This window comes from Corvus brachyrhynchos, unplaced genomic scaffold (genome assembly GCF_000691975.1).
Source record: "Corvus brachyrhynchos isolate BGI_N302 unplaced genomic scaffold, ASM69197v1 scaffold319, whole genome shotgun sequence".
NCBI classification, from domain to species: Eukaryota; Metazoa; Chordata; class Aves; order Passeriformes; family Corvidae; genus Corvus; species Corvus brachyrhynchos.
In genome coordinates, this window is record NW_008246065.1 from 1647979 (window position 1) to 1720067 (window position 72089).

General features: G+C 42.4%; 1 protein-coding gene across 2 annotated transcripts; it reads left to right on the forward strand.

The window, feature by feature from the left end:
* The first annotated feature begins 18241 nt into the window (after positions 1-18241).
* PRLHR (prolactin releasing hormone receptor) lies at positions 18242-29909 on the forward strand. 2 transcript variants are annotated; one of them, XR_001866066.1, is made up of 4 exons: positions 18242-18411; positions 18524-19782; positions 23646-23697; positions 24632-29909. XR_001866066.1 is itself a non-coding variant. In XM_008643185.2 (3 exons), exon 2 carries the CDS (start codon positions 18709-18711, stop codon positions 19738-19740), a length of 1032 nt encoding a protein of 343 aa, XP_008641407.1. In that variant the 5' UTR covers positions 18242-18411; positions 18524-18708; the 3' UTR covers positions 19741-19782; positions 24632-29909. The 2 variants fall into 2 exon arrangements, 1 of the variants encoding a protein (XP_008641407.1); XM_008643185.2 differs by lacking the exon at positions 23646-23697.
* Positions 29910-72089: the final 42180 nt, after the last annotated feature.

The window sequence follows — 72089 nt, forward strand, 5'->3', positions numbered from 1 at the left end:
TTTTAACACAGACCTCATTTTCTCCTCCATTCCCATGTGTGGAGAGGGAAACAAGCAGAGTGTCAATAAGCTCAGCCAAGAGCCAGAATCACTCTGCTCACAGCTGGGAATTGTGCATAAAAGGCTCTTTCTCCATCACCACTAATTGCCACATGTATGACTGAAGCAGCCACTTACCAGAGGGACTCAGCAGCAGAGCCAGTTGTCAGGAGATGGCTGGAATTTTGTACCCGTTGGAGCTTTGTAGAATAGGATAATTTCTGAGGATGAGTCATGTGGATCTGGCTGCCACTTACTGAAAAATATGTGTGCATGTGGGATGTTGCAAAAATTAGCTGGGCCCATTGGGTAGCAGTAGAGTATGTAAAAGGAAAAGATAAAAAAATATGTGAATGCTCTGAAATGTGGGCAATAGGGGCAAATAATCTGCTAAATAAGCTCTTCCTGGGATCCAGTGAGCTGTTAGTAAGATCTTCTGAATTTCAGTCTGGAGACCTTTACCAGAACAGTGGGCACCCTGGGTTTTTTTTGGCTTTGCAAACACCCACATATTTTCTGCCACTATCAGAAAGGCACAAGGGATGGTGTCAGAGTCATGGCCTGTCCACCTTCAGCCCCTGGGACTCTGTAGTGAGTCAGAGGTGCAGTGGTTTGAGAACAACCAACCCTACTTATTAATAATTTTTATTTTTCACAGTGTTATTTTTAAATCACACCAGTTCCCCAGCCCAGCTCACTGACCAGCTGCCCAAACAGTTCCAGCAGCTGACCTGAAGGGCAGGAATATTGCTGTAATTGGGAGGTACATCAGCTGGATCTGCTATTTGAAAGAAAACTGCATTTCCAAAGAAATGCAAAACTGGTTGGATGGTTAGCTCAGCACAGGCTTTTGGAAATTTGGACCTGGGCATGATCATAACATGAGAAGAAGAAAAGTCTCTCCTGCTTCTAACAGAGTTGAGTGCAGGACCAGAGCTGGGAGGCTTTGAAGGATGGGAGTGTTTGACACCAAGTTGGATGGGGCCCTGACCAACCTGGTCTAGTGGAAGGTGTTCCTTGTTCCTGCCCATGGCAGAGGGTTGGAATGAGGTGATCTTTAGATCCTTTTGAACACAAACCATTATTCCACTCTTCTGTCAAGCTGTACACTTGTCATGCAGTCACCATGAGCTGGCAAGGGGAGTGAAACTAAAAAAGGAAAGTGATTTTCAAAGATGCAGAACTCAAGTGCTGGATCAGTCAAATTCCTCTCCACTGACAGGTCTGGGAAGGTCAGAATATGTAACCTTTAGCAAAGCACACATTTTTGGAAGGTCACATGCTGTTTTGGTGGGTTCATGAGAGGATCTGGAGTGCTGGCTTCCCAGCAAAAGTGACTCCTGTACATCCTCAGAATATAGTACTAATAAATCCCTGTTCTTTTAGTACTTCAGAACAGAATATTCTGTGATTAATGGTTGCAGGGGTAAGTGCCTGAAGCACTCTGTATGTTTAAAAGACCTAAAAAGACCACTTTCTCTCTTGAGGTTCAAGCAAAGGTATAATAAGGACAATACAGGAATTTCTGTCTCCTAATGCTGCTCTCCTCAATTGGCCTCAATCGATGTTTTAATAGACTGATGTCACAAATAAATCCTCCCTAACATAGAATGTACCTCTGTCTGGGGTTGTGAATTTTACTAACACATATTATAAGACAGTTATATTCAGGCTTTTGCAGTGTGATTATTATTCTGGAAACAGTCTAAGTTGAGAAACTCATCGTTGCAATATTAACTTTCCAGTCATCCAGTAAATAAAATAATCCTAATGCTGTTACGAACAGTTTTAAATTACAAATTAGTTTAAATTCCAATAAATTGCCTAATTTGAAAGCAGTGGCTCTGCTGGGAAATGTGTGAATCTCATGTAGACAGCACTTGAACAAAAAGGTCAATGATGCAGTTTATTACTTGGAGAAGGAAGAGATTCTTTTAAACTTATTTTGTGTTTCCCCGAGTAGCATTTATAGCTATTAGCACTAACCAGGCAAACTAAATCAATATTGTTTCCAGATCATATGCCTGGAGTTTTCAAAAATATTAAGTTTCTTTTCATCTGAGATTGAGCAGCTGATCTTTTTAAGATGAATAATAGATGCAAGATGCTCTTAATTATTAAATGATGACTTAATAAAGTTACTGGAGGACAAATTATAAGTGATCATTTTATGAAGAAATGAACACTGTCATTGATTTTGGATGAGGCTCATGGTGATTTATTGCAGTGTTAACATTGGTGAATAACTGTCCAGCTCACCATGGTGTCAGGGCTGCCTTCTACTGGTTTTTGCTGAGGGAGGGAAATTACAAGTCAAAAATGCTGAGGTTACTCACATCTTTGATATCCCAACGATTTGGAGAAGCTCTGACTCTCTGGTTAATGTGTTTATTCCGTGGCATTCAGCTGCTTTGGAGAACTCTCTACAGCAACATGGGATTGAAGGTGTTTATGAGAAATTCACCTGAAAGGACCCCAGCAGCAGAGTCTGAGACTCTCCTATGGGATTTTATAGCAAGAATTTTCAAAGCAAAAAAGGGCAAGATTTGTAGGTTAGAAAGAGTGAACAAATGATCAAAGCTTCTGAGGGTCTCTTGAGTTACTGGTTTTCTAGTTTTTTCTTAAGCATCACAAGCTTATTGCTTCAGGCAGAAAGAATTAACTAATGAAGACAGGACAAAATTGCTGAGGAAGGGATGGAGAACAAAAACTTGTTAAAATTTAACTACTAGATATCTGTATTTCATGTAATATCTGTTATGCTGATCAATTTTCAACATCCAAACCTTATTTTATTCTAATTCTGCAGAAATGCCTGGTATGTAGGTCTGTACCCTCCTGTTTCGAAGTTCAAGCTGCATCTTTAGCAGTACTCAAGAATAATTTTTTTTTTTTTTTTCTTTTTCTGTAGATTAAAGAATGCAGGAATTCATCAGACAGGATGTCTGCCAAAAAAGTGCCACGTTTTAATCGCATGACTTTGGTTTTTAAGCCTATTGCCTGGTGGATACCTTTATGGATTAAGTGTACCAAGCAAACTATGTGGTAGAACTTGAGGAAGCAGAAACTAGGAAGAAATCCATAAAGTTATCAATCAGGTGGTCAGCTTAAAGCCCAAAGTTGCAGAGTTAAAATGTGGCATGTTTTTGGCAGTTTGTTTTGGATATGGATGAATAAAACCCAGAGAAATCAGTGGAAGAAAAAGCCATGGAACAGATCTCTCTGGGTTAAACCATTGCCTTAGAGGAACCTGGAATGTTGATTGCTGCAAGGACTTCACAGGGAAGTCATCAACACATCCTGTTTCTCTTCCCCTTTTCCTTCTCCCAAAAGTCACTGCCAGAGATAGGCTGCTGGAGAAGATACATTAACCTAGGGCTGCAATTCTTCTATGACACATTTTAAATTAATTTAATCACAAATTTAGCTTGTGACTCCAATAATCACAGCTACTATTAAAGGGGAAAGAACAGGAATATTTGGTCAGTGTTGGCTTGTCATTACCTTGCCACACCTCATTTGATAGTCACAATTTGCCTCTTCAACCTGCTGTTATGGGGCTATTTCTCTCCTCCCATATTAAAATGTTTGAAGTATCATTTATATACCTGAATCATATTCTTAATGAGGCATGAGCTCAAGTTATGGAAGTATTGAAAGCATGTGTGATTCATGCTTTATATATGGCATAGGAATAATAATTTATATATTCCATTAACTGCATTATTCTTCATGTTTCTTCTCATACGCTTTTTTTGACTCATGTGCCTCTTTGCCCCCCAAAATTATCTATATCACTTCTTTTTTAGCTACTTGTATTTTTTCCTGTTTCAAAGTGTGTGGATATTATAACTCTGTATGTGTAGTAACTGTGTATACACAGATAACATCTGTACAAAATAATTAGGCATCATAATTTTAGGCAGAAATATCAAGCTTTCAACACCAAACTTTTATTGACTTGTAAAATTTAGCAGCTGTTTGTGTGTTGGAGTCCGAGGGCGTTCCTGTGACAGATTATGTTACTTTGGGGTTAGAAAACCTGGCAAACATCTGGTAAACAAATGAGTTCCACAGCAGAGTTCATTATTCAGCGTCTTTTCATCTCTATCATTAATATTAACTTTACTATGAGACATTCCCAGTGCCAGTGAGTCCTCACCAGTTGGTGGTTTTAATGGGGAGCCAAGAACAATGTGGTGAGAAAGTCATAAAGGACATGAGTTTTGAGACAGCTGCTGTGGTGTGGGAAATCTGAGATATCTATCTATGTGACCAGGATTTGGTAATTCTGTTTTTTATGGAACAACTTACTGGATGTCTGGGACAATGAGGACCCCAAGTTGTTTAAGTGACAGAAGATCACTGAAGAGGAAGACTCCAAACATCTCATCGTATGTAGGGCCAGTGCAGACCACATTGTGCCTGCCTGGTGTCAATGACACCTTACAAGCAGCTTGAGCCTCCCCTCACAAGTCTTGCAGCAGGATAACTCCTTCTCTGGCTGGAGTTAATGTCTTGTGTTTCCAGCTGAATAATTTTAGACTCCCCAGCTGGATAATTACCACACATTCAGACTCTGGGAGCCACTGAGCTGCAGCCCTTTGAGGCAGCTGGTTTAGGCTCTTTCCAGCTGTGCTCTCAGGGGTGAGGGTGGCTATAAACAGCAAGGCTGGGGTCCTGTTACATGACCTGGAAGACTCTATCAGTTTGGTGTAGTGAAAACTAAGGGAGTCTACACGGCTTCTTCTGCCCCCTCCTTTGCACCAAACACACTCCTCTGCTGAGCCTTCTAGACCTCTCTCCTCTCTTTATGGACAAGGTGTTTGAAACTTGATAACCTGGTGCATACAAACTGCTCCAACAGCTTTGTTGTGCCTCTTCCCATGGCAAGGATGTGTAGCTATCCCAGCCTTTGCCTTTCAGGCTCTCAGAGCTTTGTTCCCCTTTCACCTTTAACAAATGAGCAAATGTTTGTGAATGTCTCCTCCAAGCCCATTGACATGAAGCAGGTTTTTCAGCTGGTCACAGCTCCTGTGATCTCTTTGCTAATCGTGATTCTTCCTCACTGCTTTTGCAGCATTTTGGTAGCCTTTGAGCTCTTTGTCATTTCAGTGACATAAAATAAGTCTGTGTACAGCAGCTAAACTGCCAGAGCGGATAGAGGCAACTCATGCTGAACGTGGCAGGGAAAGAAAAGAATAACTAAGCCCAAAAAGCATTTCAAGTGGGTTAAAAAGTGCTTTATTATGAATTATAGACTACTTTTGCTGTTCTGATAATGGGGCACTGTCTACTGTGATTCATGGTAGTCAAGCAGCGTTAACTTCAGAGAGAAATGGGACTGAGGGGAAACTGCTCCCTTGGTAAGGGGGTGTTTTGTGTGGGCAAGTATCGTGGCTATACTAAATTATTGTACTCTGCTCATTCAGATCTGACCTCCTCGGCCCTTTTGAGGTTGAAGTTATATGCTGTACAGAAAAAAGTGAGTTAAAGAGTGTCTGAGTAATTGAATCAAGGGTGTTAATCAGAGAATATAATCCTGAGACATGTTAACAGGTTTCAAAGAAATTAGGTTTAACAGAATAACAAAAACCCCAGAACTAACAAAACCCCATTTGATAAGGGACTGATACATTTGGGTTCCAAACCATTCAATAGATGAATTTAGCTGCTTTTTAGCTACCTTTTCTCAGTGTCACATTCAACAGACCCCAGGGAGATATATCTCACTGGAATAAATTCAGTCCTTGTGAACCTCTGCCACAGAATATCATACTGTATTTGAGATCTGGTTTTGCGGAAAACTCTCTCATTATGAATCATGAACACTGAGAGGCATTACAGATTATAATTTCTTTTTGGGTATGTGTGTGTGTTCAAATTCAATCAGGTTGGTATGCCACAATATACCATTTAATTTAAAGTTAATTAATCAATAGCCCTCTCATTTTAATATTGTCTTGGTAAAATCCTTGGCCTGTAGAAGTCAAGAACAAGACTCCTGGACATGATGGTAAGGGGACACCATGAGATCAGCTCTTTTACAAAATTAATGCAGCAAAATAAATCACTTCTTTCCTCACTTATCATCCTTCCTGTTTTGAACTGCTGCCATTTGGACTAACATCCTCTGTGTTCTGTTTCCATTTGTGGAGCAAAGTTATTGCAGAGATTTGTAATAGGGGGTTGACACCTCTCTCTGATTATTTCTGTACAAAATGGTAAGAGCTGACAGTGTTTTGCAATGCCCAGATCTGGAGTATTGTGGTTTTACTTGGAAATTTTATTTTGTGTCAAGAGAAAAGTTGCTATTTTCTTGATGTAGCTGGGAAATTCAAAGCTGTGGCCAACTCTCAAAGCTCTTTTTCCTCAGATGTGCATTTTTACTTTAAGTTAACTGGTCAGTTCTAGTGATGGATGATGAGGACAGACTTGGCCTCACAGAGGGCAATTCTAACCTTGCTGGAGCTGGAGTTTACTGTTTATTGGTAAATAAACGGACAGAACCTTGTATAATGACCTGAACAAGTATATTAAGAGAACTGGATGGTGACAAAAGATCTTGGGAAAACTGAATTCAGCTTCACTTATCCATAGGACTTAATCTCAATCATGGAGAGGTTGGTATTGAATGATTTAGACATCCCATGGTCTTTTATCCATGAGGTCTCTAGGGTCTATTATATTATCTTATAATTTCCATTCTGCCTCAGGTCAAGTGCAGATTTCTATAGCACTTGGAGAACTAATAGTGGGGAAGATTTGTCTCCTGATTAACCAGAGCTGGTCCCACACTAGAGATTGTTGTTTTATATATGTGAAACTAGGCCTGTAGGACTTTTTCATTTTCACTTTTCAGTGTGCTTTAGTTATTTATGACTTTGTGCCTGAAATTTTGCTATACCGTTGTAAATCATCAAAGAAATATTTGAACGGTTACTTTTCCCATTGAGTAAAAGCAGCCATAACTAAAAGGCTTATTTAGTTTATTTACATCTGGATATTTTTATCAGCCTTTTGTACAGTTTTCATTTAATTCTGGCAGTGTGTGCTGCATAGTCTACAGATTCACAGGGTTATAGCTGGGCATTCTGTAAACAATATATTTCTTTTAATGGGAACATATTATTTTTTAAATATGCTTTTGTAGATAAAAGGAAAATTCTCTGAATGTAAACTTGGCTCTGCTGAATAGTCATTTAAAAAGAGTGACTGGAAAGTGACATGTGTACCCTTTTTAACTTGTATAACATTGAAAGCCTTAGCAATTTTACCATCATTCACGTTAACACATGAAAGTATTGCTGGTTGAACTCAAATCTCTCTGAAATGCTAATCCACAGACTTAACTGTAGTGAAATGAACATACAGATGGTTCTTCTAATTACTTGGAGAAAGAAAAGGGGATGATTTCCTTTAATGATTTCCCCTTCTTTCCTGACTGAAAGCAGTTTCAGCTCTTCCCTCCAGCTAATTTGACGATTAAAAGATGCCTTTGTCTTGCTTTCAGCTATTGAGGTTTCATCACAATTTGTTAAAACTTTCTGTCATGAAGCGAGGTGTGAACCCAGGGCTATGTAGGTTTGTTTCAGAGGTCATGTGAAGGGGAATGACAGCCTTGAGTATTTAAAGCCAGAATGCAGGGGGTTATTATTGCACTGATGGCAAAGATGAAGTTTTCAGATTAAAATAGGATCTTGAGTCTGAGACGCAGAAAGTTATTGATTGAGGAATACACCCCAGGTATTCATACTCCAGACTCATGGCAGCTCCATTTTCCCAAAGATACAAATGATGAGATTTGAAACACATTCCTAGAGCTGTTGACTTCACTGCAGCTTTGTGGTGTTATGTACTTCAGGGGAACTGGAGAAAAAACAGTCTAAAAATAATTTCAAAGCTCCTAATTTTCACTATAAATTAGAATAAAGGTTGAGATTTTATAAACTCTACCCTGGAAAATGAGATCTGCACACTAGGAACAGCTTCTGTGAGCACTGATCTGTTGGTTCACTACCTCTCTTTATTTCTTTTGCCCTGAGATCTGGCTGCAAGGAGTAGCCCTTTCACTCTCTTTTGAAGATTCTGACCCACAGCCTTGCAGAAGATCTCCATGTCAACGGCAGTGTCGTCCTGCAACTCCTCTGAGTGCTTCACTTCACTCAACATGGAATCAAACTGCTGCTGTTTCTTCAGGAATCAACAGAGTGAAAAAAGTTACCATTTGATGGCATGTTTTCCTAAATATTCTAGAAGCTCTCATGTATTTTTTCAATTAAAATACTCAATGGGAACAACAAAGAAAGAAAAGCTTAAATAAATACGGGTACTCCAGTCCTTCTGAGCTTTTTAATATATGTCTTACATAGTCACCCCTCCATCAACAATGTTTTCTTTACTCTTTTTGAGGTACACCACTTCTCTCCAAGCTTTCAAAAGAATGGGAATAATATTTCAGTGCTCAGAAAGAGCAGTTGAGAAGCAAGAATTCAGTGGGGCTTTTTTCCTACTTCATTTTCTATTAGACAGAATATTGTATAATGTTTTTGCTGAGTAAAACTCTAACCAGGCTTAAAAGCTCTTTTTCCTACTAGATCAAAAATAGGAACCATTACTGATATAGAAAAGAGTTTTGGCCTTTTTGAAAGTACAATATTGTGGGCATCTTCAGAAGAGGCTTTGGAGTAGTTTGTTGCCTAGAGCTGTGTATTTTGACTTTGTCTGCTTAAATCGAGGCTTTAGAATGTTGGAAAAGAAACAGGAGAAAGGGAGAATGGTAAATAAGAAATTCTTGCCTTCTTGTTCCTCTTGAGTGATGACACCTCACACAGCAGTAGGGAAAGGTGGTTTGTCTACATAGGATATCAGCAGATCTGGATTCCCTTGTCAGTTCTACCAGGAATATCTGTCCTGCTCCAGGGTAAAACTTATCCAGTCTCAGTTTCAGCCTCCCTGGTGTGGAGATGACAGTGATCTTTGCTTGGTGTCAGAAAGACCTGTTCATTCTTGTGTTTAAAATGCTCTGGGCTTCTGGGCTTGTTGCAGTGATTAAATCGTCTTCTGTTTGGGCAGGTCTTGCCTTGTTCAACTGCAAGTCCCTCTGAACACCTGGAGAACTGCTAGAGCAATAGGGTTAAAATAATAAATGAGTCCTATGTAGCATACAGCATATACTTCTGTGGGGCTTTTTTAGATTACTCTAATTAGGATATGCTGGGAATGAAATACCTGGAACAACTCTTAAGTTTCTTAATAGGAAATATTTATTTTGCTGCAGTGAGGAAACAAAACATATGTAAAGTAAAGAATTGTAAATATCTGGGGCATGCTGGACCTCACAAATTTCAGCCAAGCTCTGCTCCATTAGTTATTTTGACATCACAGTGCTTAATTGCAATTTTTTAGAAAAACAATTTCCGGGTTAAGACTCCCATATGCTTTGTTTGATGAGTATGATTTCACTATAATTCACCACCATCAGAGGGTGGTCACATCCAGCCCCAAAGTGAGTGACCACTGATAACAGACACCTAGAAATCTTGCAAAGTAAAACAAATTTTCTCTGTGGAATAAAAATGTCTGTGGAAAAATGGCTAAATTATGGGATAGATATTTATAGGAGAAACTGCAGTTGAATATTTCTAATTGATGGGAGTTCAATCAGTGCATTCAGTTGAAAACAAGAGTATTCATAAAATTAGAGCTAATCTGTAACTCTTAGTGCTGCTCGTGTACTTGACAGAGCCCATGGATAAGAACAATTCTCCCATCACAAATGCAGTCACAAAATAAACAAAACAATTTTTAAAGAGGAATGTTAGGGGAAAGCTACTATGAGATTGAACTCTTAGAGCAATCAGGTAATGGGAGAGTATCCATGGGGAATAACAGGACTTATAAACATGAGCTGAGGAATTCTGCAGATGGGGCTGTATTCCTTCTTGGTAAGACTCATTAAAGAGTGGAAGAGTATCCAAAGGAAGGGCTGAAAGAGGTGAGACAGAAGGACTCAAAACAAAGGAAATCTGATGGTCTTTGTGGTTTCAAACTCCTTGTATTAGATAAAAAGATAGGGGAAGCTGACAGAGCTGGAGAGAAACATTCTAAAGCAAATATGTTAAAGCAAAGGGCAGGGGAGAAACTGAACAACGTTGAAATCTGCAGCAAAATTCACATTGATTTTCATAGGAAGAGATTCTTTAGTCAGTACTATTGCCATTTATAACCAGTGCTACACATATTAGAACAACATGAAAGAATAAACAACAGAAGTGCTGTGTGGGGGCAAGTCATGGAAGTAGGAGTCACCATGAAATGATCATTCACCTTCTAGGTTCCTCTAATTTCTTCCACATGTATCCTTTTTGACTTATTTTACTTATCTGACAGCAGATGCCTTTAATGGCTACTGTGAACAGAGAAACATAAACAACCAAATTCTACTGTGGAAGAGAAATGGAGACAAAGAAAGAGAATAAATGCACGTGCTGAAGCATGGTTAAAAGGGATCAGTGCACATACACACACACACATGCACAGTGAGAGAATAGTCCTGAGAGCAGATATAGATCTATACATTTTTAGAGGAGGTGATCATAAACCAGCCTGGCTGTGAACATGAAATGAAAAGTTTCATTTTTTATTTTTTAAAGCGACACTTCCTGATTATTAATGTAACTGTGCTGAAAACATGCATAAGGCTTCATCAGAAGGTCTGTTAAGTTTGGTTTTATTCTGATGATGTAGGTTATAGAAGTCCAGTCTCTCTTATCCTCTTTCTTTTTTTTTCTTCAAACATAAATTTCCATGAGAGAGCAGAACAACTCAGTTCTAAATAGTGTTCTTATCCCTACATAATGTTATTATGCAAACTATAATCAAACTAGATGACAGTCCTCCAGACAAACCTTTAGTATTAAGAGCTTTCAAAGCTCCTGGGCAGATTGTTGTTAGTGGGACAGTTAATTAAATGGAAGTTGGATTTTATTACTTTATATAGACAGCTAAGGGCATGATGGAAGGATGGAATGATGTTGGTCCTCTGGGTTTTTTTCCTTTCTGTTTGACAAATACTAATTGAACTCATTGTTCCATGAAAACAGAAGGTTTACTTATGGCAACACAGTTGCTACAGAACGTCAGGTAGCTGTTGATCTCGTCTGTTCTTTACCCATCACCAGGGTAGATGGGAACTTTGGGATAATGCAGTGTACTGGGTTTGGCTGGGGTAGAGTTGATTTTCTTCACAGTGCTGATACAGGGCTGTGTGCTGGATTTGAGCTGAAAACAGTGTTGATAACTTGGGATGTTTTTGTTACTGCTGAGCAGTGCACAGAGTCAAGGCCTTTTCTGCTCCTCGCCCCACCCCACCAGTCAGGGGGCTGGGGCCTCACAAGGAGTTGAGGGGGCACATCTGGAATATCTGACCCCAGTTGTTCACAGGGGTATTCCCTATTATATGGTGTCATGCTCAGCATATAAAGCTGGGGAAAAAAGGAAGGGGGGGATGTTTGAAGCAATGGCATTGGTCTTCCCAGGTGGCCACTGAACATGATGGACCCCAGCTTTCCTGGGGTCACCTGGACACCTGCCTGCCCATGGGAAGCAGTGAGTGAACTCCTTGTTCTGCTTTGCTTGTGCATGCAGTTTTGCTTCAGTTATTAAACTGTCTTTATCTCAACCTACGAGTTTTCTCACTTTTACTCTTCTGGTTCTCCCCTATCCCATCTGGTGGAAGTGAGCCAGTGGCTGAGTGTGGCTTGGTTGCTGTGATAAACCACGACATTCAGGAAGCAGGAAATGCTTTTTCCCTTCTTTAGTTCTTCGGGAGAGATCCCCACTGGGTTCAGGGTTCAGTATCACTTCTGCCCTGACATTTTTTCATGGACTGCACATAGAGGATTTCGGTGGGAAATGTACACTTTGTAGTTGGTGGGAGAACCCCCAGGTACAGGGGTGGCTCTGAGAGCCCTGCCCTTGCCTTTCAGGGGCACTCTGGGCTATCCTGCCTTGTCACACGGAGGGGGACCCAAGCCCACCCTGGGTGAAGCTGTGACTGCGGCTGCCTGGCGGGTGCTGTCCGTGGTGCTCAGGGCATCTCTGGCCGTGGTTTTGGGGGTGCCTCTGGCCGTGGTGCTGCAGATCCTCGCTGTCCCTGGTGCTGCAGGCGCCGGGAAACCTCTGGGAAGGTGCTCACACACCCCCTCCACTCACACCCGCTGCCAGCAAGGTGCTGCAGAAGGGCACTGCTTCTCTGCGGTGCTACAGAGAAGTGTAGCAACATTTTGTCCCATCAAGCCTCAGCTGCTGGGTTTTCTTGGCAGCCCTCTGGTGCCGCAGGCTAAACTGCCCGCAGGACCCTGAGGTGTGCAGTGACCCTGACTCCCGGCTGCTGAGGGCTGCAGGGAACAGTTGGAACACTGAGTTTCTTCAGGGCTCAGCACCCAATCTGCAGATGTTGGTGGCAGCCAATTCCCACAGTCTACTCTGGCTTGGGGCACGTATTTGTATTGCACTCTGCATCCCTTCAGGGCCTGGGAGCAGAGGAGAAAAGCCAGTTTTTCTGGAGTGGTAGGAACTGTTGGATGGGTATGCAAATCTGCCTGCATACTTTTTCATTTTTATCCTTCCTTGTAACAACCTTTAGATCAGAAACATTCAGATACCTTTTCCCAGGTGAGTTCTGACTGAGCTATAAAAACAAACAAGCACATTTTACCATGACATGTCAGCAGTATTGCCTAAAACTGCAGTAACAAATGAAGAAGAAAACTTCTAGCTCTGATATTCCTAAAGATTTTGCCCCAGAGGTTTGTCTGTCTGTTCGTTTGTTTCCCTAGTCCTGTTGATGGGAATGCTGAAGACAGAAGCTGTCTCTTACTTTAACTTGATAAGGGTTCATTTCAGTGGTGGATTTACAGAAAAATCTGTATTAAAAATTTGAAATTCTATTGCTGTCTGTCCAATCAACTCAGAGATGGTCAGGCTTGTTACCCAGACCCTATTTTTTTTGCCAAATTCTGCTTTAGCATGCTCAAGAAACATATTCAACACAAACACCTCTTCAATCATCCTAATGTCCAACCTGTTTATCCTGTGCTTACTTAGAAATTAAAGAAATCCCACCACCCCTCCCCACAAAAAAAAACCCAAAAAAACAACCCAGCATGCACACAGAGAAACAAAAAAGTCCCTCAACATATTCAACGCAAACACCTCTTCAATCATCCTAATGTCCAACCTGTTTATCCTGTGCTTACTTAGAAATTAAAGAAATCCCACCACCCCTCCCCACAAAAAAAAAACAAAGAAAACAACACAGCATGCACACAGAGAAACAAAAAAGTCCCTCATAACTGCACACCAAAACCCAACATTAAAAAAAAAACAAACCAACTTTTTCTTGGTCATTAATTCCTGCGTGGGTTTGTCTGTGAAAGAAAATATTAAGGGGGAGGGCATGTGGGGGAATCAAGTCTGCTTGTATCAACTCTCTCAGCAGCAATTTTGCAGGAAAGCAGATCAGAGAGAAAAAAATCTGTGACTGTATTGACTGAAGTTCCTTGTGGCTGAAATGATTGTACAGAGTGACTGTGGTGACCCTGCCTTTCTCTGTACTTTGCAAACCAGCTGCTCTGAGCAGGTGCTGGGACCAGCAACAGGAAAAGTTCATCTGGCAAATATTCAAGTGCTGTTCCAGTAGATCTTCGCAGGCACTACTGCAACAATCTCCCCATTGAAAAATGACAAAGAATACTTGAAACATCCTAAGATTTAGTCTGAGCTGTGCCCATGGGTGTGGGTGTGCATGTATATAAATTTTAAACGTATCTTTCGAATTCTATCTTCCTATTATCAATGGGAATACTGTTGAAAAAGGTGATAGTGGAGTGGTTTTCAAGTTGGAGTGAGTATAGTCTGAAGTCTGTGTTGATGAAGGATGGAAAGGGACATCTTGAAACCCAAGCCCCATGCAAGAAGTCAGTCCTCAGGCATGTTTTTTATCCCCCATAATACACTTATTCAAAAGGCAAGCAATTCCACAGGGCAATTTGTTGCCCTCCAACCTAGAAGTGTTCTACTTTCCATCTTAAATTTGACCACAGTGAATTTGTTCTTTCATTAGTACTGTTTCTTTCTCTAAATATGTGTTTTCCTGCCCTGGAATTCACCATCCTCCCCAGTGCTTTTAAAGAATACTGTGCAATTCTGTTCTGGTGAATAGACACTTATAGCAAGAGAATTGTCCAGAGGTTATAAGAAAGTAGAGGCAAATTCAGCCTGAAAACTCTCCCAGAGTAGTAGATTTTCTTTTGTTTGCAATTTCAAATACACTGCCTGCTCCTTTCTTTAGACCTGCAACACAATTTATGTCATCCTAAGCCACAGTGGAAATTCTTATTATGGTGACCTTGATTCTATCTTTTATGACAAGTTTTCCTTCTATTCTGCCTCAGGGTTTCAAAGTTTCACTGCTTAATTGTGCAGTCATCCTCCATGTCATCTCTGATTCCAAGCTTGGTGTTTCTATCAAATTTATTTGGTGCAGTCCTGCTTTTTGTGCTAACATGGTAAAATGAAAAGAGCCACCAAGGCTGGTCAGTCCCAAGCAAGGTTCTTGAGGACCATGAATAGTTGCTGTCTTCTGGTCCAAGTTCTTCACAGATGCTGTTATTCTTTGCCTGCCTCTCAGTTCTCAGGATATTTCCTCTGGTAGAGATGATGGTTTCTCATACGTTAGGCAAACCCAAACTGAGAACTGCTACATATTCTATGTTGAGAAAATAATTTTAACAACATAGATGGAAAGTTAATTTCACAAAATCTTCCTTTGGTATCCTATTCCATCTACTCTCTCTCTTGTATGCTTCTGTCCTTAAATCTGGTCTAAAACCTACTATAAAACTGCTATCAGACTAAAGGGCCTCCACTTTACATGCTCTTTTTCAGTTATAGTGAATTATTTTAATCTGAATCCTGTGTTTATCAAAGTTCAATGCCTTGAATCAGAGAAAAGCAGCAGCAACAACCAAAAAACTCCTAGCCAACAAAAAACCCCCCAAAACAACAAATGAAAACGCCCTAGTTGTAAACATGGTTCTTAGAGTTAAGGGACTGTGATGTCTCAGTCCACAACAGGGACAGACAGGATGCATTTATATGATTAAATGGGGGAGGGACAGGCTGCCCTGACTTGAAATTGTTGTGTGAAATACAATCCTGTTCCTCAGCTGGCCAAAAGGAGAATTTGGTAAAGGAACCCCCAGCTCGACATTATTCAAAATATGCAGAGCATCTGTTTTTATTATAGTCTCTGCAAGAACTACCTGACCTGTTCTACACAGAGCATTCCTGGAAGAATGTGAAAGAATTTTTAAAGTAGCTCTGTGATGCAAAGAAAAGTTGTGTTTTATGGAAAAAAAAAAAAAAAGACAAATAAACAGGAACATGGAAAACTAACACCTGAAACTGTGAGACTTTAAAGAGATGAGAAAATGTTTCGGTCTGTAAAGCCTAAAAGCAGCTTACAATGTCTGCACTCAGAGTTTCTGTGTGGAGCTGGACAGGTTGGCATAAGAGATTATGAAAGCTCAGCTGTGAAACATTTCTGTGAAGTGTTGGTCTGGAGATGTTCTCCATTGGCTCAAGGAAGACCAGGGTTTCAGCCAGACACTCATTGTCCTTATACACCTGGAATGTCAAAACAGTTCTAATATGATACTAATGCAGTTTCTGTGACCTTTTCTCTTCTAATGAGAAAATTCTGCATGTGGAAAGGACTTACAGTCAGTTCAGGAAGGACTCTCTTGGACAGGCTCAGAAATTATAAACAAAATTAATATTTGCAGTTTTAGAAGGGGAAAAGATGATTTCCTTGGGGTAAACTGCTGGAATACTTTTTCTATTCAAGCCCCTATTAAATATTATCTTTCCAAATCTTGGCTGTGGCATACAGCTGAACTGAAGACATTTTCTGCCTGAAGCCAAAACAAACAGAAAATCACTAAGAGAAATAGGTGGCAGCCTTCAAACAAAAGGTGTACTGGTTACTGGTTTCAGAGGCAAAGAAAAAAAATTGAAATGCGGGGGAAAATGCAGGAAGATTGCCTGGTACAACTTGAAATAAAAGAACATATAAGGTTAGTTCTGTGACCTGAGCATTTAGGTGACCTTGAAGGCTTTTTGAGATGATAAATTGTGTTTGATTTTTCTCACGTAGTGAAGAATAAACCTTTTTCTCATAGCAATATAATGAGGATATTTATGGGATCTCTTCCGCAGGTCTTGGGAACGAAACAAAAAAATTACTTAGTTAAAAATGAAATTTTCAATTATTATGTTTGCAATGCTATTATTGTGAGGCTTCTTTCCTAGCAGGAGCCTTGCCATTCCAGTAGGATGCAGGCAGTATGAAGGCCTTTTACATATGCCCCCTTCATTTTCTGTGTGTTTTGGCTTCTAAGAGAGGCCATGTACAAAGCCAACTGCAATCCTACTTTAAACCAGGCCATACTTTTCTCCCACATTAAATGGAGTAGTTGAATTTATGGGTGTTAGGAATTCTGCAGCATGCTGCTTATCACCAAGCAGTGTGGCTGCACTGGGGGGTGACAGTGGAATCCCCTATTTCCTGGCCTCTTTGCAACCTCTACCCTCAGGTCCCTCTCCTATTCTGGATTTGGGTGAGATAAATAGGTACCGTGTTCCCCCGGGTCCCATCCAGCTCAGACAGGCAAAATTGGACTCTGAAGTGGGTTATAACATCCCATCTTTAGTCTGGGTCATGGGGAGGTTACTATGGCCATAAAGTGAAGGGTGACACCCCTGCGCAATGGGGCTACATGCCCGTGCTCCCCTCAGGCTGGGATTACAGCCATGTTCCAGTCCATGGCATAATCTAACCCTGGAGGCAGCAGCACAGAGTCAGCACTTGCCATGTTTGAATTTCCCACCCTTCACAAGCAGAATGTCTCTGGTCAGAACAAGGGCAACACAAGATTAGCTTCTCTTTTAGGATTAGGGAAAGGAGTAGGACAAAAATGAAATCTATTTAAACTTCTAATTTATGCCAAATGGCATCAAATCAAAAGAAGGATACGGTTCTGCCCATAGCCTCATAGAGAATAATGGGTTTGTATTTCCTTAGTCTGATGGACTAGGACACAAACTGTAATTTAAAATTGTGTCTAAATCCCCTGAGTGCCTTGCAGAACCGAAAAATAGTCTCTGCTCTGAAGCATTCAGAAGTTAGGCTGCTCCGTGGATTTTTTTTTAATTTCCCTAACTGGTACAGATGGATGCAGTGGATTTTCACTCTTTTTCACCATCTGAGGTCCTGGCCCCGGGTTAAAATGCAGAAGAGTTAAGGGAGAATTAGAACAATAGACAAGAGCTGCATGGGGATGTCTGATTAAATGTTCTGTAAGCACTTATCCTGATTTTTTTGCTTTCTAATGTCTGAACCAAGCAAAACAACTATAGGTTGTTTTACAGACTGGTTAACATTTGTTGTCTGGTATAGAAAAGGTTAACAAATCTAATACAGGAATGAAGAAACACCCCAAATATTTTTGGGTAGCTGCAATATTAGTAGCAGTTTGCTGTAGTTCTCTGCAGGTAAACCCTTACAGCTATCCTACTTGATGCTAATATTTCCTTTGAGATGCTCACACGTGTATGTTTACTTTTAAAGATGCATAAATCCTACTGAAAACAGATACAGTGGATGAGCAAACATTATAGCACCAGTGGAAAATAGAATTTAAATAAAATAAGATCCTTTGTGCTACAAGATAAATGCACATTTCTAATCCTGGCTTCATTCACAGGTATATAGCTGAGACCCTCTAGTGGCATAAACATTTATTTGCCTTCAGCATGTGATTAAAATTCTGTTTCACAGTCACATTATAGCAACTAAATTACAGGTAGTATTTTTGGGGCTCTGGCAAAGTGAATCTGGGATTAGATACAGTGCAGGCTCACGTTAATGAATGTAAATTGATTTTTAGCTGTGAGGGGCAATTATAGATGCACTGGAAGGAGAGGGGAGTTTTTGAAAGGATATTCTAGAACTAATTACTATCAGTAAAAAACACGCAAAGAGCAACGTAATACCCAGGACAGCCAATGGGGATAAAAGCTTAAACACAAATCTGTCATGACCTAGTAGTGAAGACTGTTTAAAAACAGTGATCTCCACTTAGCTTGTAAATGCGCATTGCCCTCTTTCTCATCTATTCTCTCTCTCTCTCTCTCTCTCTCTCTGACACGCACACACACACAAACTCCTGGATTTGCAGAAGACAGACATCTAGGGCATTTCTTGGCATCCACAGGAAAATCATATGGGATTAAAAACTCACAGCAGTAAGTACTCACTGCATTAAATGTTTATTAAGTGGCATGCTGTCAAAAGCTAGATTTAACAGTAAATACAGGAGGACTTTAATGGAAATTGGTTGTATTTGATTTTTCTTAGGAATTGCTGAAAGCTGCTTCTCGAGGATTACAAGTTCACCTTTTGCATTTACGGCTGCCTGTTTACCATCCATGTGGTAACCTCTGGACAGTAATCCATTCATTATCCCCACTGATTGAGTGCGGCAGCAGCGCAGTGGTAACTACTTCACTCAGCTGACGGCAGACAACAAAAGGAGGAAAATTATGAATTCGGACAATTTAACCTCCCAAAGCTTCCTCTCTGCGATTCACAGCAACACCAGCAATTTGTTCTCAGGGCTCCAGTTTGTTCAGTCCTTCAAGCCACTCATCATCCCCTGCTACTCGCTGGTGGTTTTTATTGGTGTCATTGGGAATTACCTTCTCATTTATGTCATCTGCAAGACAAAAAAAATGCACAATGTCACTAACTTTCTGGTAGGCAACCTGGCTTTCTCAGACATGCTCATGTGTGCCACCTGTGTGCCCCTGACCCTGGCCTATGCCTTTGAGCCCCGGGGATGGGTGTACGGGCGCTTCATGTGCTACTTTGTTTTCCTGATGCAACCTGTCACTGTGTTTGTGTCTGTCTTCACCCTGACTGTCATAGCTGTGGACAGGTACTGTGCCATGGTGTACCCATTCCGCAGGAGGCTCACCATCCCTATCTGTGCTTACATCCTGGCTGCTATTTGGCTGCTGAGCTGCACTTTGGCTGCCCCAGCCTTGGTCCACACGTACCATGCAGAGTTCCCAGAGCTGGACTTCTCCATCTGTGAGGAGTTTTGGTTCCACATGAAAAGAGATCGCTTGGCTTATGCCTACAGCACCCTCATCATCACCTACGTTCTGCCTTTGGCTGTCATCTCCCTGTCCTACCTGAGGATCTCAGTCAAGCTGAAGAACCGTGTAGTGCCAGGCAATGTCACCCAGGGCCAAGCTGAGTGGGACCGTGCCAGGAGGAGGAAGACTTTTCGCTTGCTGGTCTTAGTGGTGGCAGCCTTTGGAGTCTGTTGGCTGCCCCTGCACATCTTCAACATGATAAAGGACATAGACATCAGCCTGATTGACAAGCAGTACTTCAACTTCATCCAGCTGCTGTGCCACTGGTTTGCAATGATGTCTGCTTGTACCAATGCCTTCCTCTATGCCTGGCTCCATGACAGCTTCAGGGGAGAGCTGAAAAAAATGTTTGCCTGGAGGAAGAAGAAAATTGGACCCGCTACAAACTGCATTATGGCCAGTGTGGTGCTGTAAATGAGAGCTGGTGGGAGTGCAACTCCTTTGTACATTTACATTGTAAGTCTTTTCCACTTTTAATTAGTCGTCATTCCTGACATTTGCCCTTAGGGCTCAATTATAACAACACAATTCCCATGTGCTTCTTTCCCAGCACCTCCACTTCTAATGACAGGCAGATGTCACGCCTCAAAAATATCTTTATTTCTTTGATTGGAGTTAGAAGGCAAGGAGATGTCAGCACAATAAGATACAGGGATCCTTCCTATCTGTTCTGGATATTACAGAGATAGGTTTTGCGGACAAAAAGAGGCAAGGATGAATATGAAACCTAAATATCTCAAAGAGGGAGTGTTCTGGATTGTGCAAAAAATTAAATTTGTGTATCTACCCAGAGTCCATTCCTTAGCACAGGCTCTAGGGTAGAGGACTCACAATATCCCTGTAGTCCTTCTTGGGTTAGGGCTGCTGTCTCATGGAGCCCCAATTCACTGACCCTACTGCAAGTCAGCTGCATTGTCCTCACAGCATTGCCAGTGCTGAGATGAATTCCACGAGAGAGCCAGAGGGTTTGGCACTGCCCTTCTGGAGGTGTCTGTTAAGAGACAAAGGGCTGGAGGGGCTGTGGATGTTAAGCCAAGCATGAGCATTGCACGGGCAGCCGAAGAAAGAGCTGCCAAACAGAGCAGAGGGGCAGGCACTCTCCTTTGGAGGAGTCTTTTGGGAAGAAACAATTTCCTTTGACATTCACCTTTCAAAGTGAGGTAGAAGCTATAATCAACCTAACAGTTTCTAGTTTCTTCCTCCCTGAAAATATCTGAGTTAACAGTTAAGTGTGCAGGATGGAGTTCTGACAGCACACATTGATTCTGAGAGGTTTCTTCCAACCTGCTCAGCTGGAATCTGGGTTAGCATGAGAAACTTCCTGGTACTGAACTGAGATCAGCCAGGGAAGCAGCACAGTCCAGGGGCAGTTTTGACCATGGTCAGCAAGGGCATTTCTCTGACCACACCTGCACATGGCCAGAGAGGTCTGTGCTGGGGGCAATGAAAATGGACACGAGGAGAGAGGGAAGAAAGAGAGGATGGTTGCTTTAGTTTGTAAATGTACTCCCACAGTGAAACTGTGAATATCATTTTGCTCATTGTGTTCCAGTAAGATCAATCTGATTAAAAATCCCCCAGATCCACATGCACACACTGGGAAAAGTGTTGGGAAAACTTTTGAAATCCCATTTCACGAGCTTCCTAGAATTTCAAGTTGTTCTACTGCTGGTAATGAGGACACTAAAAGCTGACTACAGAGGCACGCAATGAAGAAGGTCCATTTAAAGTGGGCATTACTTGCATTCACTCTGTGAATATGTGTGTCTGCCTTGCTTACCTCAATTTAAAGATCTGAGTGACCTTCTAAAGAGTGTTTTGCTTTTGCTGAATTTCAGGAAATGTTTTGTCCTTGGAGGTCAATATAGCAAGTTACAGGAATAACTGGTCACTTTGAAAAGGCAAAAAGCCCACTTTCAAACTAACCAATCTAATTTTAAATGCTTTTCACCCTTATTTTCAGGACTCTTTTAAAGAGCACAGAGAGCAGGACACCAAGACAGCACTGAAACAGCAATGCAAAAAGCAGCTTCAAGTAACAAAAAATCCTGATTTTTAGAGATTGTTCTTCTGTGGAATTAAGTAAATTCAAACTGTCAATTTTTCAGTTTGCAAAGGTTAATTAACACTGAGGTGGCTTATAATCTCTACAACCTCCTGCACTAAATACAGGCAGTGCTGTCATCTAGTGATCCAAAGCCCAGTGGAGTTTTCCCAGACTTCCTGAACCACAGCAGTCCTGGGATCATTTCCTCCTTACCCATCATATTTTTTCCTATATTTGCGATCACTGCAGTTTGACTTATTCATGTTCTCTTGAATGATAATGACTGGAGATGGTAACTGCAGAGACCTGCATGAAGCAAACAAGGATTTCTCTCTCTATTTGATTTTCCTTGAGACAGAAATGAAGGGCTTTTCAGTGCACAGATTGTTCCCACAGTGATGGATACACTGGGAATATCTCGCTTCCAGCTGCCTCTGGAGCTGCTGTTAGAGCAGTGCCAAGGTCTGGCAGCTCCTGGAGATGCCCAGCACAGCTGGCACCCTCATCTAAGTGCTGGCTTAACCTGTACGTGCCTTGATTCTGTCAGGATGCAGATTTGCAGCAGAAATCTCAGAGCCTGCCCTTGCTTCAGGCCCTCCTCATAAGGTTTTCAGATGGTCCCTGAAATGGTCTGCATTGCCCAGCTGTGGGCTCCTGAAGCTCCTTCTCTCTCCTCCACACCCCCCTTGGCCCACCTCAGTGGTCTGTAATGCCATTTCCCCAGGCTTTCCCTGCACAAAGGAGGTCCAGCCCTGAGCTTGAGGACTGGGGGTTCCATAGGGCAGGGAACAAAGCACAGCCACGTTCAGTGAGCCTCAGTTCTCCTAATTGAGACCCAAGAATCTCTGCCCAATTTAATTACTGGTTTTTCTGATATCCAGAGTAATAAACAATAATAAGATTTAGAGGCACATTGATGCACTTCTGTAATCCAGTTATGCAAATAAATATATTGAAAGCTGTCATGTGAAACGTGTTTGCTAATCTCCACCCGTCCCCAGGGAACTGCTGTGGTTCTTGGAAGGACCAGGGCTCATCACTGAGGTAATTTTGGTGGTATATTTTTAAATTGCAGTTTAAGAAATCAGGGCATGCTTTTATTTTGTAGACTGGCTTGGTTCAAAACTTGATAAAACTGTTAATTACTCTAGTGCTTGATCAAACATAAGCTACTCCCTGTGGTCAAAAGTGGGGCTGGCATTAAAAGGCAATGTACCCATGAAACACATAGGAAAGTGAATCAGTGTTTGATCAGAAAATAAACTAGAAAGTGACCAAAGGTCACTAGAGTTGAAATCAGGCAGCCAAAGGAAAACAATCAAACCTTAGTCAGGGTCAGGTAGAGTTGGTCTTTCCCCCACCTTAAGAATATCTTCTCAGAACAGTCACCAAAGACTAACTTCTCTGTGCAATGCATTGCTTTAAATAAGTTTTCCTTGTTCTTGGCTGAAGAAAACTCAGGGTTATATTTGTACTGTGTTTGGGGAATGACAGTTTGTCTGCATGGGCAAAAGCAGCTCCTGCCATGAGATCATTACTCACAGGAGTGGGGTGAGTGTTTCACAGCTGATAGATGGGCTGGGAAAAATTCGCCTTATATATTGATGCCGACTTCCATGGTGACTAATCTAAAGCCCAATATTAGAGGTCTATGTTCTCTTTTCTAAGTGGTGAGTTATAATTAGTTGTCTAAGGTGATAAAAGCTGAAAATGGTGCACCTGCAGCTGGGGGAAAAAAGTGCAAAACCAGAGAGAGCTGTACAATTCATCAATCAATCTGCCCACCAGATGAGAAAAGGGTAGGGACAAAAACAACCTGCTGGTGGTAAAACCACTGCCATCTTGGCCATTTCTGCATGAAGAAATGTAGTACAAACTTTTACCTTCAGCCCTCCCCTCTCACTGCCCACTATCTTTTCCTTTTCTCAGAAAAAAAATAGTCACATTCTTCCTCCTTACCCTGGAGAAAAGGTTGCTCAAGGGTCAAAGCAAACATTTCTGCCTCATGGAAAGCATACAGAAAGGGAAGGCTTCCTAAAGGGGAAAGGGCTTTCTAAAATGAAGAACATCCTTTTCTCTCTTCTTTCTGCAAGACACACAGGCTCTGAACTGAACCATTTGCTGTGTGGGTCTGCAGCTGGCCTGGTCTGACACTTGGAGCTCTGGCTTTTGTGTTTACATCAAGTAAATACCTCTCCCCTTGCTCAGTCGCCTCATTTTGCGTCACAACCATCACTAGCTCTGATCCTTTGTACCTGATTTCCCTCCACAGCAACAAGATGCTTTACTGAAAGTCCCAGAGAGGAGCTGCAGATGCACCTGAGGTATCCATCCTGTATTAATGGCACTTTTCCTTTGGAAATCATTATCACAATTCCTGTCTCAAGAGCAGGTTTGAAGTCTATTCTTACTATGCACTGAAATAACCAGATGACATAGGCTTTCCCAGGCTGATTTCAACCAAATTTTGTGTTATGTGTTTCTCTGCTCCCTGCTCTCCTAACTCTCCCCCAGAATTTTGAAACTATTGATCAAACTACTCAGCAGAAGCAGGAGCCTCAAGGTTGTTGCCACCTGAAATTAGGAATATTGGCACTTTCTCAGTGCTCCCTGGGGAAGAAAAAGACATCTAAGTACTCTCTCTTTTAGGAACTCACACAGGATTACACAGGGATATCAGGAAAAATTTCTTCATCAAATGGCTGGTCAGGCATTGGCACAGGCTGCTCAGGGCAGTGGTGGAGTCACTGTTCTTGGAGGGACTTAAAAGATGTGTAAATGTGGCACTTGGGGACATGCTTTAGTGGTGGGTTTGGAAGTGCTGGGTTAACTGTTGGACTTGATGATCTTAGAGGTGTTTTCCAACCTAAATGATTCAGGACTAATTACTAGATGGTCAGGCTGCCTCCCTACAGGGCAAAAAGTGAGAGGTTAAGGGCATGAAGCTCAAATATATCTCAATGGGAGTTATGTCCCTTTGGGATCTATAAATTTACTCTCTTCACCAGATAGGATTGGCTTTCCCTTTCTATAGCTTGCTTTGTCAAATTAGGTTAATGAAACCAGTACTTTATATAAATAATAAAGCACACACTCAAGAACTCCCTGATTCATGTCTCCAGCCCACTGGAAATCAATTTGGGATCACTGCTATCTCTTTGCAGCTGGCTGGGCTCTCCATCCTTTGCATCTTGTTTATGTTAATTATCACATTGTAATTTCCCTGTGTTTTTTGGTTTTATTTTTTAATTTCTGCAGGGAACATCCAAAAGGAGATGATGGCTTAAATCCCTACATCTACATTTCCTACAATTCCTACATTTCCATGAGGTGCTGGAGACAAGCAGCAGCAAGAGGACGGCAAAGAGAAGCTTGCTGCTTTCCAGCGTGGAGATGGGATCTGCCTCTCCTGCTGAGCACAGTTCTGGGTTTCCAGATAACATGCTGGGAAGGCAGCTTGTGGCTCACAGCAGCAGGAGTGGCTTCAGTGCTGTGGTTTGTGAGAAGCTGGTGCTGGCTGTGGGGCTGAGGACCACTCAGTGCAGCTCAGGTTCTCCCAGAAGCATCAGCCAGAAGGCAGCTGTGCTCTGGGGAAGTTGATCAGCTCGAGGTGTTGTCTCTCTTTCTACGGCTTCTCAGCCACAGTGAGATGTGTTTGTTTACTCCGTCACACCCACAAGACAGGTGAAAATGTGAGAGCAAATGACATGGGAGCTGTGGTGCACTGTCCCAGGCTGCCACCACCCACAGTTGAGTTTGTGACCTGCTGCGTTCAGGAGGGGGAAGGAGAAGCAACAGACTGTGCTGTAAACCAACCCCATCTTGGGCTCATGGTGGCACGGCAAGAAAGAAAGAAATAAATAATATTTTTAGACTTCAAGCTAACAATAACCAGCCAAAGAGTAAATCTGAAATCACCCAGAGGCTGTTCCTGTATGAGTGTAGGAGCCACTCAGGCCTTCTTGTGAGTGTGGCCCCTCACCTGTGGCCTGTCAGCTCAGTGTGTTTGCTTTATGGTATCTTTCTTCCCTGCCCTCAGCCCCTCAGCGCAACAGGGGCAAGCCAGGCAAAAGCAGGAACATTAGTGTGAGGTCCATGCACACAGAGGAGTTGAAGGCAGATGCACTTGTGAAAGGGTGTTTTTTAATAAAAATAATTGAAAGGTTGGGGATGGAGTTCCAAGGCAAGTGTTCAACACAACCACTCCTCAGCCACTGGAGGAAATAAAATGGAAATAGTTCAGATGTCATGTGCAAGAGTTAGCTATGAACTAAATAGCCAGTATACACTACATACAAAGTATTTCAAATCATTAACAAGACAAAATTTTCACCAGTCAGCTTTGGAATGATTTCCTCTTGATTATTGGATCATTTTAAAATTCAACATCTGTTGTTAATATGCATAGATTAAAACAAGTAAAAATAAATTTGAAACCATCTGAAGCACTAGACAGCATATGGCAGACCTGTTAAATCTTAACAAGTCAATAATATTATCATTGTGAATCACTCCTTCATTAAAACATGTATTAATGTCTGCTGTATAAAATAATGTTTATTTGTAAAAGCCTTTTGTGCCACCCATGCAATTGTCACTTGTCACAGCTAATTCTAGATTGCTTTGATAATATCTCCTCTTGGAAAATTGTCACAGACTGAGGACAGAGGAAATACAAATCATCACCTGTCAAAGTTCTGACAACATCACAGACAAAGTGCAGGGAAGGTTTTGAAGACCTGTGTTTTGCTGTAGTGACAAAAATATAGGTTTCTTTGCTTTTAAAGCATTGTGGAAAGCACTGTTCCAAACAGTTCTGACCCCCCCAAAAACCTCGTATACAATGTCTGACAAGATTTGCAATGTTTCATGGTTCTTAACATTCTTTGTTTATTGCTGAATGAAGAAACTATTCCCACGAATTAGTTTGGAATGGCACTGTTCACCTGTAAATGCTGCCTAAATGTCTGTAACGCCTGAAAATATTTAGGGATGGGGGGGAGGATATAAAACAAGTGGGAATTTAAACCCAGACTGCCTAGACCTTGAAATCATTAAATGGTTGGATAAAGGTACCAGAACATTGAAAAGTGGTCTTTCAATTGTTGACTGGGAAGACTTACCTCCTCCCCACACATATTTTAAGGAAAGGCTCTTGAAATTCAGGCTGCTATTTTTCATGCAGAGACATCTCCCTTCATCTCAGTATGAGGCACACAAATTCAGAGATGCAGCATTTGAAGTGACATTTTCCCTTTGCACCCTCAGCAGTGGCTGTGAGGTAGTTCAGCCCAGACAGGAGCATATTCTGCACTTCAGCATTACACATTTTGAGTGAAACCTCTCCTGGAGCATTGTACAAACAATTGCCTTGGGATGCTGTCTGTGCTGTCTGCATTCACTCACTCTTACACAGTTTAAGTCTGATTTGTGGGTTTAGTTCAGATCTGCTTTCCAGAAGTGGTACAGTAACCTGGAACCCCAGGCTAAAAATATTCTCTAGATGTGTGAAATTTATTGTCTAGCAAAAAACTAAGCAACCAACCCCAGACTCTCAAGATGTTAAAGGAATGGATCCACATAAAAAAATAAATAGTTCTTAAAATGCCTTGATTCCTGGGGTTTAGATCACTTTTGAGGGGGGTAGAAGGTGTTCTAATGTTTGTTCAACATTGAAGAAGGTATGGCCAAGTGGAATATTTGGTACTTTTCTAAACAATTGTGGGTTTGCTGAATAAACAGAAAAGCACAAAAGGTTTGATGGCAAGAAGAAAATGCACAGGATTTTTAGTGCTAAAATGATTTAGCTGGACGAGCTGAATCTGCAACGTGATGTTCAAAAAACCGCTTAATTTACACTGCTGAAAATAGGGATAATTAGGCAAGTGCTTTCTCATCCAGTTCTAACATGAGGTGTTTAAAAGCAGGGGTGGAAGGTGGCTTTGGAGAAGGCTGGGTTGACACAAGAATAATTTTAAAATTTTTAACAGCTGTGAATGAAAATTAAACGAAGAGTGTCAGTACAGCTTTCTAAATCTGAAGCTATTTATGTTCAAATATTGAGACTCAATGAGGTGGATAAAAGGTAATGTGGAGCTACACTGAGTTTCAAAACTCACCTATTTTAAAATAGTTGCAGAAATGGCAAGCCCTACAGATTAATCTGCATTAGTAGAAGAAAAACAGAACACAAGGGAAGTTCCAACTTGTTTCCTGTTATATAATGTTCCCAAGTTCCCTTTTGGGTAGTTTTTTTCCCCCCTATAAATCAGAAGCCCTCAGGATGCAGCAGCTCCTCCCTCCATACACTCTGTACAGTTTCCAGTAGGAGGAAGAATCCAAGATCTGATATCTCCTCCTAACAGCTCTGGAAGATTGGAGTCCATGTGGCACAAACCATGAGGCAGAGCACAAGTACATGCAATTATCATCCTAATGCAGAGCTAAAACTAAACCCTGAATTGGAGCTAGTAGGTTTATCAAGTACCATCTCTTCACAAGAAGTTAACATGAGTTTCCCTTCAACATTCAGCATTAATAGATTTGATAAAATTGCTGGGTCTTTATTCACCAAAGTATTCTTCTAAATTATCTCGTTTCCCTGGAACCTGCTAGTCAGCTCTTTTCTCACTAATTCTTTCTTCATTAGAGAAACAAGACCTGTTTTCCCTAGCCCCAGCAACCCTTACATCTCATTTCCCATCAGAAGTCACCCTCTGATGATGATGCTGATGAACATGGTGTCCTCCCACCACCATCAGTTGCCCCCCAGCCCAGCAGGCAGAGCCTTTAAGCACACACAGAGCCCCCCTGTCAAATACTGGCCGTGTTGCTGCAGGCAGGGAGTGTTTTCGAGAGGGTTCAGCTTATTAAACAAGTTTGCCAAGGTTGTGTCATCAGGAGAAGCAATTACATGAAGCCAGGTAGAGCCCACATATGCAAGACAGTGATTAGAGTAACTATCTGATACTGATAAAGTAGTCTATTAAAACAGAGTAAAAAAGCCTTTCCTCATCTCTTGGGAAAATAAATACAGAAAAGAATAATGAAAATTGACACAAACTGTTTGTGGGTGCATGAAGAATTTGACATTCCATTTAATCGTAGACCTCCCTTTTCTCCCAGAGTCCTGAAATGCTGTCCACAGTTTGTTATAATTTTTTAAGAAAGTTTCAGATTTCATCCCCATGGATTTATTATTCCCTTTCTTGTTCCAAGTGGGTCTCTTGCTCCTGTTGATATTATCTAATCTATTTCCTCTTGCACTGGCCACATAAAACAGGCATGTGAAGACCACCTCAGCTTCAGACCATGTCATGTGTCCTCTGCAAACCTGAGATCTGCCTGAGCAAGGAGACAAATCTATACTAATTACTTTCCTCCCTTTTGAATGAGAAGGTATCAAAACTCATTCTGTGACTTTAGATGGTGTTTATTGTTTCCTCTCTATCCAGGCCTAGAGCCCGTTCATAAGGAGAACTGAGTTTGCTCTGAGAGGATTTGCAGTTGAAAAATCCATTTTGACTTTCCTCATTGCCTCGTTTTCTTTCATTGCTCACAAAGATTTTGTGTTTTCCAAGACTTTCTGGCATTTGAAGGTAAGCTGACTGATAGACAAATCTCTGATTAATCTTTTCCTTCCATTCTTAGAAACTGAATATATTTGCTCCTGTCCAGTTTTCTGATGCTTATTTACATCCCATGCCTTCCCTAAGATAACCCCAAGTGGTTCTGACATTAATTCTGTCATATTCTTCTGCAGCATCTTGGAATAAAATGCACCAGGCTCAGGTAGTGTGAAACTTTCCAGTTCTCTAATGCCTCCTTGTGCATTTCCATGGAGGCAGTTATCCCAACATGAAGGCTGTTAAAAAGGGGGCCACAGGCTCATTAACAAATATGAACTTACAACATGATGTTGGCACAATTCTGTTTAGTTTGCTTCACTGTGAGAATCCTGTATGTCTTTTAGTAGGTTGCAGTGGATTTGATATGCAGATGTTTTACTCATTTGCATAATTAAAATGATTAAAACTGCCTTAAGACCCAGTGCTTTGCAATTACGCTTTCAGAAGAGCTTTTCTCCTCCTGACTTTCAAGTGAACAAGTTTCCTTACACATTTCCAAGTTATTAACTATGGAGCCACAGATTCTGGCACTTGGGGCATCACAGATAGAAGACACCTCTTAAAATACCCTAAAGTGCAGCTGTTTGCTGTGCTCTGATGTACAGCAGTCCTTGATTCTGTCCTCGGTGAACCGTGAGCTCTCAGAGCTCCGTGTTTGTGGAGTGATGGATGCTCTTCCACTGCCACCTCCTGGGCATGACATGGGGGACTTGAGAGACATGGTAATAAAAGCATTAAATGAACTTGAAAAGATCCTAAATCAAAGACAGGAATCTAACTTTGGCCATGAACTCTGACATTTTAAGTCTTTCCCTTGACCCTTTGAATCTGACCCCAAAGCACAGCAGTGGGGGCTGCTGCAGACAGAGACACCCTCAGCACCACAAGATGATGGAACTCTTCTGAAGATTTGCCTATAAATCACAGATTTTAAACAGTGTTTAAAATATTCAGCTTGACACTTTTTGCAGTTGAAAAATCCATTTTGACTTTCCTCATTGCCTCGTTTTCTTTCATTGCTCACAAAGATTTTGTGTTTTCCAAGACTTTCTGGCATTTGAAGGTAAGCTGACTGATAGACAAATCTCTGATTAATCTTTTCCTTCCATTCTTAGAAACTGAATATATTTGCTCCTGTCCAGTTTTCTGATGCTTATTTACATCCCATGCCTTCCCTAAGATAACCCCAAGTGGTTCTGACATTAATTCTGTCATATTCTTCTGCAGCATCTTGGAATAAAATGCACCAGGCTCAGGTAGTGTGAAACTTTCCAGTTCTCTAATGCCTCCTTGTGCATTTCCATGGAGGCAGTTATCCCAACATGAAGGCTGTTAAAAAGGGGGCCACAGGCTCATTAACAAATATGAACTTACAACATGATGTTGGCACAATTCTGTTTAGTTTGCTTCACTGTGAGAATCCTGTATGTCTTTTAGTAGGTTGCAGTGGATTTGATATGCAGATGTTTTACTCATTTGCATAATTAAAATGATTAAAACTGCCTTAAGACCCAGTGCTTTGCAATTACGCTTTCAGAAGAGCTTTTCTCCTCCTGACTTTCAAGTGAACAAGTTTCCTTACACATTTCCAAGTTATTAACTATGGAGCCACAGATTCTGGCACTTGGGGCATCACAGATAGAAGACACCTCTTAAAATACCCTAAAGTGCAGCTGTTTGCTGTGCTCTGATGTACAGCAGTCCTTGATTCTGTCCTCGGTGAACCGTGAGCTCTCAGAGCTCCGTGTTTGTGGAGTGATGGATGCTCTTCCACTGCCACCTCCTGGGCATGACATGGGGGACTTGAGAGACATGGTAATAAAAGCATTAAATGAACTTGAAAAGATCCTAAATCAAAGACAGGAATCTAACTTTGGCCATGAACTCTGACATTTTAAGTCTTTCCCTTGACCCTTTGAATCTGACCCCAAAGCACAGCAGTGGGGGCTGCTGCAGACAGAGACACCCTCAGCACCACAAGATGATGGAACTCTTCTGAAGATTTGCCTATAAATCACAGATTTTAAACAGTGTTTAAAATATTCAGCTTGACACTTGAAAAAGGTTACTCATAACCTACCAGAGTGGGGGGAAGGCTGGGGGTGGGGACTGCATAAACATGAACCACTCCATCCACCACAGCAGAGCCCAGTTAGGTCTCTGAAGACATGCACCTCTGACTTGGCCACCCTGGCTCTAATGACAACTCACTTTTAATTAAAACTGCTTTCGAAAGAAGATACTTGATTAATGGCCTGGGAGACCTTGAAAATGGAGTCATTCCTGCAAGAGGAAGGTAATTAACTTTTTTTAATCTGTGGAAACTGACCTCAAGGTCTAGTGAAGGGAGTCATCAGCAAACTCACTCCCACAGATACATAGCAGAGCCCTTCTACATTACTGGAGATCCCAGGCAAAGGACTGGGAACTGGCCTTGCTACACACCAGCCTGCATAGCTGCTTCATCATCTCATCCCACTGCCTGGCTGGGAGCACTCTGGGGCAGAGACACCTTGTGCTTTTTCCTCCCTCACCTCTGACCTGAGCAAAGCTCTGGCTCTTCTCATCTCACCCTGTCTCAAAAAAGGAAAAAACCACCCAAATTCCAATCAGAGACAGCGTCAGTCTCCAGAGAGAACTCCTTAGCAGCCCAGACTCCCCTCACTGTCTTACAGGGAAGACCCTGGCAAACAAACTCGAACATCAGGACTCAAGGCTTTCCCTTGGCAGATGCCAATGGTTCTGCAGCTCAAACCTCAACTTCTGCTTCTTGTTCCTCACCTGGCACAGGTGGGGATGGCTGGCAAGGACAGTTAATGGGGCCTTGTCTGAGATTACAGTGAACTCTTGCCCTTCATGGCCTGCATCCTAAACCTGCTTTCTAATTCCCTAAAGGAGACTGATTTACGCTTTCAGTTTTATCGCTGTTAGTTAATGATCCATTACTGTCAAAAGGACAGCTAGAAGTAAAATCCTTATGTTAAGTAAAAGCCAAAATCTGCAGAGGAGACTGTACCAGAGGGAGGGCACAGGGAACATGCAGAGGTGTTTGCAGGTCCTGAGTGCTGTGACACTTGTGACCGCATTGCTGCTTGGTGACAGCTCTACAGCAAGGCAGCTTGGGCTGCAATCAGGCAGCACAGAGCAACTCTGAGATCTGCAGCCCTCAGGGCAGTTCAGAGTCCCTCCCCAGCAGGGTCCACACCTGCAGAAGGAGGGCACGTTAGGCCTGGAAGGATAATGCAGGAGAGCTCCCAGTTCTAAGCCCCTCACTGCCTCACCCCTGAACACAGGCATGCCAGGAGTGCTGCTGGCCCCGGAAGGCCTGGGACAGAGAAGGTGGACTTTAATGCTGGTGTCTGACTTTCCAGCCATGCTGCAATTCTCTCCCTGCCAGCACTCCCTGCTGAAGTCTGCCTCACCCTTTGGATGCAATCACACATCTTCGAGGAACGCATTGCACACACCATGAAAATCCCTGCCAGCAGTCAGAAATTGTACTGCTATTGCTTTAAACCATTTCATCTACTGAGCTTCCAGGAGATAGTAAGTTTTTACATTTTTTCCCACTCGCTCCTCCTGCACACCTAGGAGCACTCCTCCCCAAGGAAATCTGTGCTTTTCCAGCACAGCCCTGCCTGCTAGCAAGACACAAAATAGAGCTGTGAAAATCAGGACAGCACAAACCCATAAAGCTCACTTTTATCCTACATATTGAACGTGAAAACCCCAAAAACTGAAGGATCATTAAAATAAAAACAAGCAACAAACAAAAAACCAAATCAAAACTCATCCTACCAATGGACTGCATCCATAACAAAACAGGACTTCTGTATTCCACAATGTGTTTTGTGTTTGTGCAGGACCTTAGGGTGCAGCCTGCTCCACCCCAGCAAGCCTCACCACAGGGAAAACTACGGGAGCCCCACACTGGTCCCCACCAGCACATTCCAGCAAAAGGCAACGCTACCCTCTGGTGTTTCCCAGCAGAACATCCAGTCTGCCCACTGCCCTCCAAAGCTGTTTCCTTCCATTTCTTTTCATCTGCTTTCAGTGCAAATTCCCTTGTACATCTCCAAGCAAAAACAATTAATGTAATATTTACAGCAGTGGAGGAAGAAGGTAACTCTACCAACTCATTGTTTTGCGTCAGGAGGACACACAGAGACTTTGGGGCAATCTTTGTTGGCCCTTCACACTTGATGGATTCATATTTACTACACTTCATTTGGACTTTTTTGAAGATTTATTTGTAATATATTTCCAGAACTGTAACCCTCGTCTTCCAGCACAGACAGGAACTGCATTAATGCAGGCTGTGATTTGGTTCCTAGAGTTTATTTACTGTTTCTGTAGTAAATAACAGGTTACATTGTTTGTGATGCTTGATGTTTCTGCCAAGCCTGTGTTCCTATGTAACTAGATAAGAGAAAATGATGTTAAAATTCAGCAATGTTGGCTCATGAAGGTTGCCTCTCACAAGCTATGGCAGAAAGTTCTGGGTTTTTTGTGCCCATGCTAAAAGGTTTGTGAAGGTGCTGAATCAATGTTGCACTGGCTTCATGCGCACCTCAGAGGGAAGGTTCAAGACTGGCCAATTACAGGAAACGGACTTTTAGAATGTGTCCAGCCCCTTAATTACTGATGGTCACTCAGTGATTTCAGCTTTTGAGAAGTGAGTCTGTGCCATTAGTGGAGGCAGACCCTTCCTTTATCACAGTCCCTTCCAGCAGGGCTGGCTCTCACAGAACATGAGCGATTTTGTTTAATTGCTCTGTGAGGGGACAGGGCATTAGGAAAGGGATCATCATGCTCTGGCTCAAAGGTATGTTTGAGTGTTGTGCTGCATGAATGTCACTCCATTACAAGCACATGTCATGGCTTTTGTTCAGAAAAGAGTATCCTTCATTGCAAGAAAATTGCTCCATTTTCATTAGTCCAGCATGTTTATTCAGCCTTTCTGGCCTGTAGCCATGTCAGAGTCTGATGCAGAAACCACTTTTCTCCACTGTTGAGAAGGTATCAAAGCTCATTCTGTGGTTGTAGATGGTGTTTATTGTTGTCTCCCTATCCCTATCCCTTTCATAAGGAGAACTGAGTTTGCTCTGAGAGGACTTGCAGTGAAAAATCCATTTTGACTTTCCTCATTGCCTCGTTTTCTTTCATTGCTCACAAAGATTTTGTGTTTTCCAAGACTTTCTGGCATTTGAAGGTAAGCTGACTGATAGACAAATCTCTGATTAATCTTTTCCTTCCATTCTTAGAAACTGAATATATTTGCTCCTGTCCAGTTTTCTGATGCTTATTTACATCCCATGCCTTCCCTAAGATAACCCCATGTGGTTCTGACATTAATTCTGTCATATTCTTCTGCAGCATCTTGGAATAAAATGCACCAGGCTCAGGCAGTGTGAAACTTTCCAGTTCTCTGAGTGTGCTGATGCCTCCCTGTGCATTTCCATGGGGATTTCCTCCTGCTCTAGTGCTGCTGCTTGAAGTCTTTGCACTTGGTCTTTCCCCTTAGAAACACAAAACAAGACACAGACACCTTTGGGCTTCCTGGCCCTTTTAAAATTTGCTGATGACCCCTCCTTTTAATTTGCTAGTGAATCAATAGCTTATGTGGTCTCTTTCAAAAATTCCCTTTGTTTCTCAATGTATATTGAGAATTGTTTCTTGCTGTTCCTGATATCACCTGTAAAATCATTTTCTGTACCTTCGCTTTTTAAAATTTTGACTCTGCTTGCTCCTGCTGTTCTTTGATATTTGTGACAGAAGTGTCATTTAGCCACTGCATTCTGTAGGCACTTTCTCTGTTTTTAAATTGAAGAACTTGTGACTTTTCCTCATGTTTCCAAATCTTCTCCAGAACTTGTCCTTTTAATTGCAATGTGCTGAGAAGAGAAGGTGTCGGTGTCCCTGTGCTGCTCAATAAAAAGAGCTGGAGTCTGATTCAGTACTGCCATGCTTCATACTTCTCACTTGCCCATGAAATTTATTTTCCTTCTTTCTACATCTTTAATACAAATTTTAAAAAGCTAAATTGAATCAAGGATTTTGTACGATTTTCACAATTCCCTTTTTCTTCCTTTTAAAGGGATTTTTAAGAAAGAAGCTTCCATTTAAGCACTACTGTATAGAAAATTAAGGGAAATGCAAATATCCCTCAAACACCTGAAATAGGAGGGTTTTTAGTGTTGTGTGTGACCTGATCCTGCTCTCTTCAGTAGAAGATTATACGCATTCTGTAGGGGACACATCAGAACCCCCCGGCTGCATTTCTCTCTCTGGTACTGCTTTTCCCCCGAGCCCGGCTGTGGGGACAATCCAGGCACGGTTTGTTCCATCATGTCACGACCTGGCAAATGTGTCCAAACACCCGCGGAGCTGCCCCAGCCCTGACTCCCGATCGGGAATGAACCGTGAGCCCCGAGCCCCGCGTTTGGGAGCGATGGATGCTCCTCCACTGCCACCTCCTGGATGCGACCAGGGAGACTTGAGTGACGCGGTAATAAAAGCTTTACATGGACTTGGAAAGATGCTAAGGCAAAAATTCAACTGCCTGTTCATTCCCGACAGGCAAAAGCCACCCTCGCCTTAGATGTCCCCTGTTGGACAGCACTCTAGATGTAATAATTTTTGTAAAGACCTCTAATTTTTTAGTAGTCTGAGACTTTAGTTAAAATCTAATGTTATGAGCTAGATGCTGTGAGCTAACCCTGGAAAGGCATTTTCAGTTTCACTCAGTTCTTGGTGTTTACAAAAGCACAAACTGTGATGTCAATCTGGAAGTGAAGGCAAGGTTCAGGTCTATCAGACTGGCTCTGTTCCCTGGCTGGGCAGAGCAGGAACACTTTACACCAACATAAACAACCTACTGTAAAAATGGCCATACATTTTCTAGTTTTCAAAGTTCTAGGACTGTGCCTATATTTTAGTGTGGTGGGTTTTTTTGTTTTTTTTTGTTTTGTTTTGTTTTGTTTTTTTTTTACTGCAATTCCCTATATGGCCTCAGATGTTCATCAGGAGCCTGCTGAAAGTTCTAACATGAAAAGAGCTAGGAGGGACCTTAAAGTCCATCTAGTTCCAACCCCCTGCCATGAGCAGGGACACCTTCCACTGCACCAGGTTGCTCCAAGCCCTGTCCAATCTGGCCTGGAGCACTTCCAGGGATGGGACACCCACACTTCTCCAGGCAACCTGTGCCAGGGCCTTACCACCCTCACAGGGAAGAAATTCTTCATTATCTATAATCTAAACCTGCTCTCTGTCAAAGACATTCCCCCTTCTCCCATCCCTCCAAGCCCTTGTACAAAGTCCCTCTCCAACTCTGTCCATTTAGGCACTAATATCTCCCTGGAGGGTTCTCCAGACTGAATATCCCCAGCTCTCCCAGCCTGTCTCCATAGCAGAGGTGCTGCAGCCCTCTGAACACCTTTGTGACCTCCTCTGGATTCACTCCAGCACCTCCATGTCCTTCTTGTGTGTGGTGCCCCAGATCTGGATGCAGCAGTGCCCAGCCCTCTCGCAGGCTGGAGACAGAATTTAAAATGATAGCGCCTGCCTCCAGCAGGTGTCAGTGGAAGCTGCAGAATGGAGAAACACCACCAAAGTCAGCCTTTATTCACCTTTCATTCCTACAAGGTGCTCTCTGGCCCGGGGACAGAGGGAATGCTCCGTTCTATGAAGAAATGTTACTGCCAGCCAGGTTACTTAATTATTTTTTTCCTTCTTTGAAGTACGGCTCAAAAATTTGCAAAGTGACTTCAGAAGGGGACAGTGATGAAGTAGGTGTTAAATATTTATTGAAGGGACAGTAGACTTGTTTGAAACATTTGAATTAGTGACTCAATTCATTCATATTGCTACAGGGAGTTGAGGATCTCTGGCTTTATTCGCTGGAGTAGTGCTTTACCCTGTACAGCACAAACACACAAAAGGGCAGAGATAAGCTTCTCTCAGCAGCTTAAATCCTGACATTTCCCAACATTTGAGTGCTTTAGATGTGACTTATGGCCCTGCAGTAGGGATTTTGCTGGCAGTCCCCATGCTCATGGAGACAGGAATGTGACAGCTTGGGCAGACTGTGAAGAAGGGCATGCAGGAGAAACATTGTGAGGTTATGTGCAAGGTAATGGCAACTTTTTTCTGTTTCCCAGGGTATAACAACATTCTCATCTTAGTGCTCTGTCGTTAATGAGTTACATACACTGTCCTGGTGCCCTGTGATGTTCTCTGAGCCCTCAGTTGCCCCTGTGCATGCAAACACAGGCACACACCTAATTTTCAGTTGAGGTCCCAAAAAGAATTAGAGCCTCCAGTGACAGAAAGCAATGGTGGTGAATAATGACAGACCTGAAGCGATGAGCTGTAGAATGGTGCAGAGCTGGGGTTCAAGAGCTTTGGTATAGCTGAAGGCAACATATCTAAAAATCCATGGTTCAGCTTCTTGGCTTTACTGAAACATCCACCTCCTAGGCACCAGGTTAAATTTGCACTGAATTCCAGCAGAGGCTGAGCTTCTGAGCAGTTTTTGCAGGATTGCTGCCTGAATTCCATAATGCTGCAGGATGTATTCAGTGCAACAGAGCTCTGCTACCCTGCTCACTGGAACCAACAAGTGCATGTTGCTACAAGACATTGACTGACTGAGAGTTGTGGGTTCATCACCCCTGTGGAAAAAATAGGTTCATTGAACGTTATTAGAGGAAGTGAGAGATGAAGAAATATCAGTCATCTGAAAAAGATGCTCCATACTGAGAATCCTCCACTATGTTTTTAAAGCATCTATTAAGACATACCTCACTTGTGAAGAGCTACTCTCACCTGGGGAGAAATGTTTCGAATGGCAGCAGCATTTCAGTGACACAATTCAAATAACATGTACTGTGGGACACAAACATGTGGTGACTTTAAAGCACTGATGTGGTGTGTTTCCCCAGAAGGTTTTGTTAAAAGAAGTTTCTACCCCATATCACTTGAAGATCATGATGCCTCAGTGCCACTTCACAGGAATATTTTAATTTTGCTGAATATTAACAAGGGGTGAACCTACCTATCTGTTGTGAATAAAACGTTTCATGTGATGTTTTATTAACAGATTCATCAACACACATTTGCAAAGCTTTTCATGATCCTCTCTCAATTAATCCATTTACCTATTCAGAAATGCAAATTTTTTAAAACATGCATCCATCATTGAATAATGACTCTAAAAGTCTTTAAAGACACTTGGACTAATACACAACGTAAGTTTCTATTAACATCAAGTATTGCAAAATAAATTTTAAAAAAAGACTTAATCTCAATATCCATTAAGTTAATTTACAATTCTCTAGCAAGACAATCTCATGCTCATTTACTCTGAGATTTATAATTAAAAACTCTGTCATGAATTCCCAGCGTCTTCATTTCTATTGTATTTTATTCAATATGTTGCATCAGAATTCAGAGGGAGAATTTATAGATGATTCTTGATGCATTATGTAAACTTCTTTTCTTGAAATAGATTCAATGAGGGTTACAGAATCTATCTTTAAGAAAGATTCAATAAAGTATATGAGGAAATAATTTGGAGTTGACTGTAAATAAGAACCATTCTTACTCTCACACAGGGAATTGCTGTCACCAGTTTCCATAAAACCAAGGAGCTGCTCTGCTGCTATTTTGCATCTAACATTTCTCTCTACACCCAGTGCCAGCCTTTACTTTGAAAACAAGGTTTGTTTGCTAAAAATGGCAATGTGCCACTTCCAAAGTACTCAAGATTTCTCACAGGCTCCTTTCCAGGGACAAAAGGGATGGGGTTTGGGTGACAAAGGCAGGGAGAGCAGCTGTAGGTTTGGTGATCAAGTGTCAGCTGACAAAGGGCTGCTCCTTTCTTCAGGAGGGTCTTTCACAGAAGGTGCTACACCTGCAAACACTGGATTGTGTTGCCAGGACTCCTGGGCCCAAACTAAAGTGTTTGGACACCTCCATGGTGCCAACATTTTGGGAATCCTTAGAAACTGAAGCCTGACAACATTTTTTATGTCAGAGCTTCACAGACACCCCCAAACAGGGAAGAAGTTCTTTAACTGTGGTCATGTGAATCACTAAAGACAATACCATGAACTTGAGAAAAGCTTTCCCCAGCACCAAACTTACACATCTTCACATCTTCCTTAGGCTCAGTGAGATGGGGAAGAGTGTGACTCACCCAGGGAGGAATTTCAGGTGTGTTGTGCATCTAGCTAAGGACACCAAAACAGCCAACACTGAACGAGTGAGTTATACAAGATATCAGAGGTAACCATCCCTGTGGAGCTGCTTCCCAAAATTGCCACGGGGCCAATGGCCACAAAACACATGCTTCAGGGGGAGAAAGGTACAGGAAACTCTGTTGGACACCTTGCAGGTGAGCTGAGCCCTGAGCTGCCCAGGCTGCAGTGTGGGCTGGGTTAATGAGCAGCGGGGTCTGAGGTGTGACAGGATTCGCTCCCGCAGTTCCCACCCTGTGACCCCAGACAGGCAGGTGGGTTAGCTGGTAGCTGTGATGTTGGCCCTCTGACACAGCCCTGACCTGAGAAACTGCATCAGAACAGCTGCCAGCTAAGCACTGCCAGCTGGCATCCCAGCAGCAAAGGGGGAAAGAGACACGGGAAAAGTCCCAGCTACTGGAACAGTTTATGATGAGGTTGTACCACTTAGGTTGTGAATGTCACATCACAAAGTGATCTGCTGCCCTCATTTTCTAACACTCAGTTGTGCTTTCATCTACCCTGGTGAGGTAATCAAACCACGTTGTGAGAATAAAATCTAGCAAGGCACTGTGTGTATCCACATGTTTAGGGAAAACTATTTATTTTTTTAAAAATTTTTATTTTAAACATGTGACGCTGATTATCTGCAGATACTTGATGTGCTTATGATTTCAATCAGCATTTTGTTCATTCACTGCCTCTTGGTTTATTGATTTATAAGCCCTTTAGAACGGTATGATTAGTCCTAGCATTTTATTCTCAGTGGGGGTAAAACGGTATTTCATTATTAACGTGTTAGAAGCTATTTCAAACTGACAGTTTGTTTTGAATCTGGGCAAGAGGAGTGACATTTATATTTGGAAGTGGGAGATTGACACAGAAATTATTCTGAAACATAATTACAGTAAAGGCAAATGCAGAAGGAGATAGAAATTCCAGCTAGAGTTTCTGGGGGCTGCTCTGCTGTCGGTAACTAACTCCTGCTCTTTTCCCAGCTCAGCGTAATGAGACACAGCGGTGGTCCCTGTAGGCACTCACAGGAGATCCAAGATCAAGATTTTTATGCATTTAAGCAACTCAGCACAGGGCTGTGAGTGAGGACAGAAGGCAAATGCTGTTCCACAGCCTGTTCTGGCTATCCCAGAAAGCTGCAGTGCTGTGACGACACCCTGTGCTGGAAAAATGAGGAGAGGGTTAGTGGTAGTGAGCAGACAAAGAACTACTGGGGAGGGTCCAGAGGAGAATGTGGGGAGTGGAGCATCTTTTACAAGGACAAGCTGAGGGAGCTGGGGCTGTTTAGACTGGATAAGACATGACCAAGTGGGCACAAACTGAAACAGGAAGTTTCACCTGAACATGAGGAAAACCTTCTTTACTGTGAGGGTGATTAAGCATGAGAACAGCTGCCCAGAGAGGCTGTGGAGTCTCCTTCCCTGGAGATATTCACAGTCCTGTGTCACCTGTGCTGTAGGTGAACCTGCTTTAGCAGGAGGGTTGGACCGGGTGATTTCCAGAGGTCCCTTCAAGCTCCAACCATTCTGTCCTTCTTTATGCACCTTTGCAGTCAGGCTGATTTAGTTCAGTGTTTTCCAGGGTACTTGGGTGCCTGTCCACTCCAGTGGGGTGGGGATTTGTACCTCAGTGCTGCCCAGCTGGTCCTGCGCCACCTGCACCTGTTCCAGGCTCTTTGTGAGTGCCCAGAGATCCGCTTGGGATTTTCCAGGAGTCAAGCTGACTTTGTGTGCACTCTAGGGTTGTTAATATAAGCTCTTCCCATTTTTTCCCAAGTTAAACACTTATCTTACATAACAAAGGTGCTTTTTCTTGCCAGTGTCCATTCTCACATACTATAAGAGAACTCAAGAAGATCTTGGACTTTAAAAATAGGTTATAGTAGGTTTTTTCTCCAAAGAATTTTGATTTTAGTGATGGACCCTCCTTTACTGAGGTCTAAAGGAACTTTTCAATTGATGTGAGCAGTAGCAGAGAGGCCAGGGCTGTGTTGGAGTGTTGGGAATTTCCGTCTTGGCACTAGGGCTCATGCGATGGGGACACTGCAAGGTTCATGCAGAAGTTATGGACAACCTGTAAGCCATGGTGTAAAGAATACACAGATCCAGAGAGCAGCAATGAGTCAACATATTACACGAAACTAGGTGCCAAACATGACCTGATTTGTTTCTCTCTCCTCTGGAGCAGATCGAGTAAGAATACAAATTGGCCACTATTGCATTTTTTTGTGTGTTGGGTGATTTTTATGGTTATTTCTCAGAGGTAAAAAGAATCTATTACAACGTAGTTTTTAATATTTAATATGTTGTAAGCAGATTAAATAAATAAAGTGCAGGGGCTCAAAATTCTTTTACTTAAATGCATAGGCTTTTGTTTGTGTAGGACTGAAGCCTTACTCTACACCACTGAGCATGCATTTCTGCTTGAACTTACTTGGAACTGCAGCACTATTAAATTCTCAGGATGAAATCCTAGAATCCTTGCTGAAGTCAACCAGAGCACTGCCTCTCATTCCAGCAGGACTGAGCTTTCAGATTTCTGCCTGGTCCAGTCTTGCTTTACCCCTCCTGAGCTGCTGTGTTCTGGTGGCTGTTCTCATTACATTGCACAGTTTCAAATTCCTTTCTAATGAGTGAAGTCCAATGTGCATCCATTATCCATACAGACTCCCTTCATAACAAAGGAAGACAACAAACCCCAGACATTGCAAATAAATATCCAGCTTTGTCTGAATAACACAGAGAAGGTGACTCAATGACTATGGAAAACCAAATATATTTGAGACTAGTATTATTCAACTCCAGATGAAGAAGAGCTGAAGGAAGCAGAAAGCAATTAGACACAATTATGAAAGATATACTGGAAATTACAGCTCATCATAGGTATTTTTCCAACTAACATTTGCTTTTCACTGGAGGAAAACTTTTAACTGAAAATAACCACCAGAACTATGCCATGTCAAGCAAAATGCTGATTTCTTCTTTATGGGAGAGGGAAACAACAAAAAAACCCCAACAACCCACCCAAAAGTGTTTTTCAGGGATGAAAGCTTCAAAGGATGAAAACTGTTTCTTATTTCAATGAGAAAAATCAAAATTTCCATGAATAAGTTCCTGGATGAAATTGTAGAACACATCTTTATCCTAATGATGACATCTGTTTGCAATAACACTCCGTGCCAGTAAACGATGTTATTTTAACTAATCTATTGGCGTAGCGATGAAAGTGACAGTAAAATGTTGATATGGAAGCTAATTTCTGTGTTTGGCCTTGAGATCCGTCTTCACAGACACAGGGTGAGTGCAGAAACTATTTTTGGCAACATCATAGCCATCCAGATTTCATTCTGACACTTCTCTGCCATCCTGAAATCCAAGGAAGACATCTGGCTGCGTTTTTTGCGTATGTTTCTGAAGTGCCATTGAAATCATTTGCATCAGAAGTGAATTTGGAGACAGAAATGTCAAAAGAAGGTACATGTGAGGAGGAGGGGACCAAAACCCTGGGTGATGAAGAGCAAAAAGAATGGCAGCTCTTCAATGTATAACGCGCTTACTGAAAGCTGGGAATAAGATGTCACTCTGAATGTGTTTCTGTGAACCTTCAACTTTGTTTAGTGCTCCTATGTTGCTCAGATCCATGATTTATATGGAATTATGCATATGCATGGCATGTGAGGAACAGGGGCATGGCTCTGCCTGATTCTCAGGGGAGCGCCTGCCAAAGGCATTTGCAATCCCTGCCATGGGTGTGCTTCCTGCAGGCCTTCGGAAGAGTAACAGAATGAAGTGTTTGGGAGTTATCAGTTAATTTGATACTATTTAGGGTATCATCATATTTTTAAGCTCGAAAAGTTTGTTTAGGCAGAAAATAGCCCTGTAGCCTTTGTGTTTGCAGCCATTCCGCATACCCCACCACTGTCCTATTGTCTTCTGCCAGGAGCCGAGCCTCTCAGTTACTGGCAGCGAGCTCAAGTTGCAGACTTCCTAAAAAAAGAACTAAAAACCCCATAAGAGTGCTCCTGATGTGCTGGGCTGCCCGCGGGTTGCCCTCCCGTGCAGCAGCCGGGCCGTGCCGGGTGCCTGGCGGGTTGTGCAGGGGCAGCCCCTGCGTGCTCGGGCACAGCTGGAGCGGGAGCCTCCTGCTGGGAACGCTGGCCTGGGCTCCCTGCGGCCTCCCCACATGGCAGCCATGTGGGAGGAAGGCGGGTGAGCGGCAGAGCAAACTGGCTTGTTGGTGCTTCGCCTTGGAGACCTCTTTTTCCAAGCGTCCTAAACACGGGCCTTAATCATCAGCACTTCTGAAGCACTCATCGTTCTTGTATCCAGGCAAGGAGCCTTGTTATTACCCTTTGAGAGATACCACATTCCCTCATTTCCTAGGGAAGGGGCCTGCCAGCAGTATCAATACAGGCACAGCTTGGTTTGTTTCAGATTAAAAATGTCCCCAGAGAAGGTCTGAGTTCATCTTCAGCAGGGTCTCAACCAGGTCATGGGAATAAACCCCTGCCGATGGCTACTTCCAGGGAATGCATAGGTGGTCACCTTCACTGAATACACTGCTTTGAAAACATTCTGGGCCTGAATTGGGAAACCCTCCCTCTCAGGCTCCTTGTTGATGAAATGGTGTCACAAGAGGTTGCTGGCTGTCCTTCACTGACTGTTCCGAACCTTCCTGTGTGTGGGGGTGGCTTGTGGTGACTCCAGTCCTTGGGGTGGTCAAGTCCCCTGGGTTGGACAAGCCTAACTGGCTTGGCTCCAGCCTAATGCTGGAAGAAATTCTTGGAACAAAAGGAACCTCAAAATACAGTGTGCAAGGCCTTCAGTGCATGGCTGCCCACACCCCGACCTGCTCTGAGCTCCCAGCCATGGAGAGAGCAGGAGGAGCCGAAAGGAAAAGATGCATTTCCAGCAAAAAATTTAAATTTGCCTCCTGTATTTCAGAGAGTTATGAGAGGCACATACTGTAACTGCACACACTCCTTAAAGGGATCCATAAACACCACATGCCATGGGTGTCTGCACAAGGAAACCGTGGGATGCTGCAGTTCAGCTCGTGTATGAAAAGGCCAGTCATCGAGGGTGAAGAAAACCCTGTATAGATGTGATATCACAAGTTATATAATATCATGGCCAAATCTCCGCAGCTGGATATCATCAAATCAAAATTAGAAACTCATTGGAAGCAAAGGACAGTCTTTGCACAGATTGCCTATAAATCTGCAATAACTAGCTCTCCCTGGGCGTAACATCAAAAACATTTTTTAGTGTCTCATTAGTAAGAAAATTTATTGCTCAACTATTGAACTATGTCGATTTTTGAAAACATTGTGTGAATAATTCCAGAAAGCATGTGTTTGATTTGTATTCGTTTTGTGCCGCTGGATAGAAAAAGTGGCTTTTCCCCCATGATGAAATGACACTAATCATGAAATTATAAGGTGAAGCATGTCTACAGTTTCAGAACAAGGTAAATTTTTATAAATATGCTAATGCCCTCCCTTTCCCATAAGTCAAACTAAGATTAAGGAGTTCATACCCCAACTGAGCTTAAAAAAAAAAAAAAAAAGAGAAGACCCAATTACAGTTCTGTAGATGGGAAAAGAGCTCCTCCCAGCCTTTATTATTTTTTCTTTGTGCTGCAGTGTGTTTCCCAGCTGTGTCTGTTGGCCAGTTTTGTGGCTCAAATAGCCTGGAAAAAAAAAAGAAAGAAGATTGAGAAATGGGAGAAGTTTAAATCAAGCAGCATTGTCCATGTAGGATGGATGGAAGGAGTTCACAAATATCTGTTGGGTGGTGAGGATTTACTGAGGAGGTGGCTGGGTTGACACCCCTGTGTGCAGGCAGAGGTGCTGTCTTTTCTCACATTTTAGCAATAGGGGGGACAGAACAAATGGCTGCAGGGAGATTCACCAACAAGGGCCCATGTGTGCAAAATTCCTTAAAACATATGGGCACCGAGGCAGGTGGTTCTGCACCCAGGCATCTTCCTCAGCTCCAGCGGGACTGCACAGCTGAGTGTGGGTGAGAAAACGGCACAGAGACACCCTTACCCTTCACCAGCACTCTCTTGCTGGATTTTCCTCTGCCAACAAATGCTTGTCAGCAGCCTGTAAGATGGAGGAAAGCCTCTGAACACGAGGATTTGTGATGCTGCGCTGTCCCTGCAGGTCCCCAAGGTCCAGCTGTAGGGACAGCAGGGGCATGGCAGGGCTGCCATGAGGTTTGGAGCAGCTTTTGGGGCAAGGCCAGATCTGGACTATCCACAGGCTCAGCTGGCATTCAGGTTTAGGCTTAGCTGGTGAGCAAGGAGGACAGACAAACTGTGCAATTAAACCCCCGTGTCTTCAGCAACACATCCAGTTAATTGTTCATATCACACTGTGGGCAGGGTTTCCTCAGTGCCTTTGCTTTGGTCCTGCCCTCTCCCCCCTTGCATGACACACCCCACAAATGCAAACTAACAACCAGCTCTTATATCAAGGACTTTATACTGCGGGAAAATAAAAGGGAAGAGAAGAAACCAAATGAGAGGGGCCAAGTGGTCTGGTCAGGGTTAATCACACCTCAGTGGCAGAGTCAGAAATAAACTCAGGCTGGGGAATCACAAGCTGATGCCCTCCAGACTATGAAAAATACAAGTAAGCTCCCAGCTGCCTTTGTAAAGTGAGGTATTGGGAAATTTTTTCAGAATTGAAAAAGACAAGAAATAACTGAGTCTGTGTAGCATTTGTAGTATGTAATTCCTTTTCATGAAATATATTTGGCATCATCCAGTCAGGAAACTGTGGAAAGCACAAAATGATAGGCATTGCTATGATAAAGCCCCATTCAAATATGTGAACATCTCCTTCCTAGCCCTGCCCTGTTAATACCTGTACTGTTGTCATAGGTGCAGGTGAAGCAGATGACAATAAGGAAGGAGTGTGGGGGCAAGCTGAGATCTTCCCAGAAAGGTGTTGGAGACTGGCAGTGCAGCTGCCCTGGTTCCCCTGCCAGCACTTGGCATCCTGCCTGGCGGAGGGTCTGGGGTACAGGTGGGCTTCCCCCCACTTTCAGGCATTACCACCCTAAGCACAAGCAACCCCTGCACCACAGACATTTCTCAGCCAGGGCTCCCCACTCTGTGGTGAATGAGGGGTGCCCTCCCCATGACTGGGGCATGCAGGGAAGGGGGTCACTCCTGGAGGCACTGAGCCTCTGGCCTCAGCAAACCTCACCCAAGCATCTCTCTGGTTTGCCTACAAACTCCTCCAAACTGGGCTCCAGAGGACACCAGCAGTGCTCTCCTGCTTTCTTTCAGCTGTGCTGGGAAATCTCTTTTCTGAACACTCATGGGAAATGAGACAATACAGGCACAGCCCTGGCCTTCACTGGAACTACAGTGAGCCCCTCTGTGACCCCACTCCCCCACGCCAGGCCCCTCCAGCCCAGTTTTATAGGTGAGAAGGATCAAAGGGCTCCAACTGCTCCCATATGGTAAATGGCCGTACATGTTGTGTGTAATTACACACAAGCATCCCCACATCCATGCTCGGTCTCTATTGAAGATCCCTGGGCGGCAGCCAGCCCCGTTTTCCCAAGGCAGGAACATTCCAGACGTCATGGCAGTGGCGTCACACTCTCGCACGCACGTCCTGGAAGCCAGGACACACCTGCCCGAGGCACGGGATCCTCTCACTGCCCGTGTCCTGCCTCACAGCGCTGGGACAGGGCAATTCCAGGGGCACTGGAGCCTTTCCTCTGGACACCAGCTGGGAAAGGTGATTTCCTGCCACAGGGTGGCATCGGATGGAAGCGTTAGTGGTAAGTTAATGCTGCCTGGGTGAATTTGAGACTGGCCTTTCTTGAAATTAAATTTGCTTCGTGAGTATAACTTCCCAAAGGGGATGTTTGCTTTTTATTAAGACTGGGAAGAAATGGGAAGAAAATCAGACCTTCAGTCACTTCTTTTAGGCTGCTATGATCCTTTTTTAAAGCAGTGGATGCATGTGTGCATGTGGCAGCCCTCAGGGCAGGGCTCTCACCCCTCATGGGTGCTGGAACGGCACTGGTTGCAACAAAAACGTCATCTGCAGTTGGAGACTCTGGGAATAGGAGGGCCAGGCCATAGGAAACAAGTTTGTTCTGTTTTTAAAGGCTGAACTCCCTGAAATGCAATTCTGCCTTGTTAGCTGGGTAGAAGGAGGCAGTTCAGTTTTTGTGTGGCACCAAGATGGAGAGAAAGTGAGGGAGAAATGGATGAAAGAGATATGAAGGAGATCTAAGACTGAGACATAAGTTTTTTTATCTTGTGTTCAACCAGCATAAGCAGTTTGGAAGATCCAGTGGGAAGTAGCCCTTGGTTCCATAAATGATGTTTGACTTAGGAAAGGGGAATGAAAATCCCAGTTCCCATTTTCAACCTCATGGTGAAGCTTTGTGATGGCTCCCAGAGCTGTGTGGTGGTGTAGGGTCTGCATTCAGCCTGGTCACCACCACCTCCAGATTGCTCCCTGCTCTTTCCTGGGCTAACACATACCTGACATAGGAAGAAAGCTTGTTTTAGCAGAGCCATCTTTCCTGGGTAGGTCTGACCTGGAGCAGAAGGACACTCTACTGTCATTGCAAACCACAAGTGCCAAGCTGCCATCCTTGGTCATCCTTCTGGGCTGGAAATGGAGAAGTTCCATCACCAGAGTGAGTGCTCAGGTCAGCCTGACTCATTTTCAGGCAGGCTCTGTCACATATGTGGGATGTGTTTCATGTCAGCATGCACCACTGCAAAACTGGCACTGGAGACTCCTGGGGTGAACTGGTTTCTGAGATGAAGCTCAGAGGTTCACACAAAGATCCATGTGAACACCTGGGCTGATATGGCAGCCTGCTTTTCACAAACACAACCGTTATGGAACTTGGGTGGGGCTTGACTTTTGTTTTTAACTGAAGAAATTCCTCCCTCCTACCCTTTCCAGCTGTCCTTACCTTGGGTCACCTTCTGCAGGAGCTCGTAGCAGATCTCATTAGGGATTTTTCATCAGTGAAATGTTTTCAGACAGAAAATATACTGGCAAAGGAAAGCCTGTGTTTTGGGGTGGTCTGCCCATCTAAGAAGAAAAAGCAACCAGGCTTTTTTCATCAGGAAGATTCCCCTGGTTCTCAAAGGGGGACCCCAGGCCATAACTTCCTGAAGGGCTGAGTTGCTCCCCCATTTTTGTGAAGGGTTTTCTGAGGGTCACCCTGATTCTCTACAGAGCCAGCAGTAAAGAATATTTTCCTCCTTTGCTCCCGACTTTCCCCTGTTGTGTGTCTGCTGGCTGCTCTGGTTGGAGTGACAATGCTGAATGCAATGTTGATACCTGGTTTGAGTCCAAGCAGTGTTTTATTCAAGTAATTAGTTGGGGAAGTAAAAGCCTGCATTGCTGTGCTTTTTCAGGGACTGGTGTGTTAGGTTACCTGCTGAGTTAGAGAAGTTACCTATTTGGGTTTTTTTCCCCCAATCCTAGACTTGTGATAGCCTGAGAAAAAAATTGCCTTTGTAGAGGAACCCTTTAAAAACAGCCACAGGCGCTCCCACCTTTCTCTGCTCATTAGCCCAAGGGCAGACTTAATTAAAAGTTCCTTCAAAATATACTCCTTACCACTCTCCTGTGTTTCAAAGGCTCTGGTGCTGTGCCAAAGTGGGACCAGGCATAAATTAAAGTGACAGGTACAAAAGAGGTTGTTATATTCCTTGTGCTTCCTCCTTCTCTGATCCCTCTGAGCTAAAGCCCCACAACCTAAATATTACTGAAAATAAAAAATAATAATCTCTCTTCTACCCTGCCCATATAACAAACAGATTATGGCTGAGTGGTTGACTTTTGCATGCAGCCTCCTTGGGCACAGGTTCCCACTCCCCTCGGGAATGTTTTCCTGGAAAGAGCAGCTTGGTCACACCGTGTGTCTGCTGGCAGCATGTCCCATGGAAGGCTGGCACGCTGCCTGTGCCAGGAGCATCAGGCCAGGGCACCTTAATATTTACCAGCTTCTTGTTAATAGCTGAGATAAAGCCATCTCTTTCCTGGGATACTTTGAATTTTCCAAGGGTATCCATACACATCAGCCTTTCTGAACAGCACATCCCAGGTGCTACTGACTGCCAGCAACACAAGCCAATATTGGGTTAAGAGGCAATGATTTCAGAGAAAAAGGTGGGATCATCACTTCTCCAGCCTGTGATGGAAAGGTAATGACACCCATCTCTAGGCGGAAGAGATAAACACCCTTCCCTGAAGACTGAAGAGAGAGAAGGAGCATGGATTTTAGCACATTACGTTAATCTAGCAGCTTGGCATGGACTAGCTTCCCATTTTCACAGTAAATGGAAGCCTTATTCTGTCAGTGTGCTGAGGATTTTATTTCTAGAGATTTATAGCCACAGGTTCTGGAGTGCTCTGTAATTACATGAGTTTACACTTGCAGGGACAAAGGCTGAGTAAATATTTTATTAGGCAATTTTTTATCTTATTGAAACTAAATACACATGTGATAATTTGCCTGGTGAATGGGGAAGGATAGTGAAATAAATAAGATAGTTTACACAGAGCCTTTTTTGTGGGCTGCATGCAGAATCAGCACCCACACTGCCTTACCCCACACAGGCCCAGCAGTGACACTCACAGCCAGAATGGGAGCCTGGGCAGAGTCATGAGGATGGGGGTGAAATGTGACATCCCACAGGATGAAAGGGACACTGGAAGCCTGCTTATACAGACACATTATCCTGGGACAGGTGGATTTTTTGGCCTGGCGGGTACCTGCAGCCACACCAACACGGGTTGAAAAGACCAGATGTCCTTCTGAAGGTCCCCGAGGGATGCTGGCACTGGAGCATCACACTCTGCTGTTGATTATGACAGAAGTAATAAACAAATAAGAGAAACATCAGCTTTTACACAGGATCTCTTGTTGCTTCAAATTTTTCCAGGTTTCTCTACTGTGAGACCATCCAGCTAGTGGAGCTGATGTGAACTGGACTCATGTGGGAAGTGCTGTACAACCACCTGGGGCTCTGAGCCATGAGTGCAGCAGATTTATTTCGCTGCAGTGGAGCAATTGTGTCAAAAATTGAGGCTCATGTCCAACAACTCACCAGCAAGGCCGCTCTGAAGTTTACAGTTCTCACAAAAAAGAGGAAGATTTTACAAGAGGAACACTAAATTTTGTGGAAGTTGTTGAAATGAAATGGTTGTCATTGTCTGGTAGGTAAGTGGCCCTGGAAGGCAGGAATGGATGCAGCCAGCTGGGCTCACTGCTCTTGTCCTGGGCTGCCCCATGCTGCTATCCAGTGGTGTTGAATCATTTTTGCTGTCATTTTTTGAACTCTGAGAGCAGGTCCCAACCTGTGGCTCCGCTGGCAATGAAACCATCTTGCACTGACACAACAAAGCCAGGGAGATGCCGGCAATGGCTCCTTGGGGTGCTCCAGGGTCTGCTTTGCTCCTCATCTCCAGTTTGTCAGCAGCTGTGGGGCAGAATTTTGTGCTGTTCATCGCTGGGATTCTCAGGAGGCAGCCAGCTGCTGTTTGCATTTACACTTTGCGTGGACAGAATTTGGCCTGCCTGGGAAGGAGCCCCTTGATTTTAAGACTACTTATAATGAAGGGTGAACTTCTAACAGCTTCCTGATGTGCAGACAATAAATGGTCAGATATGGCAGTTGTATGTGAAATTCATATTTGAAATAAAGCTCTTAGTGAAGAAGCACTGGTATAATATTTTTTAGCAGCAAGACATTTATTAAGCATCTTCACAGGCCCACGTAGAGTTGACAAAAAGCAAAGATTCCTATGGAATTTCTGAGTTTTATATTATTATTCTATTCACAAACAACTGCAGCCTGTTATAAGTCCCACAGCACGAAATTTTCTGAGAATAGTCAAGGAACCTTAGAATTCATTTATAAAATTTGGTAATCATTCGCAACTTCATTAAATACTCAGATGCCTAATAATACATTATTCTTATCTTGATTTTAAATTTTAATTGCATGAAGTTTGGTCCCTCAATAATTAACACATTGTATATCCCACCTAATTCATGAACTAATTGTAATTTCCTAGTTCTTAATATTACTCACTAATTCTGCCAATGATAAAGAATTTTATGTCAAAACTCCAGAGTAAGTGACATTCTACATGCACAATAATGACAAAACAAGTTAATTTACTGCAAAGTTGCTGAAAGACAGAGCTTTTTTAATTGCATATTTGTTACCTTCATTAAAAGGTAAGTGGCTCTTCAGTTATGTATTTGCCCATTTCTTACACATTAAAAAAAGTGCTAATGAACCTGATTAAAATTAATTGAAAAGGTCCAAGATCTGCAAAGAGATCCTAACACCAACAGACTTCTAATTACTGCTGAAAGATGGACTTAAATGGGGTTTAGTGGAAGATAGAAAATCATTTTCTGGCCCTGTCGTAAGGGACGACACGGGGAATGCAAAAGTGGTGCAGAACCGAAACGCCTGGTTACGATAGAGAAAATGCAGCGTGTCTGGACCCTATTTCCTCTCCCTCCTCTCTGCTCATTGTTGCTCTTCCTGCCCTCCATCCCCTGGCTGGGCAGGCTGTGTGACAGCTGCACAGGGAAGAGCAGGCGCTTGCACGACAGGGCAGGGGTGGAACTCCAGCCTCAGCCTCAGCGTTCCCTCGGCACACAGCACTGGGAGGTGTCAGGGAGAGCTTGAATTTAGGCAGATTAAGGGAAATGCCCATGGAATGTGGCTATAGGAGTCAGAGGGGGAACCTGGAAATGAGATGCTGCAGAGAGAGAGGGGAGGAAAGACGCAGGAGAGGGATGAGTGCTCAGCTGGGGGCAAAGCTGGGAAATGGTACTAATGGGGAGTCCTGAACCCTGCAGAAAGTGGGCTGTGCTGGAAACCTTGTTTTATCGCACCCTGAGCTTTCCTGGAGCTGTGGTAGTGCTCTCACTCACCCAGGATGCTGGGAGATAACACTTCCTGCCACATAGTCCTTGTTTACACTGCCAAGGTGAAAACTGTAGTTGATTCATGGAGTCAAAGCCCTGTCCAGGCACCTTTCTGGCTTATTGGAAACATTTTGTGCTGCTCTTTGTGTGTTTTCAGCAGCCACAAACTCCACAGAGCCAGAAAAAGGAGCTCATTCTTTGTTATCAGCAGAAGTATTTCTGTCTAAGGTGGGGAGATGGTATTTTTATGTGTTTATAGCAAGAATAGAGAGTTGTCTTAGCCAACAGTCAGTCTCAAACTTAACAGACCACTTTATTACTTTAACTGCACCCTTTATAGCTGCCCCTTTTCTTCTGTGCTTCCCCACTATCCATTGCTATTATTCCAGGATACTCTAATCTTATAAGAACTATTTTCTTCCTCTCTGTTAATAGCATACTCCACTTATCTTGCTACCACTATATAAATGTAAAAGAAGACAGAATCATATGAGCTATTTTAATTTTTTTTGTTTTGATTGAATTTAAATTGCTGAATGAAAAAATAGCTTCTTCTAGTAATTCTGCTGTAACTAACTCAGTTTGATATTGGTTCTATTAGCCTTCTAATAGCATGAAAGCTAAAAAATTAAATCGTTCCACTTGCACATTCATAATTACGTGCAATTAAAATCTTTACATACCCAAAAGTCTTATATGAAGCCCTGAACCCTTCAACTGTCACTCTTCATTATCTCCAAGCCTAACAATTTTACAGTGACACATTGTACACAATGAGATGTGCTAAAGAGGAAATATTATATTTTACTGATGTATGTGTTCTTTTAATTTCTCTGAATTAGCTTTTTGATATGGATGCTAATTGTTTTCTTTGAAAGGAGTCGCCACAGATATGTGATTTCTCTATGCCTGTTGCGCTTCAAAAAAAATACAGTTAATTGCAGGAAACAGGAATTTCTCTCTTTTTTATATATTAATAAAAATAATCAGCTGCATATCAAAGGAGTGAATCTTAATCCAACTTTCTGATTGTACATTAAAAAGAAACCTTCAGTGTTTGTGACCAGCACAGAGTATTTGGCGACTTTTGATGTTTCCCCTTTTCATTTATTCATGAGGCGAGATGAATAATTAAAACAGGACGTTTGGCAAAACCGGCGCACACACAAAAAAATATTTCCATATGAACTTCCAGTTCCAGCCCACGATAGTCTAGGAAACATGTTACTGCAGGATTGTCCATATGGCAAGTGTGCATGGAGCTCTGAAACCAGAGACCTGGCCCGGACCTGGGATGTGGCCATCAGTGGCTGACAGCTGTTACTGCCCTACAAATGCAAATGTTACGTGTGGGGGAGACAAGAGTGGCAGAAAGGTGGAATTTAGGCCCAGTCCTGGGTGTGGTGAAGCCACTGACAATGTGTGCTCACAGAGAGAGTGACAGGTCCACTCTGGATCTCCAGGGGAAGGGGATTGAGTCGCCACACTCGCACAGTTATGCAGGAGAAACCTGGGCTGAAGCACAGAAACATCCCTGATGGAAGAGCAAGTTGCTCCACATGCTCCAGAGGCAAGGTCCTTGTGATTGAGAGGGAGTGCTTGGTCTGTAGTTTCCCACAGGCTGCTCACCAGATAAATTTAACATTTAGTTTTAGCTGCAATGTTTCACGAAATGACATTTTTCACCCTAAATCTCATAAAAGGCTAATTTGACTTAGCTCTAATTCATAATAAGCAAATAATATAGAGAAGTGACAATATACCATGTGTAGCAAAATGTCTCGATCAGTCTGAGCTGGGCTGCCCTGTCTCACAAATCTTCAAAGGAACTTGTGTGTTTTACTCATCACATCCTGCTCTTATTTCACATCTTCAAGAACCCTGCAGCTGAAAGACACTTTCTCTCCATATCTAGCTCAGAAATTGCCCACTGCTTCTAACATTCCTGTTTGCAACATGACTAAATTTATTCTTCAAAATTCTTAGCACAGCTCCTGACCTCCTGAGCAGTGAGCTTGTGCAGCAGTGTTGGAATCACAAGTGAAAAGGGCTCTGTGTAATATTCCATCACTGTACGTACCTGTCTCCTTAACATTTCCCACAAATTCTTCTCATCTGTGTAAATTACATATATTTAATTTTTTAAAATTTTATATCTGCAGTCAGGATTTAGCTTCTTACACAGACAAAAAGACAAAAAATTCCCAGAACATGGCTAGTTCTGCTATGTAGTGCTATGTATGTGCATGTAGACATGCACAACAGTGCTTGTCTGCTCACACTTTCAGGATACCTCTGGAAAACAATCTCTACTTTCCCTCCATCCCCTCTTGGAGCTTCACCTTTTCCTCTGCATTTTTTGGAGTCTGTGGTTTCTGAATTGTTTTACTATGATTTTGTCTTGTTTTTTCTCCAGAGCTGTGGTCTTTGCTTACATTCTCTGAATGGCAAAGCCCATTTGTTTCTTTTTATACTTCTGTCAGCTTAAACTTCCATCAGCACTCTGCTTGGGGTCTCTGATCCCCACTCAGACCTTATCTCAAATTAGGGATTCCACAAGCTTCTGTAAAATGAGGATCAATTTAAATTCTCAGATTAAGTAAGATGAATAATTAAAATAAAAATTCTGTCTCTATTTTCCTGTTCCTCACCCAATGGGAGGATCATCTCCTATTTCTGATCTGAAAATATAATTTTAAAAGCTAGATTTTTTTTTTTCACTGACATTTTTGGTAGATCCACCTGCACAGATTTCTTTCTTGAACTTTTTCCTGAGGCCCATGGGCATTAGGATGAGGGAAGCTGAGTACAGAGATTTGTTCCATATTCTGTCTATGGTCTCAGGGCACACTTAACAGTGTGGGAGAAAGACAGAGTTTCTCAGAGACAATCTTCCTAGAAATTAACAAAATGTTAATAAAATTTATAGAATTAATCAAAGTTGTTTTGTTTTTTCCCAGATCCCCTTTACTCATTCTCCCAGAAATTTACAGTCAATAGTTATGAGTAGATGAATCCTCACCAAGTGTGAATTCCCCACCCATGAGCTTTGTCTTACCAACATGTCCTGACTGCCCATTCTGGGCATGGAGGACACAGACCCACCATCCAGAAGAGAGATATTTAAAGGGGTGGCTGTAAAAGGAGTGATCTTGCTGTGTTTTCTTTTCCACAGAGACTTCCTGAGGGCTTCTGTGTGGAAGACGTACTCACTTCGCTTATATTATTATCTAATATAAATAAGTTGATTAAGTGGCTTGTTTAAATTGCATTTATCACATTCTATCCTTGCTGAAAAACCCTCTTCAAAAATCTAAGTGGCTGGAGCATTTGCAGAGAAGTGTTATACTCACAAGAGTGATAATGAGTTAGGTGCAGCTGGGAATCAGGTATATGAGAGTCACTGAACACTAGGCAAAGACTGTTATTCCCTTTCTCCCCCTCTTTTCCTTCTAATGATTAAAAATAAATTAGGACAGATATTTGTACACCACCAACATTGTTACGTCTTACAGAGTTCTCTCAGGTTGTAGGTTCTTACTCATTTATTTTTCTGCTTCTTTAAATCACTGAGGAGTATTTGCTAACACCTCTTCATGCCATTCCTTTTCTGGGAAGCTGATTGTGTCTATGACTCTGTGCCTTCACACAGGAACCTCAGGCTTTCCTCAGATGTCACCTACATTTTTTTCTAGATTTTGATCTACACATATATATTTTTCTTTCTACATTGTGACAATGGTAGTGGCCTTAAGCAAGTGGAAAACAGCACAGCCTCCTTGTATGGAAATCCCAGGACAAGCTGGGTAAGGCATAGCTTCAGTGCCATTCCCCAGCTCTCCTGGTCCCAGATGGGTGGAGGCAGAAGGCACCAAGAGCATTGAGCACTCAGGCTCCTCTGGGCTGAAGGGACATCCTCTGTGCAGTTCTCCAGCTTGGAAGATAAATGAGACCAGACTCTGGTAGTCTTCTGAAATGCTTTTGCCCAAAGAGGGGATGAAATTGTTTTTGGTGGCGCCAGAATCTGTGAAATAATGTAAACTAGAATCATGATTCCTCTTGCAGATCCATTGATCCACATGTGTGGTGAGAAAGACTAAGGATGAGTTTCTTGTAAACACGTCACTGATGAGTTTTAACCACCTGGTGCAGGAATAGCTGTTCCATGAGTCATGTACAACACGCACAAATCCTCTCAGCAGCTACAGCCAGTGGGTTACACAAGACCCATTCAGCACCACCCCTTTTCATGTGGGTTCTTCCCTGCTTTTCGGCATACTCACTTTGAAAAGATTGACAGAAAGATGAAAATATAAGAAAGAAAAATGGCAACATAAAAATCTGCTTTATGCTTCTTTCTTGTTCCTGTTAGTCACTCTGATCATATCCTCAGCTAAGTGGAGTCTAACTGAACAATAGATCAGCTTGGATGGCAGCTCTGCTGCTGTACTACCAACCCAACAAACAGCAGTTTTCCTTCTAGCAAGGTGCTGTATCAGACTGGTAACAAGATGTCATACAGATATTAAAAGATTACCCACTAGTAAAAAATACCCCAGAAAAAGCAGTATATTTAGACGGCATTTCTACTTGAGCAGCAAAGAAACGCTGTTGCAGGCGTAAGAAATCAGCTCACAAGTTCCTAGGAATGTGTTGTTGGGTGTGTTTTTGGGTCTAAAATCTGTTGAGCACATTTGCTCACATGGTTGCATCACTGCCACACCATGGGTTGAAGCACGTAAGGCTTGGGGGGACAGTCAGGATCCTCTGCAATAAAGAACAGAACCATCACAGAGACCTGGTCCAGTCACCCAGTTTCTGACAACTGGCAGCAGGAACTAAAGTCCTGTGCAAAGCTGCAGCTCTGGGTCCTCAGCTGCCACAGGCTGAGCAAACAGAGGCAAAACCATCCCCTGATTACAGGGTACCTCCAGTTCTGTCCAGAAGTTTTGAATCTGTGCATCCCCAAATGTTTTCCCCAGTGTTTTACTCTGACCATCCCTCTAACATGGGAGATGGACTTGGAGAAAGCACCTGAATGGCCCCAAGAGACAATGAAATTGAGTCTTTCAGAAGCATCTGATGGAAGGGTCACAAGGAGGGGACAGTTATGGTGACTTGGCATCAAGAAGGAAACTTCAGACTTGTCTCACCAGGTCTGCTTGGAAAAGTAGGGCTCTTAAAAATAACCTCTCACCCCAGTGCTGCAGGGCCTAGTGCTGCTGTGGATGGCCAGGATATTCCCTCCTGGAACAACCAAGAAGAAAAATCAAAATTCTGCATTTGGTCACTGAACTGAGACATTTCTGTGAGACCCAAAAGAAAATATTCATTTCAATCCCTGGATTTAAAGCAATGAGTTTTATTTTTCCATTTTGAAATAAAAAGCTTTTTAACACCAATCTAAAATGACTTTTTATCAATTTAACAAAAATTAACTCCTTTTTTTTTTGTTCTTCTGAAATTTCACTGAATCTAATGCAAAGTCACCACTTTTTTGGTGCTTTCTCTGGATTTCCAGTTTACTTTCCATTGAAAAGGTACTGAAGGGCCCTGATAAAACTTGGAATGGACAGTTCCTGTTGTTTTCCTGTAAGAGAACCATGAGTAAGTCAGGTGGAAACCCCTGGCAGGAGGAATAGATGGTTCTTACCCTGGGAAGATATTGAGTCTGTTCTGAGAAGCTTCCAAACAGAGGTGAAGAAGGCAAGGAAATGAATCAAGAGTCTGCAAACAACAGATGCCATGTAGGAGACAGTATGAGTCAGCAGACAGGTGAGGCAGGACCTCAGACACACTTCAAGATCAATTTTATTCTTTCCTAGATATTAAAAGCCAGAGGAGAGCTCTGTGTAGCTGCAGGAAGGCTCCAGACCTTTAGATTTTGAAATGAAGTGTTTGGAGATCGCTGAAGATCCAAATTATGCCAAAATTATGTTATTAAAGTGTAATCATCGTGTTAGCTGCTTAGAACATTTTCTTCATTATCACTTCATTCATACTTATGATGATGAACAGATGGTACCAGTGTCACAACGCAGCATAAATCACTCCCAAATGTTGTTTGAAAACACAGTTGGAAGGTGGTAGGGACATCCTCCTGCTGATGAGCCTGGCTCACTCTGCTTGCTCTAGGAGGAATTACAGAAACCTGCTTTGCCACTTACCCTGCTGGCTGCTGGCACCAAAACACCGCCAGTCCTGTGCCAACACAGGTTGTAGTCACACCGAGAACAAAGTATATTTATATTTTCAGTAAAACCTGGTGAATTTAAGTCCTGAGTAGCCAAGGAAATGGTGAAATTGAAAGTTGCCTGTGCAGTTTTAGCAGCAGTGGAGCTGGACCTGAGAGGGGAGCAGTGGGAGTGTGTCCCAGGTACTCCCTGCACCCACAGCCCCGCTCAAGCTTCAGAGGGCAAATCCAAAGTCAAGGTTTAATCCAGAGGTCAGCACCCTTTCAAAAAAGATCACTGATTCCTGAGGTACCCCACAGGCTGCCTGCACACTGTCCCTCTCTCCAGCCAGCAGCTGGAGGGCCACGGAGCTCAGTTGGTTGGTGACTTTTCCCTGGGATTGCTCCTTTCCCTGGTTTGGGTCGGCGCACCACAGCAGCCAGCAGGAGGAGTGGAAGTGCTCAGAGCAAACACTGTAATTTCGCTCAGAATCAGAAAACACACTCCAGACCCCAATCCCCAAATCTAGGAGACACAGACGGAATTCAAGCCCAGAGCACCTAAGCAAACAAAGGTGCACAGACACAAAACCCCCATGGAAGCTGAACAACAGCTACCATAAGGCTACTGAACCCTTTTTTTTAAAAAAAAACCCAACCAAACAAAGAACCAAAGGACCAAAAAACGACTCTTAACACTTTTCAAACTTACACGATATAGAATTTTTCCAACTCCTCCTTCACCCTAATTCTCTCTCCCACCCTCAAGCTGCACCAAGCATGGAGCAGAGCCTTTGTTTTCTAGGTGTAATCAGCATTATTCAAGCCAAAAGAGCAATTTGATCTCTACCTGGAGCACAGGGGGAAGGTGACTTTTGTCACTGCATGAGGTAAGAACCCCCTACTTAGGTTGTTAAAAGTATTTACATCTCTAATTCCCCTTGATTTCCCTTTGCAAATTTGGTTTTAGCTCTCAAAAGAATTTCCTCCCATAAATCTTTTACCAGCCACTAGAGGGGAATGTACAACAAAGTGAGAAGGGAGACAGTGACATGGCATTAAAGTTGCAGCCAGTTTGCTCTCTCAGATGAAGCATTTAGTGTCATCCTGGATCTTTACAATTTTTAGGTGCTAATTTCACGTTTATCAGGTGCCTTGTTATTTTACTCTTTTCTGTCACATTGATTTCTCTCATCTTCTGCCAGTTTAGGCTAGTTTATGTTAAAATCATGGACTCTTCAGGTGAGAAAAAGATCCTTACAGACACTTAATTTGAGGCTTAATACCCCCATAAGCCTATAAATCATGCACTTGAGAATGTGATCTCCACTGAAACAGTGTCCTATCAAAATTGTTTACAGAGTATAGCAAGTACAGCATTTCTATCCCAGGAGAAATGTTGGTATTTCAGCCTTTCTCTCCATTTAAAACGGGAGTAGAAGTAAGATTCAGATTTTTTTTGTGTGTGTGGGATGGAAATTCCACATTAATTCTAGTTCGGAAATGACAAACAGATTCATTTGGGTGTTCCTCTAACAGAATGAAACTTTCAGCACTTTTGAAACTGATGGGGTTTTTTTACTCCAGTCGCTGATAAAACAACCCGAAATGTCCTGCGTCAGGAATGGGTTTCTCGGAAGTGTATGGGAGCCAGGCACTGCTGCACTGGAACTGGGATCTGCCCTTCCCTGCAGCCCAGACTTCCTGCAAAAATGATGAAGGGACTGGAGCATCTCTCTTGCAAGGAATGGCTGAGGGAGCTGGGGCTGTTGGGCCTGGAGAGGAGACAACTGAACAGGGATCTCATCAATACGTACAAATATCTTACGGGTGGGTGTCCAGAGGATGGGGCCAGACCCTCTCCAGTGGGACAGAACGAGGGGCAAGAGGCACAAACTGAGACACAGGGAGTTCCATCTGAACATGAGGAAAATCTTCTGTACTGTGAGTGGGGCTGGGCACTGGAACAGCTGCTCAAGAGAGGCTGTGGAGTCTCCTTCAGGACAAAATCCCACCTGGACATGACCCTATGCATCCTGTTGCAGGTGAGCCTGTGTTGGCAGTGGAGCTGGGCCAGATGATCTCCAGAGGTTCCTTCAAACTCCAACCAATCTGGGAATGTGTGATTTAGAATATGTTCCAAGTCAAATGAAACAATTACCTTTTTCTGTGGAAATTGCAAATATTCAGTGAAACAAAAACTTTCCAGTAGAAAATTCTGATCTGGCAGTAACTGCATTTTTATTGGGGAAAAAAATACTCTTAAAAAAGAAATTATTTATCATCCTGATAAGAGATTCCCAATCATCTCCAGTTATTTGCATCAGAGATTTACATTTCAAATATGTCTTGTTCATGAGCCAAATTTTTGGCAGATAGGAATTAGCAGATTCAAGTCAACAGAAATAGAGAGACTGACAAAAAAAAAAAAAAAGGCATATGCATCTCTACATTTTCAAATGCTCTCTCCTGACAGCATATAGATGGATGCTGAATTAAACTACCTGTTCTGCAAAGAGGCTTTCATCAGAGCACTAGAAGGTCACAGCAGCCTTTCAGTTGTCTCTCTCAAAACCCTGAAAATCCCCATGTGTGCTCTCTAGGAGATGTGGAGCTCCTATCCACGCTGAAGTTGGCCTCTACCTACAACTCCCTGAGATATAACCTCTAGATTTACCCATGACAGACTCCTTATGGCCCAACAGAAACTGTGCCATGCAAATAAAGGCAAATGCTTGACTTTGGACCCTCAGCTTTTATAATCAGAGCACAGTTTGTGAGGAGATGAAGACAGAAGTTTCAGCTATTTCTCTTAAAAAGGGCAGGTAAAACTATCCATTGCAATTTGCCATATTTTAGGTGTATCTTCTGCTGGGAGCCCAGTGAGGCCATTCCTGTGTGTGAAGAGTGGCCTCAAAGTTAGACCAAAGCTCTTAATTCATATTCTGCTGATGCCAGGGAAGCACCATTAGGAGTTGATGGAACAGTGAACACACACACTTCTCTAAAATTATCACATTTAGTGTGATTCCCATAATAAAAGCATGAGCCAGCATGGGGAGCCTCTCTCAGTTTACACAGGGAGACTTGGGGTCTCCAGACAGTCAGAACAGAGCCAATGTTTCTGAGTAAACTTTGTTAGGAAAACAGATTAAAAACCCTAGAGGTTTAGCTAAATCTTATACAGGAAAACACCTTGTTACCCTCCTGATTAGGAATCATAATTTAGTGCCAGTGAATAATACATATTAAGAGGTGGCAAATATGCCTTTGTAACAAAGTTTACATGATGAATTTTTTTCTTTTACCTGAAACATGCAAAATTAGCTGTTCTCTTCTGATTGCTGTTATTTTACTGTGACTAGTTGTGCAATAGTTGCTACAACCAAGTTTTGATGGCTCATTAATGAGTTGTTTACTGAACAAGTCAATTCTCCATATGTAAATTCTTCTGGTTGGACACATTAGCCTTGTCATATTGATGTGCCTCTGACTGGAATATTGTCACATCTAGAATTAAGGTTTCAAAACAGTAGAAATAAGCCACTCTGTATTTAAAGAAAACAGGAAGATACTTCCTTAAAATGCACTCTTTCTTTAAAATCTGCTCTAAACCCTAGTCATCCTGGTGATTTATATAAGATGAATGTAAAAGGAGGAAAAAAACCCCTCCAGTCTGGGATGGACTTGTAAGCTCACATTCCCATTCTTTTCTAGCATTACCCAAGTATTCACCTCCATTTTAATTTGCAAGTACTAGTGTTAACTGCTGCAGTGAGCCCTTTCACATTGATACCATGGGGTAGAGCCAGGGGCAGATGGACACACAGACAGACTGATGCTTTAAAGATTGTCCTGAGACTTGGTTACCTCTGGAGTTCAGGCCCATGGCTGCTCTTGCTTCATGGGTTCCTCGACCTGTGACCAGGATCAGCTGGAGCAGGGAAAGATCGTGCTGGGTTACAGGACCAGGAGTTCAGGTTTTATACTCCCCTGGAAATGTGAGCATTGTAGGCAGCCTGAAACTCTTACCTAAATGTGATGTGCAGCTGTTATGGTGGAGATCAACTGCTCCTCTCTTCATTTTCTGTATTTGAAAGACATTTTTCTGATACACTGTCACCCATATCTTTTTATAAATGAAGATGGAAGTAGGATTCTTATAAGCAACGTGTCCATGGCAGGGTGTTGTAAGTAGATGATCTTTAAGATCCTTCCAACCCGAACCATTCTGTGAGCCTTTACTTTCTTCTGAGTTTTCTGCCTTGGTGTACCTTCCCCTAAACTCTGTTGTCCCCTCCATCCCAGCACTCCCCCATTCTGTCCCAAAGAAAGGAGTGTGTGTTCATCCAGACATCCTGTACTGCCTCTTACCTGAACTGAATTACTGTGTGTGAATTCTGTGTGGGCTAAAAGTGAAAATCTAAGCCACATTCCCTTTCTTCTTGCTCTAGGAAAAAATAAAACCCCAAAACAAACCACCCAGATTCTAAAAAATTGCTCTGCAGGGATTATTTTACCTTTTTATAACTTAATTTGATTTTACCCCTGACACAATTGACTGTTTTTGACAGTTAAACTTTCCAGTCTGCTTGTTCCATATATTTCAATATCCTGTTACTTCTGGCAGGGAAGAGCTAAAATTTCGTGCTGGATACTGAAGGTGATGTGCCAAGAGACTTTTCTAAAAATTTGCTTAAGAAATAGAAATAATTACCTCTCTCTGCAGCAACACAACTTCCTAAGCAACTACTGGTAATAGTTAGCTAAGCAAGAAATTGGAAAATCAAAGTGAACAGCCCACTTCCAAACACTCCCTGCCTGTTGCCTACACAGAAAATGCAAATTACTTATGAGGAGATCCTTTCACTCCAAGGCAATGTGTCAGTACTGGGTGACAAAACCTGATTACTGTGGAGCCCTTGTCCCCCTGCTTGTCCCACGCAGTATTCCATGTTGTTGAGCTGTGAACTGCCTCCAAGGTTCTCACCCTCCAAAACGCAGGGCTAAATGCAGGTTTTGAGATGGTCCTATCAAGAGGGTTGTGGAAGGAATGTAGAGATTATGACAACCATGGCTCATTCTTTGGAAGAAATACGATCTGGGCAGGCTGAGGTCCCGATTGTACAGGCAGGTAGTGAGCAGTTTGCCATGCTTTTAAGTCGAATTCATAATGCTCAATATTTCATAAGCAGCAATAGAAAAAAAAATTCCCGTGATTTCACGAATAAGTTGTTGAAGTGTTTCACAGATGGTGCTAGAAAGGAGACATTGAAATCATTTGCCTAATGCAATTGCATTACCAGAAATTTTAAGAACATCCCATCTCAATTTACTCCTGCCTCTCAGATAGAACTCCTCACTTAGTTATTTGAAACTAGTTTATTCAAGTATGCAGTGACTCTGGGACATTTGCACAGCAATGTCAGATGCTATCTGGGAAATAAGTAGTACATTTGCAGGCTCTGAAAGTAATTTTTGATGACACCCTTAAATCAACTTCATGGTCAGTTTTCTCATTTTGAGCAAGAACTGGGATTCCATTGTGATAACTGAAAGCTGCATGTTACTTGATCTACAGTAATGTAGAATAATTACTAGTCCATTGCACTTCATTACACTACTGTAATAGGCAGCAGGTCAGTGTTTGAGCTACAGCTGCTCTGAAAATTGAGCTGACACTGATACTATGGTAGAAGTGATAGCAAAAGGCTCTCATGCAAATTGCTGAAATTAGCTTCCACTCAATGGGTTTTGAAATGCAATACATGGCTCTGATCCGGACACCTGGTTTTGACTAACATTTTTTATCTTGGATACAATGGGATGGTCATGAAATAAATTAATTGTTCCATGCAATCTGCCTTATAAAAGGTCACTGAAATGCCAGAGGATTCTAAATAGCACATGACTGCTGGACTCTGACTAATAACATTCCCTAACATGTCACTGAGGACTATCTGATGGTGGTTTTATTTAATTCAGATGATTCTCACAATCATTTGCAAGCATTCCTCTCCTATATTCACAGGACATTTCATTGCATAAGACACTGTTACTATTTATCAATGCACCTAATTTGTCAAACCTTCAGGAGAGGGCAGTAGGGAGAGGCTATGAATAATAAGGTGCTTTCCTTTCACAACCATCTGGAATCTATGGATTCAGAATCTATGGATTCAGAAGGATCCCCTGTGCAGTCTGTCTTTTAGTGAGGCATGGCACGATCCTCATTTTAAGTTGAATATTCCTGTGAGTTCTCCCAAGAGCACTCAGGCTAACACACCACTGAAACCCTTCTTACTGCTATTCAAAAATAGACGTGGATGTTTTTAAGGAAAATGAAGCATTTCTCCTCTGAAACACTAATTTAATAAACCCACCAATTTCAGTATGTTTAGTTCTACTGGAAACAAATGTCCCAGCAGACATGCCACGTCCTCACTCTGGGGAATGCTTATCAATACATGGAAAAAAAGAGAAATTTGACACGTGGAGAAAGAAATCTTGTCACAGCTCTAGAGTTTTTATAGAAAGACCCATGTACATGTAAATGTTTTCTTTACTGCAGCCTGCCCAGCCACACACTGTGTGTGTCCAGCAGAAGGTGTTCAGGAGCTCCACCCCTGTGACACTGGACTGGTGTGTGTTCCACTCTGTCCCTGAAAAGCCTTGAATGAGCTCCGGGGATCCCCAGCTGGCACCTTCCTTTCTTCTGAGCTAAGACACTGCAGTACCTGTTCTGTTTCTGCCTCTGGCATTTGGTGTTCAGTGTGGTTAACACAGGCCTCTTTTTCCTCAAAAATACCTAAGTTTGGAGGAAATCTCTTGTCACCTGCCAGCACATCTCTAAAGAATAGCCATGCTGCTTTTTATGTTAGGTGGAATCATTTAAAATGCTGAAAATATTTTGCTGAAAATACTCCCTTAACATTTGTATTTACCAGCTTCAGTATGTAGACAAAGGGATATTGTGAACATACACACAGACATTTGAAATCTTACCCCATTAATGCACTGTGCAATGCCTATGGATTGTGCACTTGTCTGTATCTTTCCTAACCTCCTGGGGGATTATTCCTAGAATTGACTACCACTGTTTGTTTGAACTGTTTATAAATTAATAAAAAAATCAATACCTGGTTGTAAATGCCAGCTAATCACAAATAGCTTTGTACAAATTAGAGCAGGGATATAAGAAGAAAGTAAATGGACAATGCCTGTGAGGGTGAAAAAGTCAACACTCAAAGTTCATCTGCTACCTGAATGATTCCAGAGACATTCAGCCTACTCCTGTGGTTTTGTTATTCATGAGAAATGGAAGAGGAGAAGGAGAGCTAAGCAAACATAGCCCATGCTGTATGGGCAATGAATACAAAGAGCCACCAAGCCACGAGAGCAGCAAGTCTGGCAGAGAGAATTGGAACGCTGGAAAATTCATCATCTGGATTTCAAAATGGAAAAAAAAAAAAGAATATTTTTTAACAAATAATTTCTGGATTGATATCTGGAAAGGAATTACCTGTCAGATTCAGACTCATTGCTTTTCTACCTCAGGAAACAATTCTCTGGTTTACCTATGATAACTATGATATAGCTGTGCTGGCCAACAGCATCCATGAGGTTGGATTCACTTACTGTACTGTAGAGTTATCAGAAGATTGATGTATTGCCCCCAAAAGTTACATCTGTGACACATGAAAACATTTCTTTTCCTCTGTATAAAGCAATTCTTCATTAAGGGAATTCCCTAGTGTCATAATGTACAAAGAACGGCAACCAAACAGAAAATGGAAAGGCATCGTGCCATCAGCTTAGCTTCACCTCACTCAAGGAGATCCCAGGGATCTGTCAGTGCATTTGCTGCCCAGTGTCAGTGCCTTGCAAGAAAGGTTCAGGCAGCCAAATCAACAGGGTGAGGACGCAGCCTGGGACTTCTGCATAACCCAGTGGGATGGACTGGCCTCCTAGAATATCACATCCACTGGAAAATGGGGGTCTTCCTACACCTTTTGTGCTTAAGTCTGCTTGGTTAGTCTCCCTCAACCTGTTCTACTTTGCAATGATACCACCACCATTTGATACAATAAGAAGTAGTGGGATCTAAAGGACCAATACAGTACAATTTCAATGCAGTAAAGCAAAGCAACTCTGTATAGACATCCTCTGTGTCTAAAAAACAATATTTCCTGCTTAGAGTTTTGTGAGGTTTCTGTTTGGCAAAAGCATTTATTTCCCCAGTATAATTCCCACCTGAAAATGTGCTATTTTTTTTCATTTCCCAGACAAGAGTTGTATTTTTATTAATTTGTCTGATTGATGCAGATGTATGCTCTAAAACCCCTTCAAAGAGCATTTTCTTTGTTTAGTTTGTTTTGTTTGGATTTTGTTTTGTTTTGTTGTTTGGTTGGTTTTTGTGTGTGTGTGGTTTTTTTGTGGTGCTTCCATAATGTTAAAAACCTGTCTGAACTGCTCTGGGAGGTGCTGAGCAAGACTTGTGATGCCATGACGATTTTTTGCCTTTTCTTTTATCCCCCTTTTATATATTTTTTTATAGCTTTTTGTATTCTTAGTGCTTTTTAGCCTACATTCTTAGACTTATTTTGTCAAGCTAGGAGACTAAACATCTTAGAAGCCTCATAGTTAGGGATCAGAAAGCCCCAGACCCCAAGGTCCTCTCCAGAACACATTCTGTAAACTCAGATAGAACCATCCAGGGGAAGGTTCCTTGGGGAGGGAGGGACATTCAAGCCTCTCATTGGGGAATTTTGGATAGATATGCTAATTAGTAACACCTATAATGTTATACCAGATCTATCGGGTGTGTGCATTGTGGTGTGTATTTCAGCACATTCCACCTGGACATGGTGCATCTAAGGATCCTTAAAATAAATACCAAGGTAAAACCCCTTTTTCTCTTCTATCCATGTTTGATTGTTGATTTTAAGACCAGGAAAAGGCATCACTTGCATGAAACTTCAGTTCACCTGCTTAAGCCTCTGAAAAGCAGTTGCAAAAGCAGATTCCAGGACCCACAGAAGTCCCTGTAAGCACATCCAGAAACTTGCTGTTTTGGATAAATTGCTGTTTTCATGTACTCCTTTTTCTCACAGCCACCATTCTTTCAGTGTGTTTGTTCTCATTTCAAATTACCAATTGAGCCTTTCATCTACAATACGAGGGACATTACCAAGGTATTAGTAGTTAAGCTGCTTTGTCAATTACAGCCAGGCTCCTCTTTTTCCTGCCTGTCAGTTCAGCAGCAACAGTGGTGCCAAATGGGTCTCCACTTGTCTGCAGTTCGTGTTCACACACGAATCTTTGCTTCCTGAGATTTCCAGGTTTCCAGTTCAGGCAGAAGACCTGCCAAGGTCACCACTGTTTGGCCACACAGGTCACACACCAGAGCAGCCTCTCCAGGCTGAGCTCAAAATCCACTCAAATGGAAATCACTGAAAAGTTGTGACCATCTGTGTCACCATTCTCAGGCCTTCTCCAGGTCTGCACATCCTGTTGTGTACATCCTGAATCCACAAAGGGGGATGATTCTATTTCCTCTATAGTTCTCTGTTCCTTTCCTTGTAATATCCAGTTAATTGTTTTGACTGGGGTCTGGCTTTAAGCAGATATTTCTGCGAAACTACTCATTATAACCCTAACACTGCTCCTCATGCTTTCAGACAAACAAGAATTCATTTCAGTACATGCAAAATTAAGTATTCTTCCATTTTCATCGCAACGCATTTACCTTACCTACATCAAATTTCAGCGTCGGTTCTCTTGCCCTATATCTCAAGAAGTTGATAAGGCCCTTCTTCAGGTTTTCATAATTAACCTGCATGTTTACTATCCTGGATAATCTAAGTATCCTCAGAAGATTTCACCAAGAGATTGCTTCTTGGTGACTGGTGACTGCAGGGTCTGGAAGCTCTGGGAACCAAGGAGGCCCCTGAATTATGATCCAGCAGCCCTAAAGGCAGGCACTTGTCACTGCTCCATCCATCCTGAAGCCTGTTCAGATGAGAAATCCACCAAAGCTTAGGACAGCACATTCACCAGGGTATCCATGTTTAAGAGGATGGGAATTTTGCATTGTGCTGCCATGTCCAGTATTTAAGCAAAAATAGGGGAACACAATTGTAAATGATGTTATTGCAATCACTGAGCGAATCTCTCTTGAAAGACCAGACATGGTCTGCAGACAGTTGCATTGTTTATACTTTTTAAAAAAGCTCACACAAAGTAAAAAAAAAAAAAGAACAAACTCTAATCTTTCAGGGCCAAACGATAGCTAAGGAAAAAAACAAAGGCAATTTATTTTTCCCTTCTGTAATTCTGTTTGTGAATAGAATGTAAATCAAGTTAGCTGGATAATTTGCTAAAACCCATGGATGCAATAATTCTTATGTTGTTCTAACGGAGAAAGAAAGTAGAAAATGTTACAGGGAGAGACAATATGCAATTATGTATGAATACTAACACCCTAAGGGACAAATTACCAACAATGACAGTAAAATACTGCAGATTTCTTTTTGTGCTACAGTATAATTGACTTATACTTTGACAAGAAGGAACAGCTTAGCTTTGGAGAAAAATTTAAAAATACAAGCTAAGTATTTGCTGGGAAGTATATACTCATTTTGTTTTTTTACTTTGCTTTACCTGTGATATTGACTGCATTCTCTTATTTTTAACTTACATATGTAACTTTATTTCAGAAGACATAATTTTTCTTATCTGTTCAAGAAATCATTAATCTTTCTTAATGGTATTAATTATGCGACTTCAATTACTTAATCAAACTTAGTCAATACATTCAATGTAAACACTTTTCAAATCACATGTGGGAAGCTTCCTTTGTTGTTAAGTGAAGGAGAAATAAATCTTTCTCTAATGACTCACTTGAGCTGAGCCTCAAGGGGCTGTTCCCGTCCATCAACACTACACCTTGTAGAATCTGCTGCATGGCATGGCAGAGCAGGAGTTGATGTAACCTGATAAGCAGCAATCTGCAAACACCAATCTTGGGGCAGAATAAAGATCTTAATTTGAATTTTATTGTTAACCTCTTGGAAGTTTAAAGAAACACAGTGATGATTGGCTGCTCAGCATCCAGGGTACTTTTTGAGTCATATTTTCAAGGTCAACATGATTGTTCTTCAGATTCCCCCCACCCTACTGCATAAATGCTCTGATTTTTCTACTTTTTGTGGGGTAGTTAAGGAGTTGAGTTGCTTGTTCACAAACAAGTTTATATTTTATGTTTAGACATGTTATGCTTTTATAGGCACAGGTACCTGGATGTGACTGAGAGTAAGGCCTCCAAGGACTGCTTAAAATAGGCAACAGTGACAAAGTAGTTTTGCTTGCAAATCAGTTTACAGAGTATCTTGGAATGTCTTGAGTTGGTAAAGAACCAAAAAACAGAGCAGCAGATTCACAGCAGGGCGGAGCCAGGTTTGCCTTTTCTGTCTCTTTGATATTTTCAAGGACTCTCCCCATCTAAAAGATGGAAGAAGAAAGGCAAACATATTTTACACTGTTAAAGACAATTAAGTTCAAATTAACTAGAAAGGGTTTGAACTGCAAAGTTGGGAACTACATTATGTGATATCCAGAAGAAAATGGAAATTAGCAGGGCTTAGCCTAACCTAGGGAGGTACAAATTGTTGCACAGTGAAGCACACTCCCTTACACGAGTCCTTATATTAAATAATGGTCTTTCCTTCCTAAGCATCGTGGCACTCCTGCTCACCATTATGTGGAACAAAATGACAATTTGTACAAAACATCTCTCTGAATCATATTCTGTCAGCAAAATTTTCAGGAGAAAGTTATTGATTGCAACTCCTGCCCCATCTGGAGGGAAGTCATACTTATATACATGGCAAAGATATATTTTGCTCTAAAGAGACAGAGATGCTGCAGACAGAGTCCCTGTGGAGGAAATATTGTGGAAGGCACTGAACCTCAGAGCGCAACAATTGCAAAGTTCTGCTAAAAGCTCTGCAAGCTGGCCAGTGTAACAAAGGAGACCAATGGTCTGTCAAAGCTACTCTTCTACGTCTGTGAACACTGGCCTTTAGACTTCAGGAGACTGTGAACTTTGTTTTGCTACATCTCACACAGGTAACAGTTCATTCTGAATGGTCCATATTCCCTTTCTTCTGTACAGTCACAATGAGTGGGTGGTACTTCCCACTCTAATGCAGCTGAGAAATATTTATAGACAGTGCAGTTTCAGATGGAATTAAAAATAAAGTACATGAAAGCAGTGATCAAATGTATGTGAGACCTGAGTTGACATGGACTCTGTTCTACTTGACTTAAACCACCAATCACACCTGATCCTAGACCTCATAGTTTCTCTTTCATAGATCCTTAGGGGTTGCTTTACTGACTTCCACAGCCAGAGCAACTGGAAAAATATTTCAGATCTCAAGATGTCAGTTGTAGAGCATTGAATGCTGCAAATACTTGTGTTAGCACCCAAATACCTCTGTTAGAACCTTGCACAAACAGAAGGTACTTTGTCCTGCTTGCAGTTATGTCATTAGGTGCAATGTACACCCAGGGTGGCTGCAGAGTAACAAAGCTTTGAAATTATATCAGAAGTTTGGTTGCACATCTGTATCTACGAGTGGTCTGAACACTGAAACAGCTTACCTGCTCTCTGAGCAATATTAGAGTTGGTCAGCCAAATTAATTTAATTTCTTCTCTTTCATCCACCAGGGCTTTTAACGGGCTAAGGAGGCTGGAAGAGGTTTTACAGAGACAAGAAGTAAGCAAACTCATAGCTGGTGTTGTCTATGAGGGCACTAAGCACTTTCTGCCCTAGCTTTCCTACCCAGTTTAGTCAATATGCTCTCCTCAGGCATGGAGAGAGATCATAGCCCGATAGTAGCAGACACAGCATCTGAGAGCAGATTAGAGGCAAGAAGAAAGTGATAGAGGTGACTTCTTCGGAATGTAAGTAGTTCTCCTGTAACACTTAAGCCCTTATCAGGTTCAGGTGCCTTCTCTCTGCCTTTGACCTTAAGCCCCAATGAGATAAGGCATGATGACTGTCCTCACGGCTGAGCAGGATGTGTACCTGTTACATTACAGATGCACTGCATATACATCCTCTGGAGCTCAAAATGATTATACAAATGCTAATAATCAATTAAAGTCTCACAACTCCTGAGATTAGGAAGGGTTATTATCTTCATTTTACAGATAGGGAAAAAAAGGCTTCGAAAGGTTACGTAATTTTTTCCAGAGGTCACTTGTGTTGTGATATACAAAGGGCTCCTGAGTATCCAGCCTGCTCATAAGGACTCCCACACTTCAGTGATAAGGCCTGGGACAAACTCTGATCAAGAGTAGAACTGATCTCTTAATATGCTGTGCACCTCGCTGTAAGTCAGAAGATTAATGCTGATTTAGTTCTATCCAACATGTTTAGTACCGTTTCATAATCTAACAGTGATGATGAGTGTCTGAAACTTCTGTTTTTCCATCCTCTTACTTTTGTGAGACATTAAAATCTCCTTACCACCTGGTTAAACTGGCAAATATCAGCTTAGACACCTGTGTTCCTGATACATCTATTAATATCACAGCATGCAGCACATGCCAGGTGCATTACTTTGAGAGCCTTGGGATAGGGATTCAGTCTAAAATGATGCTGGTCTCATTAAGAACCATGTTTTCCTCTTTCTCACTGT

What these genes read in the sequence shown, in the direction of transcription:
- PRLHR (XM_008643185.2), top strand. Translation starts at nt 18,709, where the DNA reads ATGAATTCGGACAATTTAACCTCCCAAAGCTTCCTCTCTGCGATTCAC.